This window comes from Platalea leucorodia (assembly GCF_965183815.1).
Source record: "Platalea leucorodia genome assembly, chromosome: Z".
NCBI lineage: Eukaryota > Metazoa > Chordata > Aves > Pelecaniformes > Threskiornithidae > Platalea > Platalea leucorodia.
The window spans coordinates 31,478,088-31,539,035 of NC_138858.1; the positions used below are offsets into that span (position 1 = coordinate 31,478,088).

The 60,948-nt window shown below is 47.8% G+C and overlaps 1 protein-coding gene across 1 annotated transcript; it reads left to right on the plus strand.

Annotated features, from left to right (window-relative positions):
* Window positions 1-31,182: 31,182 nt before the first annotated feature.
* Window positions 31,183-60,483, plus strand: RCL1 (RNA terminal phosphate cyclase like 1). The gene is made up of 9 exons (XM_082336601.1): window positions 31,183-31,343; window positions 33,852-33,923; window positions 34,780-34,955; window positions 40,751-40,825; window positions 42,152-42,276; window positions 44,856-44,981; window positions 47,795-47,951; window positions 53,772-53,875; window positions 58,905-60,483. The coding sequence occupies exons 1-9, from the start codon at window positions 31,196-31,198 to the stop codon at window positions 59,053-59,055; spliced, it is 1,134 nt and encodes a 377-aa protein (XP_082192727.1). The 5' UTR covers window positions 31,183-31,195; the 3' UTR covers window positions 59,056-60,483.
* Window positions 60,484-60,948: the final 465 nt, after the last annotated feature.

The following is a 60,948-nucleotide window of genomic DNA, read 5'->3' on the forward strand; positions in this document are numbered from 1 at the left end:
CTGCACTGGAGGCAGGGCTTTCAAGAAACCTCTTTTTGGCCAGCAGCTCTGCAGCCTCCCTTCACCCTCCACTGTCCCATGGGGACGCGGACAATCAGAGCTGTGGCAGGGAAACGCGGTCCTGAAGGAGAAGCTCCTTCACCCAGCAGTGACCAGGGATGGTGGGCAAGAAGCTCAGCTCAGCTCAGCTCAGCTCAGCTCAGCTCAGCTCAGCTCAGCCCCCTTCTGAGGGCAGCTGCTCTTTTCTCGGGAGCCAAGCCCTGTGTGAGACCTCAGGCACCAGGCACCGGACCAGTGCCGTGGCCTTCAGCAATACCGCTGGCCTGAGGGGAGACGCCCCAGGGCTTGCCCCCAACTTTATAAGAGGCAAGAGAAGCAGCACTGGCAGTTTCTGCTCCTGTACCTGCACAAAGGTATCCAGAAGGGGGGGAGTACACAGGAACCCAAACCCTCTGCAGAGCCATGCAGAGCTGCCGGATGATCTCTGCAGGTCGATGGCAGCCCCTGAAGGGAGAAGAGAGCAGCTGGCTGCAGGAGGCCCCAGGCTTGGAGGACCTGGTGTCTGCAGGCGACTTCTAAGGCTGTCTGCCAGCCCTGCCTGCAGCACCGCACGTTCGGAGGTGCCCCAAGCAAGGAGGGGATCCCCGTGCCCGGCGATGGTGTCTCTCCCAGCTGCAAAAAGAGACGGTCTGCGGCTGCTGGGAGACAGCGAGCCCCCACGGGAAGGGCAGCAGACCCAAGCCAAGGCCCCGCTGCGTCAATAGCAGAGGATGACCCAGCCATACGCTTTCATGCCCCAGGAAAGCTCAGCGGAGAGGGAGAGGGCAGAAATGCTGTCAGGGGCAGGGCCGGGGCTCCAGCGAGGGTCCCGAAGGCAGGACTGGGGTGAGCCCAAGGGAGCTGCTCTGCCACAGTCATGCTCCTGGGCCCCGTGATTTGGTCCCACCTCCCTCTGCCTCGGAGAGCGGAGTCTGCGGCACAGCCTGCTTTGGGGACTGCCAAGCAGAAGCCCAGCACGACGAGACTTTCTTGTGTGGCCCCGAGGTCCGTCTGTACCTGCACTTTTCAGAGCCCAGTCAGACGTCGGTGTGGTTGCAGACATTGCCTCTCTCATTTGCTCTGGACACAAAGGAACAGGGGAAACGACCACGTCAGACCTGGCCAGGAGAAGGGGCTTTACAGCAACACCAAACATGCTGCAGTTCAAGAGAGGAGAGGGCTTTTACCGCAGGGAGCTCAGCTCGTCTGCAGCCAGCTGCTCCAGCAGCACCTGAAAGAGAAAGGCTCTCCATTTGAGTCCCCGGGCTGCCAGGGCTTTCCAGAGCCGGCAGCTCTAGGAAGGCACGGCAGAAGCTGCTGCCGCTTCTGTGGCTCACTGCCTGGCACCGGAGGACTGGCCAGTTTACCCTCCCACCCCCAGCAGTGCTCCTTTGCAGGACTTTCCTGTCCCACTGACCTGTGGCACACTCTTCGTCCACAGCATCCACACGAGGAGTGAGGTCCCGCAGCAGGCACCAGCTGTAATTCACATCACTGAGAGAGAGTTACTTGACTAGAGTTTCTAACAAACTGGCGTGGTTTAACCCCAGCCAGCAACTAAGCACCACACAGCTGCTCACTCACTCCCCCCTCCCCAGTGGGATGGGGGAGAGAATCGAAGAGTAAAAGTGAGAAAACTCGTGGGTTCAGATAGGAACAGTTCAATAATTGAAATTAAATAAAGTAAAATAGTAGTACTAATAGCAATGATAACAACAACAACAATATACAGAGGAAGTGATGCACAATGCAATTGCTCATCACCCGCTGACCGGTGCCCAGCCTGTCCCCAAGCAGCATTCCCCACCTCCCTGCCAATTCCCCCCAGTTTATATAACTGAGCATGACGTCATATGGTATGGAATGGCCCTTTGGCCAGCCTGGGTCAGCTGTCCTGGCTGTGCCCCCTCCCAGCTTCTCGTGCACCCGGCAGAGCATGGGCAGCTGAAGAGTCCTTGACTGGTGTAAGCACTACTTAGCAAGAACTAAAACATCCGTGTGTTATCAACATTATTCTCATCCCAAGTCCAAAACATAGCACTATACCAGCTACTAGGAAGAAAATTAACTCTATCCCAGACGAAACCAGGACAGTATCCACCACTTATTCTATACCATCTACGTCATGCCCAGGTCCTACGCTTTCCAATACATTCCAATTAATCACCATCACTTTTCCAGTCTTTTGATATATACACATAGATATCATTCCCTTAGTCTATGGGCCATCCCTCTAAACGTTCGTTGAGTTCATTTAGTCCATGACTTCGGGTTCCATCTGTCGTTAACAGTCTTTCAGGGCAGGAGAGATGGTGTGCGGTGTTGGACTGTTGCACGCTGAAGCCAATTCTGGTTCCATCGCCACTGCACTCTGCTCAGTTTCATCACAGTTTATTCTTCATTAATCTGAGTGATTCTTACTGTAATACCATTGATATGGCATACAGCAACCATAAAAGTGATGACATACAGTATTCTATAGCAATTAACATCATCTATTCAGTTCATTGGCTATTTTCACCCAAAATCAAATCCCCTTGAGGTACACATCAGACTTCCCCATCCTCCTGCATCACCCACCAAGTGCACCCAGGTCCTTGAGCAAAAGCAACCCCACAAATAGGTTTGCCTTTGCCCGAGGCAGGAGTAACCCAGACTGTCCTCCCCAGCATATTTTTTACGTGCACTACAGGTACTTTATCCCCTTCTACACTATGTAAAAGTTTTGATCGGGCAGGGCCAGCTCAATTGGCAGATCCCCTACTGTTGACTAACCAGGTGGCCTTTGCTGAATGTGTATCCCAATGGTTGAACGTCCCACCACCTCAGTGGTCTCAGTGTAGTCTTTAACAGTCCATTGGATTGTTCGATTTTCCCAGAGGCTGGTGCATGATAGGGGATGTGATATACCCACCACTCAATGCCATGCTCTTTGGCCCAGGTGTCTAGGAGGTTGTTTTGGAAATGAGTCCCATTGTCTGACTCAATTCTTTCTGGGGTGCCATGTCGCCACAGGACTTGCTTTTCAAGGCCCAGGATAGTGTTCCGGGCAGTGGCGTGGGGCACAGGATATGTTTCCAGCCATCTGGTGGCTGCTTCCACCACTGTAAGCACATAGTGCTTGCCTTACTGGATTTCGGGGAGTGTGATATAATCAATCTGCCAGGCCTCGCAATATTTACATTTCAGCCATCATCCTCCATACCAAAGAGGCTTTAACCGCTTGGCTTGCTTGACTGCAGCACGTTTCACATTCATGGATAACCTGTGCAATAGTGTCCATGGTCAAGTCCACCCCTCAATCACGAGCCCATCTACACGATGCTTCTCTTCATTGATGGCCTGAGGTGTTGTGGGCCAACCAAGCTAGAAATAACTCACCCTTATGTTGCCAGTCCAGATCCACCTGAGCCACTTCAATCTTAGCAGCCTGATCCACCTGCTGGTTGTTTTGATGGTCTTCAGTGGCCTGACTCTTGGGTACATGAGTATCTACGTGACATACTTTTATAACCACGTTCTCTACCCAGGCAGCAATATCTTGCCACAATGCGGCAGCCCAGATGGGTTTGCCTCTGCGCTGCCAGCTGATATGCTTCCATTGCTGTAACCAACCCCACAGAGCATTTGCCACCATCCATGAGCCAGTATAAAGGACTGGCCACTTTTCTCGTTCAGCAATATCAAAAGCCAGCTGGATGGCTTTCACCTCTGCAAACTGACTCAATTCACCTTCCCCTTCAGCAGTTTCTGCAACTTGTCATATAGGACTCCATACAGCTGCCTTCCACCTCAAATGCTTTCCCACAAGACAGCAGGACCCATCTGTGAAGAGGGCATATTGCTCCTCATTTTCTGGCAGTTTATTATACAGTGGGGCCTCTTCAGCATGCATCACCTCCTTCTCTGGTGATATTCTGAAACCTTTGCCTTCTGGCCAGTCCATAATCACTTCCAAGATTCCTGGATGACTGGGGTTTCCTATTCGAGCCCATTGTCTGATCAGTGTGACCCACTGACTCCACATAGCATCAGTTGCATGATGTGTGCAGGGGACCCTCCCTTTGAACATCCAGCCCAGCACCGGCAGTCGGGGTGCCAGGGGGAGCTGTGCTTCGGTACCAACCACTTCCAAAGGAGCTCAAATCTCTTCATATGCTGCCAGTATCTCTTTTTCAGTTGGAGTATAGTGGGCCTTGGATCCTCTGTATCCCCGAGTCCAAAACCCTAGGGGTCGACCTCAAGTCTCCCCTGGTGCTTTCTGCCAGAGGCTCCAGGTAGGGCCGTTCTCCCCAACTGCAGCGTAGAGCACATTTTTTACATCTTGCCCTGCCCAGACTGGCACAAGGGCTACTGCACGAACTGTCTCCTGTTTGATTTGTTCAAAGGCTTGTCATTGCTCAGGGCCCCCTTTGAAATCATTCTTCTTCCAGGTCACTTGATAGAGAGGGCTTACGATCAGACTGTAATTTGGAATATGCGTTCTACAAAAACTCAAAATGCCCAAGAAAGCTTTTGTTTCCTCTTTGCTGTGCTGCCCCACACGATGAGGTCATCAATGTATTGCAGGTGTTCCGGAGCCCCACCCTGTTCCAGGGCAGTCTGGATCAGTCCATGGCAAATGGTGGGGCTGTGTTCCCACCCCTGGGGCATTTGATTCCAAGTGTACTGGACGCCCCTCCAAGTGAAAGCAAACTGTGGCCTGCACTCCACTGCCAAAGGGATTGAGAAAAACACACTAGCGATATCAGCTGTGGCATACCACTTGGCTGTCTTTGACTCCAGTTCATATTGAAGTTCTAGCATGTCCAGCATGGCAGCACTCAGTGGCAGTGTGACTTCGTTCAGGCCATGACAGTCTACTGTTAAGTCTCCACTCTCTGTTAGACTTCTGCACTGGCCATATGGGACTGTTAAAGGGTGAGTGAGTCTTGCTGATCACTCCTTGGCTCTCCAGTCGACGAACCAGCTTATGGATGGGAATCAGGGAGTCTCTGTTGGTGCGACATTGCCACCAGTGCACCATTGTGATAGCGACTGGCACCTGTTGTTCTTTGACCCTCAGCAACCCCACAACAGAAGGGTCCTTCGAGTGACCAGGCAGAGCAGACAGCTGTTCAATTTCCTCTTGTCTCCAAGGCAGCCCTACCAAAAGCCCACCGGTACCCTTTTGGGTCCTTGAAATACCCTCTCCTGAGGTAGTCTGTGCCAAGGATGCACGGAGCCTCTGGGCCAGTCACAGTGGGATGCTTCTGCCACTCATTCCTGTTAAGCTCACTTCAGCCTCCAATACAGTCAGCTGTTGGGATCCTCCTGCCACTCCAGAAATACAGATGGGTTCTGCCCCTTCACAGCTTGATGGCATTAGGATACACTATGCACCAGTGTCCACTAGAGCCTTATCCTCCCGTGGGTCTGATGTGCCAGGCCATTGAGTCCACACAGTCCAGTAAACCCAGTTGTCCCTTTCCTCCACCTGGCTGCAGGCAGGGCCCCTCTAGTCCTGGTCATAGCGTTCGTTACTCACTTCTTGTAAATGCGAGTCAAAAACCCCTTTATTAGGATCGGAAACAAAATCAGCCCTTCTACCCTGTCTGGGGAACTGCTCGCTGGAAACTGGAGCCGCAACTCTCCTGGGAGAACCACCTTTTGTAGTTGTTTTTCCTTGCAACTCACGTACCCGCGCCTCTAGGGTCGAGGTAGATTTTCCATCCCACCTCCTCATGTCCCCTCCGTGGTCACACAGGTAAAACCACAGGGTAGCCGTGGTGCGTATCCACTATATCCTCTCCTGAGGAACGCTTACTCCTAATAGCTGAGATACTGGTTTGTACAGGTGGGGAATGGGACATAGCCTCTTTGAATCGCTGGAACTCCCGGTATAGTTTCTTGCCTAGCATGTCCAGCATTTCCTCCACAGCCAAGACACAGGCCCGAAGGGAGGAAGAAAGACTTTCTTCGTATTGCTGGAGTTGGCCAACCAGTTCATCCACCGTCTGTTCCTCTCTGTCTTTCCATGTCATTACTGCCAATGAGTTTGCGTGCAACGACAGTGCGCTCCGTACAAACTTCCGCCACGCGGGTTGTGTGCACCTGACTTCATCTGGATCTTCGGATAACTGTTCATTGTTCAGGTCACCATAAATCACCTCCAGCACAGCTAATTCCCTCAGGTACTGGGCACCCCTCTCCATGGTGGTCCACTTGCCTGGGTGACATATAACATCTTCCTCGGAAGGATACCTTTCCTTCACAACTGACAGGAGTTGCCTCCAGAGGCTGAGGGCTTGTGCCCCTTTTCCAATTGCTTTGTCAATGCCCCCTTCCCTGGAAGGGATCCCAGCTGCCTGGCTTCCCTACCCTCTAATTCCAGGTTACTGGCCCCGTTATCCCAGCATCAGAGCAGCCAGGAGACAACGTGCTTGCCTGGACAACAACCGAAATCTTTTCGCGTATCTCGCAGCTCACTCAGGGATAGGGATCGGGTGGTTAGCACCTCGTTTATGGGTGCTGTCTCTTCCTCCTCCTGTTCTCGTGATGGCCCTGGTTCATCTCAATCCCGTACTAAATGAGCTGATTTTCTTGTGTATTTTTTCTTGTGTATAGGGTCAACTGATGCCTGCACAGGCTGGTTCTCTGTTTCAGCTGCAGTACCTGTTATGGGGGTTGCAGTAGCTACAGTGCCTGTTCAGTAGCCGCAGTGCCTGTTGCGGGGATCAAAGTAGCTGCAGTGCCTGTCGACAGCGCTGGCGTACCTGCAGTGCCTGTCATTTTGTCACCAGGTCCACAGGCCTTCTCTTCCCCTGGAGGGTACTGAATGGTGTTGAACAGAGCTTGGGGCCTGGCCCATGCCTACCAGCACACTGCAGTGATTTGTGTCTCCCTGGAACTGCGAGGGTGACAGCATACTTTTTCCAAATATTCTACTAATTTTTCAGAATTCTGCACTTGTTCAGGGGTGAAGTGCCAAAATACCGGAGGGGCCCACCGTCCTAGGCCCATGCTATCCCACACACCCTGCCACTCACAACTATCCAGCCTTGGAGTAGATCTCTGGACGATGTTCTTAAATTTCTTATTAATCTTAGACAAAACCAAAGCAACATTCCCAAGACATACTAATAGAAGTATCTTAACTACCCAAGGATGTTCAAGATACTGAAAAGTTGTTGTAATGAAGGAGGAAACATCATAGAAGAAGGTAGCAAAAGTGCCATTTTGTATTTCCTCCATAAAAAACCTCTCAAAGAGGTATAATTGCTAATTGTCTCTACGAGGTGGTACCCAAAGTACATTAATGGCTTCAGTACAAAACCCAAATACCAGATAAAGCTCAAGGACAGTGTTTTATTAACAAATCTCCCAGGCAAAACACCACTAATCACTGCAGAGCACAGCAAACTGCAAAACCCAACACCAATCTTTAACACATACAGCAAAAACAAGAGCATGGTGCAGATCAGGTAAACTAAGATCGAGAACAGATGCATCAATATTCTGACCAGCAACTCTTAACAGACATAAATTCCTTAATACACTCTGGTTAATCTGTTCTTATCTCAAACACTTTGTGCCGCACGTTGGGCACCAAAAAGGACGGTCGTGGCTTAATCCCAACCAGCAACTAAGCACCACACAGCCGCTTGCTCACTCCTCCCTCCCTGGTGGGATGGGGGGAGACAACCGGAAGAGTAAAATGAGAAAACTCATGGGTTGAGATAGGAACACTTCCATAACTGAAATTAAATATCATTAAATAGTAGTACTAATAGTACAACTAAGCACCACACAGCTGCTCGCTCGCTCCCCCCTCCCCAGTGGGATGGGGGAGAGAATCGAAGAGTAAAAGTGAGAAAACTCGTGGGTTCAGATAGGAACAGTTCAATAATTGAAATTAAATAAAGTAAAATAGTAGTACTAATAGCAATGATAACAACAACAACAATATACAGAGGAAGTGATGCACAATGCAATTGCTCATCACCCGCCGACCGGTGCCCAGCCTGTCCCCAAGCAGCATTCCCCACCTCCCTGCCAATTCCCCCCAGTTTATATAACTGAGCATGACGTCATATGGTATGGAATGGCCCTTTGGCCAGCCTGGGTCAGCTGTCCTGGCTGTGCCCCCTCCCAGCTTCTCGTGCACCCGGCAGAGCATGGGCAGCTGAAGAGTCCTTGACTGGTGTAAGCACTACTTAGCAAGAACTAAAACATCCGTGTGTTATCAACATTATTCTCATCCCAAGTCCAAAACATAGCACTATACCAGCTACTAGGAAGAAAATTAACTCTATCCCAGACGAAACCAGGACACAAACCCTGTAGTGAGGCGGTCTCCTCTCACACCAGGGTGGCAAGAGGCTGGCTGAGGATATGGGGAGGGGGTGCAGAGAGGGGTTGCAGATCCAAGCAGGGACCCTTTCCTTTGGCCTTGGGGCTCTGCACAGCCTTGGTTCCTGGGCATGCTTGGCACCCCACAGCTACGGCCCATTTCCCCTGCATGCAGTGAGCATCTCATGACCTCCCAGACCTGCAAAGGTGGGAGGCTGGAAGGGCCCCACGGGTGCTCCAGTGCCTCTCCCTCATGCTGAAACTCACAGCCCACACCTCTGTGCCTCTGCTGACAGCGGGTGAATACCCATTGAGAGCAGTCAGGCTCATCAAGAGGAGGATCGTGGAGAGCCTCTCCGTTTTCAGGGTGATGACCTCTTTCCTGAAAAAGGAGTCTTGGTGTTAGCAGTGCTTAAGGGCAGAGCCCTGCACAGGGGGATTTTGTCTTACAATTCAGGAGCAGCAATTTATGGGGGAGCCGGGGGATCTCCTGGTGGGGAGCACCTGCAGCCTCCACCCTGCTCGCCCCAATCCACCAGCACCCCCTGTCTCTGTGTCCACAGCAGACACGCGTTGTACTCACTGGGTGGAGATGCCTGTGCTGAGGCATCTGTGGAGGCAAAGCATGGCCATTGCCAGGCTGTAAGCAATGCTGAGGGCCAAGCCTGGGCAAAGAAACCAGAGAAAACCCTGAGGACCCGTCTTGAGAATGCCCGTCAAGGCATGTGCCAGCCCCCTGTGGGGAGGTCGGTGCTGGGCCTACGCACTCCCTCCCCATGGAGCAGGGGCAGGGCTGCCCTGGAGAGGGGGGCAGCTGGTTGCACCCTGGCAGCGGGGGGCGGAGGGCCGGGCAGGATCCCTTAGCTGGCAGGGCACTGACGGCGTGGCTGGGGAGGGAGGCGGGACGAGGCTTTGGCCTGTCGGCCTCTACCGTACTGGGCTACCCCATCGTTCCTACAGTATCCCACAGAGACATGGACATGGTACCCAGCTCCCCATGGTCACGTAGGGGAGGTGGCCCCAGGCCTCGGTCGGGGCAGGATGACGCCAGTTCTGCAGGGCCGTAGGTCCCGGCTGAGCCAGGCAGGCTTGGTGCAAGCATGGGGGGAAAGGCAGTGCTGAGCTTACGCTCATTGTCTCCTGTATGGCAGCTGCAGCACGCTGGCCCTTCCCAGCTGGTGCCCTGGTCCTCCCAAGAGCAGGTGCAGCTATGGGAGGAAAAAGACAGAGCAGTTTTGAACCATCTCCATGCCATGTCAGCCAAGGCTCTGGCTTTGGGAAGCCTCCCAGGAGACATCCCCGCTGTGGTGAGACAGGGCAGAAGAAGCAGCAGAGCGGGGTGGCACAGCTGCTTCTTACCCCGACTGCCCCCCGGCCCCCATAGCACCAACCTGCCCCTGGGCAGGCATCTCAGCGGCGGGGTGCTCTTTGGGGAGAGGGGAGCAGCTGCATTCCTCCAAAGCCCCCACCTCTTCCCACGGGCTGCAGCACGATGGCCAGAGCCCTCTCTGGAACACCCCCCAAGGCTTCTCGCCCTCAGCAGAGACCCACCAGGGCTTTGCAGCCACCGCAGCAGCACTTTGCCAGGGCGGCCTGGCGGGGAAAGGGCTGAGCTCCCCCGTGGCTCTGCCAGAGGCTGCCCAGACACACCTGCACGGTGGTTGCTCCAGGAGCCTAGAAGTGGCTTGTGCTGGTGAGCAGCAGGAACTTCCCAGTCTCACTCATGGTGGGACCCAGAGCTGAAGGACCATGGGGTTTGGCCTGGGGGGTCGGAGAGGCTTTCAGCTGAACCTCTTCCCCACTCAGAGCAGGGGAGCTTGGCTTCCCGAGCCCTGGGACTGTTGTGCTGCCCACAGCACTTACCAGCTTCTCCACTGTGCTCCCCCAGACCCCCTTTAGGCTCTGTGGGTCCCACCTGCCAGGTGATGTCCCCAGGAGGAAGAAACCCTCGCACTTGTTCTCAAGCACGTGAGTGGGCCCAGCTGCACATCCATCCATGTTGCTGCTGGCTCTCCTCCTTGAGAGGGCAGCGCCTTGTGCTCTTGCAGGAGCCTTTCTCTGCCTCATCTTGGGGAGAAATGAAGGTCCCCTGCAAGCCTGGGTGTCCTCCTTCTGCCGCAGGAGTGTTGCCTGCCCAGGGGAGCCCCTCTGACTCCATGTCGTCATGGGAAGCTCCAGCCACCAAAGTGCCACATGCCAGGGCCTGGTGAGCACAGGTCCCTTCCAACCTCAGCCACTGCATCATTCTAAGCCTACAGCTGTCCTTTTGCAGACAGCTGAGGAGATGCTTTTCCTCCAAGCATTGCTCACAGAGGCTTCCACAGGAAATGTTTCAGCCTGTCCTGTGAATTAGCTCCACAACAATGTACCTGTGCGCCTGAACTTGCCTGTTCCCATGTTACCTTCAAAGGCAAAGGAGGAAAGCAACTTGGAAGGAGAGCAGACGTGCCCAAGCTTTCCCCGCAAAGCTGCACCCCCTGGAGTGAGAGGGACAGTACACTGCTCTTCAGGCCTCCCATTGCTGTGGTGTAAGAGGGGTGACGGTGGAACTGTCAGCTTGAGGCTTCAGAGCTGACATCAGTCTGCGATGAACGGCTGTAGGTCCATACCCTTGCGTACTGGCTGTCAGAGATGCAGAGCTGAACTGGGCAAATCCTCCCTGACAAAGACAGATGTTTGTGTGCACGGCGTTCAGCTGGCAGCTGGCTGGTTTCACAAAGTTTCAGGCTGGGGGAATGGTGGCTCTCTCAAAGAGAAGGCGGCAGAAGTGGAGAGCTGTGCCTGGGAGCGCACACAGGCACGGGGGAGCGGAGCCAGGCTCCCCCCCTCCCTGGCGGCTGGGCTGCTCAGGCCTCCTCACACACCTCAGACACCCCTCACGGGTCCCAGACATGGCCGCACCCCATGTGGGCCCCCACTACAGCCAGTCCCCAGAGCCAAGGTGTCCCCCGAGCAGAATGGGCACGTGCTTTGGGGATCACGACCCCCAAACGCTGCCAGGCTCCGACAACTCCTTCGTGGGGCGAGATGGGGCGGTGGCCCTCGTGCCAAAGGATTTCATCAAGGACCTCAGGCAAGGAAAGGCTACGGGAGCATTGTCTCCTTTTGCTCGGTTAGCCAACGTCCCCGTGGCAGAGAGAAAGTGGAAAGCCCGAGGAAGGCCTCAGCCTGCGAAAGGCAGAAGTTGTCTGCTTTGAGAAGGCCTCTGAAATGACATTGCTCTGCACCAGATGAATAAACCACATCCCTCTGGTCTGTTTCTCCATTTTCCTCTTTAATTCTTATTGAGGGAAGGTCTGCACATGTCTCTGGCCAATGGCATTCGTTTCCACTATCTTCCCATGCACCTGCACTCGATAAACGCAGGTGTATCCTGGTTTTCCCCAGTTGCTCTGTATGGCAAGTTTCAGAAGACAAAAGGCTTTGCGGATCCCATTCTGCAAAGAAACCCCAGCAAAAAGCGGTGTCACTCCTGGAGTGCAAAGAGTGAAAGCAGGCTTCACGCGTCTTCCTCTGCCAGCCCGGCCCCTGCTCCGGGACCAGCTGCCGCCCTGGCCAGAGAGGCAGCTTGTCCCTCCTTCCCTTCTCCCACCCAGGCAGCAAAGGATCCCTGTGCCCCTGCAGAGCAAACGCCCGGCCTCAGGGAGCGTGGCAGGCAGCTGTGGAAACCTGAGGCTCGCTGGTGCCGGGGAAGCGGGGCCCAGAGAAAGTCCTGCTGCCGGGGCAAGGTGCTGGGCGTCCTCCCTGCCACCGCCTGCCCGGCGGGTGCAGCCAGGCAGCTCCGGGCACCCACACGGCTGCGGGGCCAAGAGCAGAACAATCTGGTTTTGCCGCCCTGCCAGATGCCACTCTCCCTCCGGATCCCACCAATGTTTCTCTCGACCAGGGTCGGGCCCCTGCACTGGCAGGGACCATCCACACTCCTTCTGCCAGTGACTTGCTGGCACATCAGTGTTTCTGCCCTGGCCTCTTGCCCACATGCACTTACTGTACCCGCTGCTTATTTAGAACACTAATTTGGGCTCCTCTGTTGATCAAAAACTCTGAATTTAGGTGCTTGGACCAACGGGAATACGTACATAGGGTTCATTAGTGGCAGATCATTGACAGTAATTTACCAAGCGCATTGGGTGGCCTGGACCCCAAACTGCGACTTTTAGTTTTATAGTCCACTTAATTCCCCTTGCGACATTGCAAAAGCGTTAGGGTTAAGCCTCCCGTCTTGCTGGGGGGGCGGGGTGGTCGCTGGCACCTCCTTTATGTTCCCAGTCTTTCCCTTCGATAATTCCACTACCTTTCTATATACACTCGGTGCCCTGCCCATGTAACAGCCCCTGCTGTACCCCTAACGCTAACTCCTTCTGCCAAAAGGCATTCCACGCCGGTCTGCTGGCTCGATCCGACTTGTCCTGGGAGGGTTTAGGCTCCCGGGGCGGGGAGGGGGCTGTGCATCCAGGATGAGGCTCACGGCTGGCTTGCCAGACCCTTCTGCTCCCGTCTCCACCACCGCCCAGATCCGTCCACCCCATTTCACACCCGTGGGTGACTATACTATGCAGCGTCTCGGCCCACGTCGGCACATGCACAGGCAGATTCGGGGGGGTTCTGTCGATTGCATTCTACGGCCTTCTGAATTCTCTAAGGGACTGGACATGTATTTTTAAAGCATCTGGTAACCCCCTAATGAGAGGCCTGAGGTGGGTGGGATTGGTGCAGCCATTGGTATGCTTTGGTGTCCCCTCTCAGGCACCACGTGTATACAAGCAGCCTTTTGTACCTCTTCTGCCAATTCCAACAATCCCCTTATCCGAATGGTAACAGGCTCCCATCGTTCTTTAGGCTCTATACCACCAGCCCAGTAAGCCCCCGAGAATTTAGAGACTGGTTGCCAGCTGGCCAGTCACTTCGAAACACACCACGTCTCCAAAACCCTCAAGCCTCATCAGTAATATCCAATCATCTCCAGTAACCGAAACACGCCACAGGTACTCCATCTCGCCTGGTTTGTGTGAACATTTAACTTGCAGGTCACCAAGCTCAGGTCCTGTCCACGGGGTGGTACAGACAGTAGTTCGGGGATTCCCACCCCGTAGGTCCATATGCCTCTCCGTTTCGGTAGGAGGTCTGTTTCCGCACATCAGTTTGGCGAGCCAGCCAGGAGAGTCTCTGCTCCACCGCGGGACCGACTGCGGAGCGGACGCTCCTGGGCGCGCCCCGAGCATCTTCCTCGGAGGAGCCTCCGCTGCCAGCCGCTCACCGTGGGAGCAGACAACAACCTCCTGAAGCCGCGGATTAAACGGTATGTTTTACAAGAAGGGCCAGTAAGTCGTACGCTTGGCCGGGGCTGCCGGTAAACCGCGCAGAGACGTCTGGCGTGCAGCATAGTCCCTATGGCGTGCAGCATAGTAGGGGAGGAGGGTACCCTGGCCGATAGAGCGGCCAAGGAGATTTGCTGACCGATAGAGCGGCCGCTAACGATCTTGGGGGTAGATTGAGCAAGTCTGAGGTCACCGCTGCATCCCGGTATCGGGAGCCAGGATGGACCTGCTAATGACTGTATAAGAAGCAGGAGAAGGGTAAGCGGACCTCTCACAAAAAGTATTTAAATCTTTGCAGCTGCTGAAGGGATATCAACTGGAGCGATAATTATCTGTTTCATTTACCCGGGTATTGCATATAGTATATGTTCGTATTGTATGTATTGTATGTATGTATTGTATGTAAAAATTTGTGTGTATGTGTGTTTGAGACACAGCATCGCTGTGAAGTAAGTGCGGAGTCCTGATCCGCGGTTTCGTTGTCCCGCGAGGGAAACGGCCGGAGACGGATGAAGCGAAAGAAAAAGGTTGTAAGGATGTAAAACAGTAATTCTGTAACCCTCTAAGTGGTAAAGTGTGGACCGTGGAACTAACTGTTAAGATACTGTGGGAATACAGGAGAAAACTGGGACCAATAAAATGGGAGGGTCCCAGCAAAGTAAAAAGATACCAAAGAAATCTCCATTAGGTTGTATTTTATATCGCTGGAAGGACATAGGGGGTCCTCCTGAAGGAAATGTGAATAAGAAAACTCTAATTAAGTATTGTAATCAGTGATGGCCATTGTATAAATTAGATGATGAAGTGTAATGTCTTGCTGCAACTCCTGTTATTTTAAGGAGGGAGAGAAAATGGGACGAAGCTATGTATGCAGATATGTTTTTCACCCTCCGAAATCACCCTGAGTGGCAGAAAGATTGCGGTTTTAATTTTGCTCCCCAAGATCCCATGGTGTTGGCTTTGGAAAAGGAAAATCAAAATGTGTTAGGGAAGCTGAAGCAATGTTGTTCAGCAGGTAGTATTGGACAGAGGTGTTTGAAGGTGAAAGAGAAACCCAGAAAGGTGGAAGAAAAGTGCCTTTCCAGATGGGTGATGTGGATAAGTGGAAGGATGCAGTTAAGGGGTACAGGGAGGACCCAAGTGGAATTGTGAAAAGGTTTGAGTGGATTACTAAGAATTTGGACCCGGATTGGAAAGATGTGGATCTTATGCTAGATGATGACTGAAACTGAGAAGCAGCTTGTACTAAAGGCAGCCCGAGCTCATGTAGCCCAAAGGCAGTTAACTGGTCTGCTCTGTATGCTATCAAGCAGGGGCAGACTGAAACGCCCACAGAGCTTTTAGATCGCTTACGGGCTGCTGTGAGAAGATTTATTACTATGGAACCGGAGTCAGAAGCTGTTGGTGTATCTGTTTTTGGGACAATCCACTAATGATATCAGAAAGAAACTTCAGAAACTTAAGGAACGAGATGTAAGGAATTTAGAAAGTTGCTGGAGGAAGCATGGAGAGTATATCGGAATGGGGAGGGGGAGGACAGAAGGAAACTGGGAAAGGAGATAGTGGCTGCGTTAGCTCAGCAAAGTTTGGAAAGAATGCAAACAGGAGGAACTGGGCAAATAGGGAGAGGAATGAGCAGTAGAGGAAGGGGTAGTTTGCAATATAATCAGTGTGCTTATTGTAAAGGGTTCAGACACTGGAAAAAGAATGCCCCCCAGCAGACACGTAATTTGAAGACTGTGGCAGAAGTACAAGAGAATGATTGATGGGGACCAGGGGAATCCTCCCTAGCGGAACCCTTGGTAGCAAAGTTCAGCTAGGAAAAGAAGAGAAACCTGTAGAATTTTTAATAGACACAGGTGCCACATTCTCTGTATTGAATCAAACCTTGTTAAACAAAATGTTAATGATGTGAGAGCAACTGGACAGGCTGAAAAGGCTTTTTCTTGAGACCATTAAAATTTAGAATTGGGAAGAGTGTGGGGATTCACAAATTTCTCTACCTGCCTGAGGCTCCTAGACCATTACTGGGGAGGGACCTATTAGAACAACTAAATGCCAAAATAAAATTTAGAAATGAGGAAATTGAATTTAAAATACCAGATGAAAATCACATTGAAATTTTAAGTTTGGTTGAAGCAATACCCCTTGAAATTGGAAGATAGGTGAGGGGTCAAAAGTATTATAGAAGAGTTTATAAAATTTGGACTATTAACTGAATGCTCTTCAGAATATAACACTCCCATTCTGCCTGTCAAAAAGCCTGATGGCAAAACTTATCGATTGGCGCAAGATTTGCGGGCAATAAATCAAATAGGTGAAGATTTGTATCCAGTAGTGGCAAACCCATATACTCTGCTGACTAGTTTAAAAGAAACCTATGAATGGTTTACTGTATTAGATTTAAAGGATGCATTCTTTTGCCTTACCTTGGCTCCAGAAAGCCACAATTTATTTGCCTTTGAATGGGAAAACCCTGATACAGGACGAAAAACCCAACTGACCTGGACAGTGCTACCCCAAGGATTTAAAAATAGCCCTACCATTATTAGAAATCAATTAGCTAAGGGATTGGAGACCTGGGAGAGGCCCCCAGGAAATGGGATTCTTTTGAAACATGTGGATGATATCTTAATAACCGCAGAAAAGGATGGAAAGTGTAAGGAACGGACTGTGAGCTTGTTGAATTTTCTAGGACTAAGTGGTTATCGAGTCTCATTACAGAAAGCCCAAATCCTGAAGAAGGAAGTGATATACCTGGGATTCGTGATTTCTAAGGGACAAAGACAGCTCGGGAATGACCGAAAGGAAGCTATCTGCAGGACTCCAGGACCAACCATGGCAAAAGAGCCTCGGACCTTTTTGGGAATGACAGGTTGGTGCTGATTATGGTTGCAAGGAACCGAAATTGGAGCTAATGAAGGCTCCAGCTTTGGACCTACCAGATGTAAAGGCAAGGGGTGACTCTGGGAATTCTGGCCCAGAAGCTGGGTCCTTATAAACGAGCTGTAGCAATAAACAGGAAATGGAGACTGTCATGCATGATTGTATAGAAACTATTGAGACTGTATATGCAAGCAGACCAAACTTGAAGGAGGAGCCACTGGAGGAAGCCGACCAAACGTGGTATACTGATGGGAGCAGTTTCGTAAAGAATGGAGTTCGAATGGCAGAATATGCTGTAACCACCACAGACCAACTGGTGGAAGCAAAGTCACTCCCTAAGGGCACATCTGCACAACGAGCTGAAATAACTGCCCTAGTGAGAGCATATGAGCTGGCTGAAGGGCTGCGAGTAAATGGACGGATTCAAAATATGCCTTTGGTGTAGTCCGCACCCATGGAGCAATTTGGAAGGAATGAGGACTCTTGACTGCTCAAAGGAAAAGTATAAAACATGCTGATATAATTTATGCTGTACAACTTGCATCAGCAGTGGCAATTATGCACTGCAAAGGACATCAGAAAGGTAACACTGACAGGGAAGTGGGAAATAAATTGGCTGATTATGAGGCAAGGCGAGCTGCAGAAGAAGGTGAGGTATTAAGCACAAATCCTGAAAAATCTTTGCCACTACCTGAAACAATTGAATATGATAAAAAGAATCAAAAGCTGGTCACTAACTTAGGAGCTGAAATCAGCCCATCAGGATGGGCACTGTTGAAAGACAACAGAATAATAGTTCTCTTTAGCATATTATGGTAACTTATAAAAACAGAGCACAACAAAGCTCACTGCGGAACTGAAGCCTTATACAACTCTCAAATTGTAGCTAGAAATTTATATCGGACTCTAAAGATTGTAGTTAATAGATGTGAAGTATGCTTAAAGAACAACCCAAAAGTAGAAAACCATGTGAAATTTGGAAATATCAGCAAAGGAAATGTTCCAGGTTAAAATTGGCAGATAGATTTCTCGAAACTCCCCAGATAAGGGGGTTATAGGTATTTGCTAATATTAACTGACACTTTTTCAGGCTGGCCAGAAGCATTCCCTACCAGGACAGCCAAAGCTCGGGAGGTAACTAAAATATTACTGCAAGAGATAATACCATGTTTTGGAGTTCCAGCAACCATATCCTCTGACAGAGGACCACATTTTACCTCAAAGGTAGTACAACAAATTAGCCACCATTTGGGTATAGATTGGCAACTTCACACCCCATATCGCCCTCAATCGAGTGGCCAAGTAGAAAAAATGAACCACTTAATCAAACAGCAAATTGTGAAATTGGGACAGGAGACTAATTTGGCCTGGCCTCAGTCTCTCCCTTTGGCTCTCTTGCGCATACGAACTAGGCCAAGAGCAAAGGAAGAACTGAGCCCTTTTGAAATCTTATATGGATGACCCTATGGAATACAGAAAAGGATGTCCGCACAGGCTGGGGATGAAATTATAACCTCTTACATGGCAGTATTAAGCAAACAATTCAACAAAATTGAGAAACATGGTCGGGACTTGAAGTAGATGTTTAGATGGACCTGTACATAACATCCAACCTGGAGATTATGTCTATATAAGGTCTTTTGCAGAAAGAACCTTGGAGCCACAGTGGGAAGGATCTTTCCAGGTGCTCCTTTCCTCGCGCAAGTACAGCAAAGAAAGCTTACCTTGTCACGACGCTGATTGTAAGCCTAATAGGAAGACTGGGGGCATGGGAGAGTAATACCTTTTTGCAGCTACAGGACAAAATTGCTAGTACCATAAATTAGTCTGACTGCTGGATTTGTTCCCACTTGCCCACAAACGCAAGACATGGCCACCCCGTGGTCGCTACCATTTTTCCCAATTTTTCAGAGATAGCTAATGCCTTTAACAATATATCCCTCTCCGAGCATACAGAAATACCAAAAAGGAATCTCAAATGGCAGATAGATTTAAGCCTACTCTGGAACGAGACTGAAGGAGTACCTTGTGTCCAGAGGTGCTACCTAGAAAACACCACCCAGAATACAGGAGGGAATAGCACAGACAGACATTGTGGAATTTCGAGTTTTGTTGGGGCCTACTCCAATTGCACTGGTTACATCAAGTATGGAGGTGCAAATATGTGGAATAGCAAGCAGACTGGGAAGAATGCCAGCAATATCCCCAAAGGCTGGCAGACTCCTGTAGGTCAGGGATGGTATTGGATCTGTGGAAAGTGGGGATATAAGGGATTGCCTTTAGGATGGAAAGGCCAATGTGCTGTAGGGACTATAGTTCCTAACATTACTATTGCACAAGACGTAACCAGTTTACGCACGCTTGGCCTATTATGCACCTATATGAAACCTGTAACCCATCCAATCAAAAGAAAACTAAACCCTTTAATAACAAAGCCAACCAGGTTTCATAGCTTTGCGAGGTGGTTTCTTCCATGGTTAGGAGTTAGTGAATTAGAAAAAGCCTTAGTTAACATTTCAGCTACAATGGAAATTATCAATAATGCTACAGCTGATGCGCTCACGGCTCTACAGAAAGAAATTTCTTCCTTAAAACAAGTAACACTTCAAAACAGGCTAGGGCTGGATTTGCTTTTTGCTAAAGAAGGAGGTTTATGTACAGTTCTTGGTGAACATTGCTGTACCTATGTTAACCAAGACAAAAGGATTGAAAAGGATTTATCTCAAATTTGGGAAAAAACCAAAATCTTGCATGAAGTGGCCCAAGATAACACATCTTGGGGATTTAGGGACTTAATAGAAAAACTAACATCTTGGTTACCAAACTTAGCATGGTTGAAACAATTGTTTATTGTGACAATTATAGTTGCAATTCTGTCTATGGCCCTGTGTGTAATAATTCGGTGTGCTTGGTGGTATTTCCAGAGCACAAGGGATTCCTACAGCGAATAGAAAAAGAATCAACTTCGACGAAAACTAGAATCTAACAAATATCTTAAGAAGACGTTAGATAGAGAAACATTATATTAAAATAAACCATAGTAAAAGAATTTACTAACTATATAGAAAAGGGGGGACTGAAAGGGGGCTTTAGAGTGTAACTATAAAAGTTGTAACTATTATACAAAAGACTATTGAAGTAAGGTGTCTTGCAATCTCTCAGCGAAGGACAGTTCCTTGATAGGAACAGCAACTTGTTTTGAAAACCAGCTGAAACCGACCCTGCAGTTTGGACAAGAGTCAAGGAGCAACCGAGTCTGCGCAAGAACAAGGGGCTACCAGCGGTGACGAAGAAGAGTCATCAGCCTTCATCCCCACCACCCCCTGCGACCACCACCAGGAGGCATCGCGCAAGCGCAGTAGGGAGGGGTTCATGGAAATGACCTCTGGGGGCTAATTTTAATATGAAGCGGGGACAGGTAATGCATATGTATAGGCGTATTGGGAAACCTTATGTATATGTAACACTTTGTCGTATAAATCCAGGACAAGCCACCACGTGTGCGCGCACGACTTTGGCGGGATGACCCCCCCGTGCTGCCCAGCGCTGAATAAACATACCTACTTTACAGCCTTACGGGTTGTGGAGTCTGTTTCCGCACGTCACAACACTGGGGGGCTTTTCTGCTTGGGTTAACATAATCTCGTCCATTTGTTCTAGTACACGCATCCGCTCTCCTTCTCCTTGTAACTCCGCTCTTAAGTCATCTCTAATTGACTCTCAGAATTATACTTCTCCACCTGCCTAAAATGCTTGTACTGGTCCCGCGCTTGCACACACGGTCCCTTCGCCTCTGCCACCTCGCTTCTTCCCACGGCATTCCTCTATCCTTCCTGCAACAGCCTCGGATTCACACCGCCTCTCCCTCGCCCACTCCGCTCCTGCGGGAGAAGGGGCACGGCCCTGCCTCCCTAACAACCCCTCCGTCCACACCAGCGTCCCGACCCGACGAGACAAATCCCGCAGCACCGCCCGCCGCCCTCAGGAGACCACGCCGGGGGGCCTCCGGCGGCGCCCCATTTATACCCTGGGTGGGATCGGCGCTGTGGCCATCACCGTCCGTGATCCAGACGCTTCTCCGAGCCCAGGCGCCTCACTAGCGGCGGGCCCCGCCTGGTGACCGAGGGCCCCGCGCCTCCGGCTCCCCCTGCCGCGGGGAGAACGTGCCGGCGGGCACGGCGCCTGGCCGGCTGCGGGGCGGCCGGCACTTGGGCGCGGCGCGCACCTGCTGGCAGGCCCCGGAGAGCACAAAAGGCGCGAAAACGAGGCGCGAAAAGCCGGTGATCACCGTGTCAAAAGCCCCGATCTTCGGGAGGGGGCGGGGGCGAGCGTACCTGTCACGGGGAGCAGCTGCCCTCCTCCAAAGCCCCCACCTCTTCCCAGGCCCTCTGCAGCAGAATGGCCAGACCGCCAAGGAGGGGATCCCCGTGCCCGGCGATGGTGTCTCTCCCAGCTGCAAAAAGAGACGGTCTGCGGCTGCTGGGAGACAGCGAGCCCCCACGGGAAGGGCAGCAGACCCAAGCCAAGGCCCCACTGCGTCAATAGCAGAGGATGACCCAGCCATACGCTTTCATGCCCCAGGAAAGCTCAGCGGAGAGGGAGAGGGCAGAAATGCTGTCAGGGGCAGGGCCGGGGCTCCAGCGAGGGTCCCGAAGGCAGGACTGGGGTGAGCCCAAGGGAGCTGCTCTGCCACAATCATGCTCCTGGGCCCCGTGATTTGGTGCCACCTCCCTCTGCCTCGGAGAGCGGAGTCTGCGGCACAGCCTGCTTTGGGGACTGCCAAGCACGAGCCCAGCACGACGAGACTTTCTTGCGTGGACCTGAGGTCCGTCTGTACCTGCACTTTTCAGAGCCCAGTCAGACGTCGGTGTGGTTGCAGACATTGCCTCTCTCATTTGCTCTGCTTCCTGGGAAAGACACAAAGGAACAGGGGAAACGACCACGTCAGACCTGGCCAGGAGAAGGGGCTTTACTTGGAGAAGTTCCACCGGCAGCCCCTGGCAAGGGATGAGTGTGTGGGCTGAGCGGGAAAAGCCCAGCAACTGGGCCAGGAAGGGCCTTGTGCGGGGCCCTGCTCATCCCAGCCCTCTTTCCCAAAGCGCAGGATCACCTTCTTCATAGCGCCGATCTCTGCAGCCAGGCGCGCTACCTCAGCCCTCAGCTGTTGCAACTCTTGGGATTTCTCCCCCCACACAGCGAGCACGTTCCTGCAGTCCCCAGGAAAGCAGACCTTGTCAGAGAGCTGCCCAGCCCCTCCCAGAGCCTCCAAGCTCCAGAGAAGAGGTACTTGATCCCCCTTTTGTTTCCTAGTTTGCAAGTGCTTCCCTCCCCCTCCAGGTTTAGCAAAAGGCCCAGGCAGGAGCAAAAGGCATGAGCCCTGGGCACTCGTGAGTGTGCAAGTGAGCGCAGATAGCACGGGTTCATCTGCTGCTACCCCACCAAATGTGCTGCAGGTCAGGAGAGAGGAGAGGGCTCTTACTGCAGGGACCTCAGCTCAGCTGCAGGCTGCCCTGGAGAGGGGGGCAGCTGGTTGCACCCTGGCAGCGGGGGGCGGAGGGCCGGGCAGGATCCCTTAGCTGGCAGGGCACTGACGGCGTGGCTGGGGAGGGAGGCGGGACGAGGCTTTGGCCTGTCGGCCTCTACCGTACTGGGCTACCCCATCGTTCCTACAGTATCCCACAGAGACATGGACATGGTACCCAGCTCCCCACGGTCACGTAGGGGAGGTGGCCCCAGGCCTCGGTCGGGGCAGGATGACGCCGGTTCTGCAGGGCCGTAGGTCCCGGCTGAGCCAGGCAGGCTTGGTGCAAGCATGGGGGGAAAGGCAGTGCTGAGCTTACGCTCATTGTCTCCTGTATGGCAGCTGCAGCACGCTGGCCCTTCCCAGCTGGTGCCCTGGTCCTCCCAAGAGCAGGTGCAGCTATGGGAGGAAAAAGACAGAGCAGTTTTGAACCATCTCCATGCCATGTCAGCCAAGGCTCTGGCTTTGGGAAGCCTCCCAGGAGACATCCCCGCTGTGGTGAGACAGGGCAGAAGAAGCAGCAGAGCGGGGTGGCACAGCTGCTTCTTACCCCGACTGCCCCCCGGCCCCCATAGCACCAACCTGCCCCTGGGCAGGCATCTCAGCAGCGGGGTGCTCTTTGGGGAGAGGGGAGCAGCTGCGTTCCTCCAAAGCCCCCACCTCTTCCCGGGGCCTCTGCAGCACGATGGCCAGAGCCCTCTCTGGAACACCCCCCAAGGCTTCTCGCCCTCAGCAGAGACCCACCAGGACTTTGCAGCCGCACTTGGCCAGGGAGGCCTGGCGGGGAGAGGGCTGAGCTCCCCCGTGGCTCTGCCAGAGGCTGCCCAGACACACCTGCCCGGTGGTTGCTCCAAGAGCCTAGAAGTGGCTTGTGCTGGTGAGCAGCAGGAACTTCCCAGTCTCACTCACGGTGGGACCCAGAGCAGAAGGACCATGGGGTTTGGCCTGGGGGGTCGGAGAGGCTTTCAGCTGAGCCTCTTCCCCACTCAGAGCAGGGGAGCTTGGCTTCCCGAGCCCTGAGACCCACAGCGATGGCTTCCCCATCGGTCCCCCCAGCCCACTCTTTAGGCCCTGTGGGTCCCACCCACCAGGTCATGTCCCCAGGAGGAAGAAACCCTTGTACCTGTTCTCAAGGACCTGAGTGGCCCAGCTGCACAGTCAGATAGCAGCACAGGTTTAGGGAGGATCCTGAGCAGGGCCCTCTGCCTTCCCCCTGCCTGGGCAGGGCCAACCCTGCCGGCTGGGGGGTCCCCATGGGGTAAGGAGGGGGTGCTGGCTCTGGGTGACACCGGGCTGGGGCTGGGGCTGCATGGGGCTTTCCCTGGCTCAGCCCCTCTGGCTCCACATCGTCATGGGGAGCTCCGGCCACCAAAGTGGCCCTAGGCACGTGCCAGGGGCTGCTGCACACCTCCATCCTCAACAAGATGCACGAGCACCCAGGACACCACAACGGCTCCTTGTGGGACGAGCCGCCTTGCAGGGCCTTGCTGGGTCATGGCGAGAGCGAGCACCTCCAAGAGGATAAAGACGGAGCCCTGCCGTGAACTGTCGCCATGCCACGCGAGTGAAGAGAGTGGCAAGCCCCCGCTGTGGAGGCCCTGGCCAGAAGACAGGCCTTGGAAAGCCGCTTGGCAGATGTCCCCGCCACGGCTCCTCCACTGGCCACAGTCCTGCCACCTAGTCTGCTGCCTGTCCCTGTCCAGGCACCTGTGCCGCTGCAGACACCCTCGCCCAGTGTATTGGTGTATTGAGTGTCTGTGTTCAGGAGCTGAGAGCGGGCGGACTGCCAAGGGAGCCTCTGTGAGGAGAGGCCGTGGCCAGACAGGGGCAGTCCCATCTGCCTCCCGTGGACCCACCGCAGAACACAGCTGAGCCCATCCACACTGGACACGTGTTGTACTGACATGGCGGAGATGCCTGCGCTGAGGCATCTCTGGAGGGAGAGCACGGCTATGGCCAGACCACAAGCAATGCCGAAGACCAACCTTGGGCAATGACACTGGAGAAAAGCCTGAGGACCCTTCTTGAGGACGCCCGTCAGGGTGTGCGCCGGACCCCCGCAGGGAGGTGGGCACTGGTCCTGTGTGCTCCCTCCCCGTGGGGCAGGGGCAGGGCCAAGGTTATGCTCTGGAGCCAGGGGCAGCTGGTTGCACCCTGGGAGTGGTGGGAGTGGGGGGGGAGTGGGGGGCGGAGGGCTGGGCAGGGTCCCCCAGCAGGCAGGGCACTGATGGCTATGCCTGGGGAAGGGGGGTGGCATGAGGCTTTGGCCTCTGGGCCTCCACTGTACTTGGGTACCCCGTGGTTAATGGAGAGCTTCAAGGCTTTTCTCTGTCTCTCTCTGTGTGTTCCTGAGTGACTAGGCAAGAGGTTGGGAGGGAACACAGCTGGGACAGCCAACTCAAATTGACCAAAGCCCTGTTCCATGCCATATAACATCGCGCTCTGCAGTAAAGCCTGGGCCTTTGGTCTTTCCAAAGTAGCCATGACTACGTGTCAAGGGGCTGCTGTGCACCCTCATCCTTAATGAGACACACAAACACCTGAGACATACATATATGCATATATAGAAACGTATGTATATAATGGAGTGTACAAAATAGTATAAGTATATATTTTGTTTATACTTAGATACACTATTTTATATATATACACCTCTGTACATGTATGTGTATATATTTAGAAAGGTAAAGAACTTTTATGTGCGCATAACTGTAAAGCATAGTAATAAAATGGATAAAGCATTCTTTAATAATAGCTAATGAAATGAATAATTGAAGTTCAAATGTGAGTAGAAAGTAATTAAGGAAAAGTAAAAGGTAGCTTCAGGCCTCTGAACTTTAACAGGCATCGTAACAAGCCGTACGCGTCTGGGGTGGGGGGGCATCAAGAGAGCAGAGGGCCACAAATAGGTGAAGGGACACAAAGATGTTAGAACACACCTGAGGACTACAGATCCCTCCCAGGAGGCCACCAAGGCGCCTCTGGTGCAGTCCCATTATGTGCATTATCTGCCGGCCAGCCAGGGGGTCCCCATGGGGCAAGGAGGGGGCGCTGGCTCTGGGTGGCACCAGGCTGGGGCTGGGGCTGCATGGGGCTTTCCCTGGCTCAACCCCTCTGGCTCCACATTGTCATGGGGAGCTCTGGCCACCAAAGTGGCCATAGGCAGGTGCTGCACACCTCCATCCTCAACGAGATACACGAGCACCGAGAACACTGCATTGGTTCCTTCTGGGGTGGCCCATGGACGCCAGTGGCTCCTCTGGGATGAGCCATCTTTCAGGCCCTTGCCAGGTTGTGACAAGACATACCCCAGGGGCCAGTAGTGGCTCCAGTCCTGTTTAACATCTTCATTAGTGATCTGGATGATGGGGCAGAGCGTGCCCTCAGCAAGTTGGCTGATGACACAGAACTGGGAGAGTGGCTGATGCACCAGAGGTTGTGGTGCCCTCCAGAGGGACCTCAACAGGCAGGAGAAACTGGCTGACAGAAGCCTCATGGAGTTCATCAAGGAGCGAAGGGCGAAGTCCTGCACCTGAGGGGGGAACAACCACATGCACCAGTATGTGCTGATGTTCATGTTCAGCACCAAGTTGAACATAAGCCAGCAAAGTGCCCTTGTGGCAAAGGCGGTGGATGGTATCCTGCACTGTGATAGGAGTGCTGCCAGCAGGTCAAGGGAGGTGATCCTTGCCCTCTCCTCAGCACTGGTGAGGCCACACTTGGAGTGCTGTGTCCAGTTCAGGTCTCCCCAGTACAAGAGAGACATGGACATACTGGAGAGAGTCCAGCAAAGGGCTAGTAAGATGTTGAAGAGACTGGAGCATCTCTCCTATGGGGAAAGGCTGAAAGAGCTGGGAGGCTCAGGGAGGACTTTATCAATGTATATAAATTCCTACAGGGAGGGAGCAAGGAGGATTGATCCAGGCTCTTCTCAGTGGTGCCGAATGATGGGACAAGAGGCAATGGTGTCATGGTCCATCTGGAGCTCTCAAATTTACAAGGTCACCTACTCTGTAAACTAAACCTTTTATTATGAGCTCATTAGGAAAGAAAACAAACAAACACAACAAACAAGGGCTCAATTTGACCTGTAGCAGCTCAGCTACTGATGTTGGCTGTCTTTTCTCAAATTTCTTTCATAATGTCCCTCTGCTGGAGTTCAGGGGAGAATACCTAGTCTCTCACTACGTGCACAGAGCACAGATCAAGATTAGATCCTGTTTGAGGCCTTAAAAGTGCCAGTAATAGAAATAACAGTAGAAGACAAAACGACTCAACACTTCTGTAGTATTGTATTACTACGCTTGCTCAGCCACGGAATTTCAGTTTGCTGCTTCCTTGCTTCAGCTAGCTAACAAGAAAACAGAGTGGGCTAGTGTGGGACAGCATTCCCGTTTATTTAAAACAAACAAACAGACAAACTGCAGCAACTTTCTTCACAGGTCTTGTGGAAATTAGTGTATCACAGGGGATATGAATAGCTTGTGAACCCCTTATGGATTAACACCAATTATCTGATGTGGACTCTCACTGCTAAAAAGCCTGCACAAATATAGTATTGATCTTATTTCAAAGAAGACCTTTGTGAAACAGACAGAAGTTCTTGCTGAGTGACTACTATGATGTCCTGGTGACTATAGCCTTGAAATGCTCCTTACTACAATAATTAATGTGTGACTCAGCAGGTGACATGTGATTTAGGCTGCAGCCAATGTAAAGGACAGAAGGAAACATTAACAACACAGATATCTCATTTCAAATTTTTTTCTGTGCTTTCATCTACCACGGCAGCTTACAGAAAGGAAAAACTGGCTTCTTATGAGTCAGGTGTGATTCAGAGGCATATTTTACCTGCAATCCAGAACAAAACACAAAAAAATAAATGCAGATGTATGAAAAACATTTGTAGGTTTAAAAGCAGAATAAAGCACATAGCTGAATGCTAAAATACAGAAGTTGTCTCTTTAAAATTATCACAGCATGTTCACTCATGGACAAGTCCATCATTTGGGATACATGCTTACTGCAAGATTCAGTAATAATCCAAGTCTAACTATATGAAGTTGCTCATTTCACAACATGAAACTCTGCAGGAAGGTCTCTCTCATGCAATTTCCATAGCTACTAGTAAAGACAAAGTTTCTCTCTTGAGGACCATACTAGTCAAATTGTGATAGATATCGCTATACTGAATTTGGCAAGGGATGCAAAGAAAAAGAAGAATGGCTTTTACAGGTACATTGGCCAGAAAAGGAAGATTAAAGAAAAGGTACCTCCCCTGTGATAAATAAGACAGAAGAGCTGGTGACAACTGACATTGCGAAGGCTGAGGTACACAACAATTTTTTTGCCTCAGTTTTCAATGGTAATCTCTCTTCCCACATCTCTCAAGCCACTGAACTTTGAGGCAGGGACTGGCAGAATAAAGTCCCTCCCATTGTAGGAGATCAGGTTCAAGACCACTGGAGGAACATGAACATATACATGTCCATGGGACCCAATGAGATGCATCCCAGGGTTCTGAGGGAATTGGCTGATGTGGTTGCCAGGCCACTCTCCATCATGTCTGAAAAGTCATGGCAGTCAGGGAGAGTCTCCAGTGACTGGAGGAAAGGGAAACATGTCCATTTTTAAAAAGAGTAAAAAGGAGGACCTTGGGAACTACTGACCAGTCAGCCTCACCTCCATGCCCAGTAAGATCATGGAGCAGATTCTCCTGGAAGACATATTAAAACATATGGAAGACAGGGAGATGATTGGAAACAGCCAACATGGCTTCACCAAAGGCAAATCGTGCCTGACTAATCTAGGGGCCTTCTACAACAGAGTAACTGCATCAATGGACAAGGGAAAAGCTGTCATCTACCTGGACTTCTGTAAGGCCTTTGATATGGTCCCCCATAACATTCTTGCTGCTAAATTGGAGAGATATGTGCTTGTCAGATGGACTGTTAGATGGGTAAGGAACTGGCTGGTTGGCCTTCTCCAACAAATCAAAGTCAATGGCTCAATGTCAAAGTGGAAACCAGTAACAAGTGGTGTTCCACAAGGGTCCATATTGGGACCAACAATATTTAGTGTCTTCATCAATGACATAGACAGCGGGATCGAGTGCACCCTCCGCAAGTTTGCAGATGACACCAAGCTGAGTGGTGTGGTTGACACGCCTGAGGGATGGGATGCCATCCAGAGGGACCTGGACAGGCTTAAGAAGTGGGCCCATGTGAACCTCGTTAAGTTCAACAAGGCCAAGTGCAGGGTCCGGCACCTGGGTTGGGGCAACCCCTCGTATCAGTACAGACGGGGGATATGAATGAACTGAGAGCAGCCCTGCAGAGGAGGACTTGGGGATACTGGGGGATGAAAAACTGGACATGAGCTGGCAATGTGCACTTGCAGCCCAGAAAGCCAATAGCATCCTCAGCTGCATAAAAAGCAGCGTGGCCAGCAGGCTGAGGGAGGTGATTCTGCCCCCCTACTCCTCTCTGGTGAGACCCCACCTGGAGTACTCTGTCCAACTCAGGTGTTCCCAGTACAAGAAAGACAAGGACCTGATAGAGCCAGTCCAGACGAGGGCCACAAAAATGATCAGAGGGCTGGAACACCTCTCCTGTGAAGAAAAGCTGAGAGAGTTGGAGTTTTTTAGCCAGGAGAAGAGAAGGCTCTGGGGAGACCTTATTGCAGCCTTTAGAGTACTTAGAGGGGGCTTACAAGAAAGATGGAGAGAGACTTTTTACCAGAGCCTGTAGTGACAGGACAAGGGGCAACAGTTTCAAACTGAAAGAGAGTACGCTTAGACTGGACATAAGGAAGACATTTTTTACGATGAGGGTGGTGAGACACTGGAACAGGTTGTCCAGAGAAGTTGTGGATGCCCTGTCCCTGGAAGAGTTCAAGACCAGGCTGGATGTGGCCTTGAGCAACCTGATCTAGTGGAAGATGTCCCTGCCCATGGCAGGGGGTGTTGGACTGAATGACCTTTAAAGGTCCCTTCCAACCCAAACCATTCTATTATTCTATGAGACATAGCTTGCAGATTGGTTTATCAAAACCACACATGTTCCTTATGCACACTGATCAGAAAAGCTGAGTCAGCAAGGAGCTAACAAAAGGAGGTCTAATTCCTGCATAATTCCTATCAAGCATCCCTATCATGGTTAAAAAAAAAAAAGTCGTCTCTGGAAAACAACTTACTGAGGAAAAAAAAAGTGTTATTATTTGTAGGGAAAATGATCTGACCTTTTCTGTTCATGGCTGATGATACTAAACTGGAAGGTGCTGTTGACTCTCTTGAGGACAAGAGGCCTTGCAGAGGGATCTGGATAGACTGAAGCATTGGGAAATCATCGACAGCATCAAGTTTAACAAGAACAAATGCCGGATTCTGCACCTCGGACAGAGAAATGCCAGGCACAAGTCTAAATTGGGAGAGGAGTAGCTGGAGAGCAGGCTGCAGAACAGGATCTGGGGCACTGGCTGGCAGCAGGCTCCATATGAGCCCGCAGTGTGCCCTGGCAGCCGAGCGGGCAAACGGCATCGTGGGGTGCATCAGACGCAGCACAGCCAGCTGGGCAAGAGGTGATCATCCCGCTGTATTCAGCGTTGGTGCGGCCTCACCTGGAACACCGTGTGCAGTTCTGGGCCACACCATTTCAGAAGGATGTGAAGGTCCTTGAGTGTGTCCAGAGGAGGGCAACAAAGCTGGTGAGAGGGTGAAAAGGGGCTTCAGAGTGTAACTATAAAAGTTTAACTATTGTACAAAATGATTGAAGTAAGGAGTCTTGCAATCTCTCAGCGAAGGACAGTTCCTGATAAGAACAGCAACTTGTTTTGAAAACCAGCTGAAACCGACCCTGCAGTTTGGACAAGAGTCAAGGAGCAACCGAGTCTGCGCAAGAACAAGGGGTTACCAGCGGTGACGAAGAAGAGTCATCAGCCTTCATCCCCACGACCCCCTGCGACCACCACCAGGAGGCATCGCGCAAGCGCAGTAGGGAGGGGTTCATGGAAATGACCTCTGGGGGCTAATTTTAATATGAAGCGGGGACAGGTAATGCATATGTATAGGCGTATTGGGAAACCTTATGTATATGTAACACTTTGTCGTATAAATCCAGGACAAGCCACCACGTGTGCGCGCACGACTTTGGCGGGATGACCCCCCCCCGTGCTGCCCAGCGCTGAATAAACATACCTACTTTACAGCCTTACGGGTTGTGGAGTCTGTTTCCGCACGTCAAGGGCTGGGAGGCAAGTCCTGTGGGGAGCAGCTGAGGACTCTGGGCTTGTCTCATTTGGAGAAAAGGAGGCTGAGGGGCCACCTCACTGCTCTCTACAGGTTCCTGAGAAGGGAAGGTGGAGAGGGAGGTGCTGAGCTCTTCTCCCTGGTATCCAGTGATAGGATGCATGGAATGGTTCAGAGCTGCGCCAGGGGAGGTTTAGACTGGATGTTAGGAAGCATTTCTTTACCGAGAGGGTGGTCAAACCCTGCAACAGGCTTCCTAGAGAGGTGGCCGATGCCCCAAGCCTGTCGGTGTTTAAGAGGCATTTGGACAACACCCTTAACAACATGCTTTAACTGCTGGTCAGCCCTGAAGTGGTCAGGCAGTTGGGCTAGACGGCCACTGCAGGTCCCTTCCAACTGAAATAGTCAATTCTACTCTGTTCTATAAAACTTCTTTCCCTGCACACGTAAATGCAGCCTAGCAGTTGACACTGACACCCCTCTACTGCGACCCACGTTTCCCCTAAGGCACAGACCGACAGCTTCACTCGGTCTCTCCTCTAAGGACGGCCGGGCTCGGTTACAAAGCCGCACGGGCACTTCCCAGCTGCTGAACCTTCCGTTACACACACGCAGGTCGGGAGAGCGGACGCAGCGGCAGGGGCGGTCGTTAGCGCTCAGCTCTCGCCCCCAGCGCGGCTCCCAGCGCCGCCCCCAGCCGCTCCGCGGCGCGGCCGGGCCCGGGGCCCGGGGCCCGGGGCCACCCCGCCGCCGCCGCCGCGCCGCCCCGCCCCTTGCCCTTTGACCCCGCCGCCGTCCCAGCGCTTCCTGTTCCCAACCACGTGGGCGCGGCGGGGCGGCGGCAGCGGCATCGGCATGGCGGGCGGCGCGGCGGGCGAGGCGCAGTGCCTCAGCTACGCGGGCTGCAACTTCCTGCGGCAGCGGCTGGTGCTGTCCACGCTCAGCGGGCGGCCGCTGAAAATCCGCAAGATCCGCGCCAAGGAGGAGGACCCCGGCCTCCGCGGTGAGCGGGGGCACCGGCGGCCGCCGCCGGGCCAGGGGGGCAGGGGGGGCTGTGCCGGGGGCTTGCTGCCGGGCGGCGGCAGCCCCGCACCGGGAGGTGGGGCAGCCCCGGCCCCCTCCCGGCGGGTCCCACCCGGGCGGCGGGGGTGCAGGGGGTGCCGGCTGCGTGCCGGTGTCTCCCCGCGGAAGACCCCTCCCCGGGGCGCCCGGCACAGCCGGTGCGGCGGGGAGTCGCCGGCGCCGCCTCGGGCGCGGCCGGAGCACCAGGCTGTCGCCCTCCCGCCGCGGTTTGGTGGCAGCCGCGCCTCGCCGCGGGGTCACGCTTGTCCTGCTGCCGGGGCCCCCGGGGGCGGCCCGACGGGTGGGGCCGCCGGGCGCAGCCGCCGCCGGGGGCCCGGTCCGGCCCGGTCCCCCCGCAGGGCAGCGGGGCTCCCTCCGCTCCTGGCGTCCGGCGCCGCGGCGGGGGAGCGGGCGGGGGCGGCAGGCGCGGGCCCGCCCGCCCGGGAGGTTGTGCCTGAGCGGGGCGGGCGGCCCCGGGGACGGCTCGTGCCCCCGTGAAAGCGGGCTCTTCCGCCAGAACCGGCGGATTCGCGGGCTCTGCGGCCGTCGTTGGCTGCTGCGCGCCCAGCGTCGTGTTCTCCGTCTGCGTCTGGGAGCCCCGGTTCCCACAGTTTTAATGCTTTGATCTTTATCTGGGTTTTGCCCAAATAGTAGTAAAGGTGAACGACGTGAAATCCATTTATTTCTCGTTCCTGGCAACTTCGGACGCTGCGGACTTGTTAGAGGGAAACCCTGCTGAGGGAGTGCCCTCTCCGTTCCTGTACCAGACCTTTGGCACCCCAAAGCAAGCCGCCTCATTTAACCGGAGTGAGAAGAAAACAGGACAGAGACTGAGGAGGAAACATTATTGTGGCGTCCGGTTATTTTTTGGGCAAGGTGTGAAGTTCAGAACAGGGGTGGGACCAGCATAGACACTAGTCTGCCTCCTGAGGAGGCTTCAGTTTACAGCTAGAAATCCTCCTCCGCAAGTGTCAAAACATTCTCGTGTGTTTGACTTAACATTTATCGAGACCCAAAATATTTATTATTACCATGGGATGTTTGGTGGTGGTGAAGTTCGTAGGTTTTGCCATGTTTTTTTTTAAGAGGTGTTTGAGTTGCCTTTTTCGAGTATGGGTTAAAATGTAAACTGTGACTGTAACAGAAAAATATTAACAACAAACCCTGAGTTGTGTTGATGATTCAACATGCAGTTCTCTCTGCTTTTCATGGCTGGAGCACTTGCAATGAAAACTCTTTTACAGGTTTGTTCTCCAAGAGGGAAATGTGTATTCGCAATGATGCGCTCTTGCACTGGAAGAGATCCCAGTGCTGTCATATAAACCTTGAGTTTAGAAATCATCATAACAGAGAGCAGAACCAGCATTGTGTGACTGGGACATCAACCGTATTATGCAAATATTAATGAGCGGTAATTTCTGCAGATAGCTCTTTGGTTTAAATGTTTGTTGCATCCTAGAAGCTTATATAGAAAGAAAAATCTGATTACTGTTTAAGAAGTGACACGGGGTTATTGCTGAGGAAGTTCTGCAAGCTGCCAACTGTTAAGCAGGTGCTGTTGGTCCTTAAAACTACCTGGGTTTTGAAATCTGCACATGTTCACATGTTGTCTTTGGTATTGATTCTGTACCAGTTTGGCACACCTAAATACTGGAATACTAGCATGATCGTCCTTTTTATTTTTCTTATTTTGTTTTGTTAAATATGTATGCTTGTCCTTTCCCATGTCTCTGAGTGAGAGCCCACACAAACAAAAGAAAGTGAGGAATTAGTTCCACGCAAACTGCTGCAGTGTACACAGTAAGCAAGAAAAGAGGCGATGGGGAAGCTTGTGTTTCTCTACCCTTTATTATGTCAATGGCAGTTTGGGAAATGGAAAATTTGAAAGTCTGCACATAGCTAATTGTGTTTGTGGAACAGCTGTGCAGCAGCACCACTTCACATCTGAATATCCCCTTCTTTCAAACTTTTAAGACTTTCGCAGAGAATAATGGGAAGCTGTTGTTAGCTTGTCATGCTTGAATATACGGGGTCCTGTTTGCTAGGATTTGTATATTTTGCTTCATACTGAGCAAAATGTAAATTGTAAAAGGTTTTATGCTGGGCTTGAGTGATCCCTCAGGTCGCTGTGGTCAGAAGTGTCAACTTGGGTCACTCGCTGTGTGTTGGGGAGAGAAGTGTGGCTAGTCCAGCGGTCGCATCTGGGGGCATCTCAATTGATTTGAGATGCCTGTAAGCATGGAGGCTCGAATTAGCATCTCTGTTTTTGTAGTGAATCGCCTTTTCTCATGTGGTAGAATTATACCACAACAAGTTGGAGAGGGAAGGTAGCCCTATTGCCGTGAAAGGCAGGAAAGGGAAAATGTACAAGTGTGGTGTTGAAGTTTCCTATTTTTTCCAGGAGTAAATTTAAGGAACTTTAAAATTCTGTCTTTCTTCTACTCCCTAGATTTTGAAGCAAGTTTTATTCGCCTGATTGACAAAGTGACCAATGGCTCTCGGATTGAAATAAACCAAACAGGTGAGATCTGTTTTCTCCTCTTCCTCTGTTCTGCTCTTCCGGGCTCTATCAGTCGCTGCAGTGAAATCAAAGTTGTAGCTTGACAGAGGTAGGTGTTCAGATATCACTGACTGAGAAGAAATAACCAAGCTGAGAAGTTTTGTAGTAATAGATCGCATGCAAGAAGATCAGCGCTCCACCATAATGCAGAGAGTTAAGGAAACCGTGTTGCTCGAGAATTAAAATTAGTATTTTGTTTGATATGCAGGATTTTGTAGTGGGGGAAGGTCCCTCTGAACAAGAAGGGATTTTTGTAGAAAGCAAGGTTTGTCTTCTACAAAGGCAGACTTCTGAGTGAAACTGCTTGCCTAGTCATGCTCAGAAAAGGGGTTGGTTTGAGTGAGAAGCATCCTACATAAAAAATCTCATCTGGTTCTTCTCCTTTTTTTTTTTTTTTTTTTTTTTTTTTTTTTTTTTTTTTTTTTAAAAAGGATTATGGTTGGTCAGTAAAGCAGGTGAACTACCGTCAGATATGTTGAGACAGTTATGTCCTGATGGTCTGGTGAAGATTTAGCTGCTGTGGAGGATAATAATTACTTGTATCAGCTTTTTGGGGATTGCTAAGAGACCGTCAATTTTTGGGGAGAAGGGGAAAGCAGGAGGAATGATGTGCCAAGACAGACAGACACTCATGTGACTTGGCCCATTTATTAACTGCAGACATAAGAATAGCTTGCCGGAAATGCTACCACATTTCATAAGTTCTTCTGTCTCGAATTTGCCTGTATACGTCGTTGGAAAGTGTCTTTATGCTGTAGTAATGGCCAGCGTGCTGGCAGTGCTCTCATTTGATTTGCTTCCCTGGCATCTTCCCCAGGTACTACCTTGTATTATCAGCCTGGTCTTCTGTACGGAGGCTCGTTGGAACATGACTGCAGCCCCAGTCGTAGTATTGGCTACTATTTGGAAAGTCTGCTCTGCTTGGCACCTTTCATGAAACATCCATTGAAGATTGTCCTGAGGGGAGTAACAAATGATCAAGTAGATCCTTCAGTAAGTAATAAAATTTAAGTACCAGAGGAGATTTTTTTTTTTTCCCTTAAAAAAAAAAAAACAAAAAACCTATTAGGAAGAAGTGTCTAAAACATGTTACATTTTTATCATGCCTCACATCCAGAAGTATCTGGTGTTACTGCATCTGCCAGCAAACTCTCTGAATTAAACAAGTATCTGCTAAACTGTTCCCTTTCTGCATCACACTCCAAGTTGCAGTTCGTAATCTACCTTTTGACTTCGAGTTCTGTTCTGCTTCTGTCTTCTTCTCTGGAAACTCCCTTTAAATGCGATGTGAGGCCCTGCCTCTGGTTTGCTTCTCCTGTTCTCTTAAAAATTAGATGGGTTGTTTCTCCTACCCCACACATGTATTTACTGTAAAAAGAGGAAATTGTCTTTAAAATTTGAGTGTAACAAGGAAGGAATCTTTCTGTTCTGTTGGATGCTGGACATAGTTATACCAATGCTGCTGTGAAGCCTTCTTTCTGTTAGAAACAGAAGTTGCATGCCAATTATGAAATTACAGTAGCAAAAATATGTAATAAATGTGATTCTTCAGAAAGATGCTAGAAGGTATGGTATGGTAGATCAAATGACTATGAAATGCTTGTCTTGATTTCTATTAGTGCTTATTTACAGTCCTTTGTTTTAACAGTGTTGTTACAAAAATGAGCTATGGATAACATGGGATTAAAACACTGAAGTAATGGTTAGTGGTTATGCTATTTTTTTTTCCCAAGCATAATGGCTTTTGGAGAACAGCATTGCTGTTTACCTTTTGAATGGTGATTAGAGACGGCCTGTTTTCCTCTGAGTAGGTTAAGGAAACATTGTCATCTGAAAACTTAACCAGTTTAAATGAATACAAATACTATGAAGTATAATTGCACATATTAGACAAGCCTCTGAGTGAGTCCTGGTGGTATTTATGGCTTGTCAACTGTGCTTTTCTTGTCATTTAAAAAACTTGTTCTCTCACCTGTGACTCCGTGGGACACCCACATGAGTCAAAGGATGATTGAAGTGGCTTATACACAGCACTGTCAAAAAAAAAAGAAGGAAAAGGAAGAAAAAAAAAACAACAGTAAAATGGGAAGCATGTTTTGCTAACCTTTCAGTTGCCATGATGAAAAGTACCTAATTAAAATGGTAAGTAGTAAGACTCAAAGAAGTCTCTTTTGGTTGACTGTGTCTTTTTAATCACAATGGAGAAATTCTTGAAGAATTGGGAGACGAAGAGCAGTCCAATCTTAATGTTCCTTTCAAGTAAGTTTGGACACTCATCTAAGCAACTGAGTCTTGATTCTGGAAATTATCCCTTTTCAGGCATCAGCCATGTGAGCCAACACAGATTAAACAATGTTAGCTGAAATGGGTGCAAGAATTTGAGCCAGTTAGTCTGTGCTGGAAGGGAGCTTGTGCTGGCCAAAGCTCAGACACAGACAGGTGTTGGCATATATCAGCTGAATCACAGTACCTGACACTAAGCGTAAATAAAATGCAGATGTGCATGCTAAGGAGTTACAGCTTAAGTTCATTGTGCTGTAGAAGCATAACTAGTTACTGTGAGTCAGCTCGTGTGTAGTAACTTTTTAAGTGGCAGTAACTGAATGCCAATTCCTAAAACTGGTTTAAACCTGGCGTATGTCTGTTTAACTTGCCTGAGTAAACATTAAACCTGGTGCACACCAATAAACTACTTTAAGGAATTTTACAAGATGTTTTGTATAGCATATAGCTCTGCAGGGTGCTGAGACTAGAAGCACAAGCTTAAGTGCTACCCTAAGTCATTTATGTGCTTAAGTAAATGGAAATTTGGTTTTAATTGATTTGGGCTTTTATTTTTCAGTAGGCAGAAGGTTTTTAGAAACTGGGTGAACATTTATTACCTATGCTTTCCAAAAAAATGGACGCTTAAATTTGTCTACCCACCTGTATACTTTCCGGCTTTCCAGGGAGAACAGGGAAAGGAAAACCAGTGTAAATATATTGTGGGTAGTTTAAAATGGGCAAGGAGTCTTCCCTGCTGCTCTTCATTTAAGAACCTCTCCATTTTAACTTAGTAGGTACAATAGGCAAGGCATCAGTTCATCTGCTTTGGAGAATTTTTATTGTTTTTGTCTGTAAAGGCACGTGTTTACAAAACATGATATCCCTTTTATTTTGGAGCTAGATGAACTCTGCGGGATGTGTCCTTGCATGAGTGTGTTCAACATCTGTCATACGCAGATAAATGTACAAATTCACATGTGTGTGTGAAAATATATATGTACATACACACATACGATCCTGTAGCACCCCCTTTGTGTGTGAAAGGAGAAGGTAGCCCTGCCCATCCTCCCTTCATATCTTCTGCTTTCAGCCACACAGTCCTGCGTACTCCCAATACCCCAGACACTTTCAGAGCTTTGCCTAAGCCAGTTCAACTAACTGGCTAAATGGCGGAGAGCTGTACCCCTGCATTTTCTCATGGGGGCCTCCACGAGGTAAGTAGCACGAATGTGCGTGCAGCCGGAGAAGCAGGACCTATCTCTCATGGCAGCAGTGATCAGGTAGGCCGACCCACTGGGCTGTCTGAAATCTACTCTCAGCACTGAGCTCTCAGTTTTTACACAGCCTCAAAAATATCTATTGGATGTGATTGCTGCGTTGTGGGTTTGAGGTTGCTGTTTGCCAGAGACCGCCTTGTCAGGAGGACAAAAGGGAACATGGCGGATCTCCTGCTGTGGGGAGAGTGGAAGTGGTCAAGGCGAGAGGAAGGGCATTTCTGAAGGATGGCTTCGGTGAGGCACAGGTCAGGCTGAGTCCCTGCAGTATAAATAGTGTGTGTTTATGTTAGCATTTTTTTATATACATTAATAGCCCTCCAGCAGGGTGCAGTGGAAAGCTCTTTGACAGCTGGTGCCATTCTGAAAAAGTACTGTGGCCACTGACATACAGGGTAACGTACACTTGCTCCAGGTTGGACTGTGGTGGTAACAGTGTGTGAGTGACACCTCCTCAGTGAGTGCGAGGGATACTGCTTTGCTCGCGCTTGTTGGGAAGAGACGTGGCTTTGGAATACCAGCCTGAACCGTTCGCTGGCAGCCTACGTTTGCATTACGTTTTCCTGCACGACCGCTGGTGAGACCTGACCATGGATAACTTGTGGGACCAGCCATGTCGGACTGGCGTATAGAGTTGAGGTAGTTTCAAGTTTCTCTGTAAAGAGAGTATGTATGTGGGGGGTGTCTTTATAAAGTGTCTTTTTGAAGGGAATGGAGGTGGCACACAAATGATAGCCCTTATTTTCCTTTCATTCTTTACATGTTGTTATTCTGACAGATACGTAGTGCTGCAGTAACCTGGTTTTAGAATAATTGTTCTTAATGTTTGGGTTTGCAAGTGTTGGAAGTTTTTTACAGCTATGCCGTGGGACTTTCAGCTGAAGTGACACTAATGCTGGCATGAGACTAACATATGAACTTTTGACTTGGGAGCAATAATTTTCAATGCTAATCAAAATCCAGCAGTTGTCTGTAATCCGAGGAAAACAAGAAGCTTTTCCTACTGACTTGTCTTTTTTTTTTTTTTTTTTTTTTTTTTTTTTTAAAAAAACTTGCTAGACTCTGGTTTTGCTCTTCCTCCCCACCCTGAGTCTAGGTCCTCCTCCCCAAAACATAATGCTGTATGTATGGGAGGGATAAATGTTCTTAAGTGCAGTGCTAATGGCTCCGCAGGCCACTGATGCTTGCCTCTTTCCTAGGTAGCCATGTGCTGTAGGGTCTGTGTCTGGTTTTTTGCAGCCTTGTACTTGCTAAGGGATTCTGCAAACCACTAGAAGTTATATTTTTTTTTTTTTTAATTGTTGTAGATTTCTTGAAAGGAAAAAGGTTTGTGTTTACACTGGTTTGTGAACGAGCAATGTCTATGGGACTTAGCAAGTTACTGGCATTTGTGGTGAGGTATGCCCTCGGTTGTACGATGCATTTGCTGTGGTACAAGGATAATTTTATGGCTGAGTATAGGCAAGTGACAAGAAACATGGTTTTACGTCTCAGTTCTGCTACAGTCTCGTGATTTCCAGTGAAGTACTTAACCTCTCCTGCCTGAACTCCCACTTGTCTGCTAAGCAGAACAGCCTTTTCCACTTCTTCAAATCCTGCTGATTACCTTCTCTATCTAGGCTGCAAATCTGGAACAGACAGTCTCTTCCTCTGTGTCTCTGGTACCTGATAAGTATCATGCCTGGAGTTTGTCTGAGGACTAAAAACTATGACAAGTCTTGAAAGTTTTGGAAACAGAAAAAACAGACTCAAAATTGATCCAGCTTCCTAATGCTGGCACAACATGCGTTCTCCAGAGATACAGACTTCAGTCCAAAATTGCAAAAGTGGAAATGGAGGAGGGGAAGGGAGTTCCTAGCCTACACAGTGAAGCTTTTCTTTTTTTTTACGGGTATATTTTGTTTCCTAAGAAAGAGGGAGAAATGTTGTGTAACTTTAATATGAACCAGATCAGCTTGTTGGAACTTCGACTAGTGCTATTCATGTGTGTCTGTGTGTGTGCACATGCATGTTAGTAAAGGTTTTTGCTCTAAAAGTCAAATTTGTGTGATTAATGAATACTACTGAGGGGCCGAATTAAGGTAGCTTGGCTGTAAAATATGTAAAATATGTAAATATAAAAGAATAATCATTGGCTTTGGTTTTTTTTTTAATGAAGACGTTCAGATATTGATACTGCTATTAAAAACAACACCAAATGCCTCTCTGTAAGAAAGGGAGTATGTTGGCCAGCAGGATTTGAAGAATGAGAACTGCAGCATATGCTTGTATCTACTCAGGTAGCTCTAACAGGTTATTCACAGCTTTGTAGATGAGGTATCTGATACTACTTTGTCAGTGGCTTGCACTCTGCAAAGCAGAGAGAATGAAACTCAGGAATTGTGGATTCTGGCTGAAGGCATGGGGAGGAGGATGCTGTTTTTCTGCCTCCTCAACTGCTGTCCACCACATGCCTGTTTCCTTCACCTGAATTTAGTTCTTCTTTCGTCCTGCTGTCCTGGTCCTGTCTCTCCCAAGCTGCTTGTCTTGTTTAACTCCCTGTGCTGTTGCACTGCTAAATCATTTTTGTCACCTTCTGCAATGCTACTAAAGTTTCAGCAGAGGGAAGAAGATGGCAGTGACTGTTGTCTTAGGTGAGCAGTTAGGAGGAGCAACGGCAAGGAAAGTCCTGCTCAGACCTGGATCTGGTGAGCATCTGGCTCAGAGGAAGTACATGGATGACACGTCACCCACTTCAAATTCTTCTAAGTATTTCAACAGAAGTTACCTAGAAGCTTCTGTTTCTCAGGAACAGATGAAAAGAAGTTCTCGACAAAAGGATGAGTTTCTTCCTGCCAAATCAAGGGCCTGCTCCAAAATGCGAAGGTTCTTGCAATCATCGTTTATTTAGCTGTAGGAATTTTCTAGCAATGACAAAAGAATATAATTTTTTCAATATCTGTGTTCAGAGAAACAAGTGAGCTGTTTTAGCTGAACTATAACAGAAGTAAAAATCAGGCTGAGGAAGAAATCCAGAATAGGAAATTCCATATGCCAGTAATTTGTTCTAGCAAATTTTTTGCGTAATGAGATACTGTGGTAGTCTAAGAGTAGACGAAGCTCTGTGCTGTGTTCCCATGTCTTCCCATAGAATACTTAGCATGGAAAAGCCTTGTCTTTGTTAGGCATCTCAGGAGGGAATGATTTTTAAATTACTGGCTTCTGTGACTTCCAATAAAAAGTCTGCTTTTTTAATTCTGTCTTCTATAGGTTGATGTCCTTAAGGCAACAGCTCTACCCCTACTGAAGAAGTTTGGAATTGATGGTGAAAGTCTGGAAATCAAGGTAAGACAATTTATTCCTTTTTTTTCCTAGCACATGTTGAACCGATACTTTTGCACTTTGCTTGCAGGACCATATGCTTGCTGCTGGTATCTGTCTCTAGCAGACATCTAGTTGAAGCTACACGCATTTCTAAAATTGCCTCTTGTTCTTGGCATGTTTTAAATGGCATACCAGGCATGCAGTGATTGAAGATGTGGTAGAAGAGAGACGCAAAGGCTGTAGGTAGAGAGGGTGAGGAGAAGGCAGTGACTTTTCTTGGTCTCCAAGATCTTTACAAGCTAAGAAACCCTTTTGCTTTCTTGTTCCTCTTCAGTTCATTTAATTTCTTTTTCCTTCCACTTGCTCTTCCTGCCCTGTGCTTAGGGCTAGTGAGTAACAGTAGAATATTTTGCCTCCTTTACTGGTAGAGGAGCTGGATCTGTGTTTGGATGATTGAGGTTTGCTTCTGGTTTGGAAAACACAGGAAAGACACTTAAAGGCTACAGTCTTCACAGGCCCAGTAAATCTGGATGTAGAACAGATTTATTTATTTTTTTTTTTTTTTTTTTTTTTTTTTTAGGTTGGAGAAAGAAACTATAGCCTTTCAAAGTTAAGAATGCTCATTTAAAATGTGTCAAGGCCCTATAGCTGCACTACTAGTCTTTGCTTGCTCTGCCAAGCCTCCCCCCCCCCCCCCGCCCCGGGTGTCTCCCCCCACCCGGCCCACGGCCCAGGACCCCTTGTCATTCCCCTAGGACTGTCAGCCCCTGCTCCAGTGACCCCACAGCGGGGCCGGTCTCCAGCTCCCCACAGCCCTGCCCTGCCTGGCCACGGGCCCCCTGAGCCAGACCCACCCACAGGCCCATGTCCCATCCCCATCCTTGTGGACGTTGGCTGGGGCAGTGAGACAGGCTTGGGTTGGCCAGGCCTGTTTGTGGGAATGAGTTCATTCTGGTCCCCTGTATACATACTTAAGCATCAAACACTTCTAGACTTTCTTCAGCAGTGGGGTACGGATTTGCTGTTAGAGACCAGTCTTAAGCCAAGGTTGCCTTCCTGCTAAAGGTGGTGGTTTTTTGTTTGGTTGGTTTTGTTTTGTTTTCCCTTGAGAAGCCATGCCCTACGTACTTGAGAGAGGGGAGGAAAAAATAAATCAATTTTTGCTTATAGGTTTGGTGCAAAATCCATTTCTGCCTTTAGGATGTCTTTTTCTCACCCGTGTTCACATAATAACCCTACTGATAACGTTTTATTATATGTGAAAAAAAAAGCTGTCATTTTTGAGTGTGTAAGTACATTCTTTGTGCTCTTTACTAACCTGCTTTTTTCGTCCATTATTGTTTCTAGATCAACCGGAGAGGAATGCCTCCTAAAGGCGGTGGAGAGATACTGTTTACTTGCCCAGTGAGAAAGGTCTTGCAGCCTGTTCAGTTCACAGACCCTGGCAAAATCAAGCGCATCAGAGGAACTGCGTATCCTTTTTTTTTTTTTTCTTCCTTTAAATGAATTTGCCTTAAAAAAATAAGTCTCCCAACTTGAAGTCGCAGAAGTGCACCTGTGTTGCTGAGCATGTATCCAGATAACACGGGGTGACATTACACAGAGGGATCACACAACTAGATTTCAGGACTGTGTCTCAACACCGCTGTGTTCAGAACATTGCTGTTCAAAAAGCATCAGTAGACAAGTAAATAAATTTAAAACTGAACAGCAGTATTTAAAATCTTTTCAATAGCAAGAAAAAGTTAAAATACCTTCTATCACATAATGTAGCAGCACTAAAAGGAATCTTATTTTGTGTGTAAATCCAGTGGTAACAAATGTAGTTTTGTTATGCATTAAATAGGTGGCATCTTGGCTGTTAATGAGTCTAGCAGAATGTTGGATGGGAGATTAAATTTTGATTCAGTTTACACCTCACTGCACACATGTGAACTGAGCTTTTTGTTGTGTTATGTTTGAGTTTGTTAGAGTTATAATATAACAGTTGTTATGTTAGTTAGCTCTTCATCTTTAGTAGTACCATTGGAGATAGAAGTGGAGGAGGTTTTACTTCTGCACAAAGTTAAGGGCACAAAATGTTGTGGAGTACTCCCTTTTGCAAACAGAACTGCACATCTAGTTAATGTTTTGTTTGGTGTTTTTTCTTTATTTTTCTCTGGTGGTTTTTATATGGTATCTGTCATGAATCTGCTGTCACCGTAGGAAGAAGGCAGAAATCCCTTATAGGCAAGGTATACTGAAGGTTGTTCTTCATGAGCTCCTGCTCTCTCTTGAGCATTGGCCAACTTGTAGTTTGATTTGTGGTTATGAGAGTCCCAAACATGATCTGGCTTTGATTACTCAAAAGGAAAGCAGGAATGGGGGCAGGTTTCCTGCCAGAGGTGCAGAGTTGCAGCCTGTTCCTCCTTTTACTTTATGGCATACCATCATACTTGTGTGTGAGAACAGCACGCCTTGACCTCTCTTTCCAGCTGCGGCATTTGGATGTGTGCAGCATTGCCAAGTGAGAGCAATTTTACTGGGTGCACATGCTGTAGAATAACAAAGGAGGCAGCTCAGTGTGCTTTTGGTGGTGGTTGTCATGGTCTTTCCATGAAGAAAGTAATTTCCTTATGCCCCCGTCCACCTCCATAGTAAGTAGTTCAATCCTCTGTTTTTGTGTGAAGGAGGAAGCAAGGATCATGGCTTTAGTGCCGTCTTTCTAAGTTGACATGAATACACAGTGCCATTCTGGGCCACTTTGGCTAGATTTGGTCAATGTATGTGAACTACAGGTTTTTGAACTTCCACTTTCTTTTAGGTTTTCCTGGGCTTTTTCTCAGGGATAAAGGTTTGCCTTTAGTAAGCCTGGTGAGAGGCAGACTGATTTTAGTTTGGCCATTAAGTGTTCTTCAAGCCAGTAGAAAACAAAACATCTGGAAAGATAAGTGCTTTGGTCTTTTGTATGTGTGTTTTTGTCCCTTCAAGATTGAGCAGTTCTGCTTCCTCACAGCTGGGGAGCTTGTGTTGTAGCAACCTTTTGCAGTAATCCAAAATACTGAGTGCACCAACTGTGCAGAACGATCAGTTTTCTGATTGTTATCTACTGGTTTTGCCCTTAAGGTCTTTAAAGCTTTTGGTTTACCTACTCCACAAGAGCATGTGATAGAAATTTGTAGAAAAGGAAATTCCCTTCTGCCAGCTGGGAGGTTTGAGAGTGTGTTTCTCTGCATTGCTATATGCATGTACCTGCAGATGGGTGGTTAAATGTGCAGAGCATGAGTCTGCATTATAGTTGGGATGGAATCTGGAGCACAGTGTGCTTTGTACATTTGAAGATCTGTCAGGAATGTCACTGAAGCAGCACCTGAGTAAAAGGTCACAAAGGCAGTTCATCTCTTGTGTACTGTGAGGAGGTGGGTTGGGGTGAGCAGGAAGGTGGTAATTTCTTCTTCCGTGGAACCGTTATCTTCAGATGCTGAGTGACTAGAGAACCAGTGAACTTGATAGCTTTACAGCACTGCAAAATATTTGGAGAGAGCAACGATTTTTTTTTTTTTTTTTTAGCCTTTTAAAATTAATTTTTTTCTTTTGTTAAAACATTTGTCTTTAATTTCACCTACCCAATTTCTTCCTGATAGAAATAGAAAGAGAAGATTTCTTGCTGCTAATTCAGAGGAACTTCACCCATCACCATCTTTTAATAGTAAGTGAGGAGCAGAGCACACAGGGCTTCCTCCATCATAAGAAAGCACAGGATGACAGAACAGCAATTTAAAATTATTGAAGGGCATTTTTAAGATAGATGTTTACCTAGTCATAATAAGCTGTTCTTCTGCACGTGCTCTGTGTTCCTCACTTCAAGGTATATCAGTGAAAAGACTGTATAAAGCACTTATGCACATGTGCTTCTCTAAGTACAGGAAAATGGACCAGTGCTCATGAATGGATATATAGGACAAACCCACATTTTCCGAAATGATGCATTGGGACCTCCTGGCCACTTTTGTCAGTCTCTGGTTTAAATTTCTTTTGTGACCACAATGAATTCCTTAACTTGGAAATGTAGATACTCTGTCAGAGTGTCACCACAGATGGCAAACAGAATGGTGGAATCTGCAAGGAGCATCCTGAATAAATTCCTCCCAGACATTTATATCTACACGGATCATATGAAGGGGGTCAGCTCTGGAAAGTGAGTATCCAGTATTCACAGGGAACAGAAATGTAATCCTGCATTTGTTCATCTGCTAGGGTATTCTGATCTGTAATTTTATTGAGTTTTAGACCATGATCTTCTATTTTGCTGACCTGAAGTAAATATTCCTCACAGGGAAAAAATGGAATGATTCCCTAGATACATTTGTTTTACTTGTCGTACAGGGATAGAAGTTGTGTGTTTTGTTAAACAGGGAATGTAATACATCGTTACTGCCACTAAAGGCAACTTGAGTTCTCTTTGGTTTTAAATCTGTTGTTTTGAAGTAAGATTAAGATCAGAGGTGCCATGGTATGTTGTGAAAACTAACATTCAAACTTGACTGTACACCTTCTGATGGAAATGGTAGTATTAAGTATAGGACCAAACTGTTTTAGAAAGTGTTTGAGCTGTGTGGGTTGTCTTCTGCTTTACCATTACATAAATAGCTGAAAGAGTGTCCTTTCATGAGCGAGGACTGAAAAATTGAGACATTAATTTACTGTACTTCCACAGGTTTTGTTTGCCAGCAGAACACAGAAGTGATGGATGTGATTCGGACAATTTTACTGATATCCGTCAGCTTTGTTGTCCTCTTGTCTCTTTTCGTTGCAGTTGAAGGAGTTGTGGATAACTAATTTGTTTGTCTTCTGTCTGTATGCTCAAATCCAAGCATGTGCATTTTCTTTCACTGTTTCTGCTTTTTGAAATATTACCCTAGAGGAAACTTGTTAGGTTTGCAGGTTTACAAATGTAAAAATTGGTGACTCACTTTTAAGTATTTGTCCTCTTTTCCAATCCTTCATCATATTTAATAGCCCAGGTTAGTAAGTCTTGTGGCTCCAGACTGTTAACAGTGATCAGAATTGCAAAAATTTCTCTGGGAGCTGTGAGGTTTTGGGGTCTTATTTTGGTTTCTATCTGTCTATAAAGTGGAAAAGTAAAATGAATTGGGGCAGCAGCATTACAGTTACTCTTTGCATGGGTAGCCCATGCAGAGGAATAAATAATAGCATGGGAAGAGGAACTGAATCCTTCTCCACCTTGCTGGTGCATGTGGCTTTCTGATGCTCTTGTGCTATCACATTCAGCTAAGTATGGTGCCAGCATGATTGCAGTATACCTGATGCTAACATTGGGCCACATTGGCAAGGCTTTTTTAATTACCTGCTTCCCACTGCTTATGTGTCTGTGTGTGTCTTGGCAGAACAAGGAAGGAAAGCAATATGCCTCGTTGTTTCCAGTGCTGCCTCTGGTGATGAGTGAGACCAGCAAGGACTACTTCAGCCCATCTGTGCCCAGCCCAAACCAAGTCCTGATTTCAGAATATAAAGTGTTGAATTATACCCCTTCCACAGTGCCAAAAGCTTCAGGGAATACGTTATTTGAGCGTCTTCTGCTACTGATGGTGTCTCTCTTAACAGAAACTTGCTGGTTCTGTTTTGAGCATTTGCAGCAAAAAGTTTGTGCGGATGCTTCCTTATGCTGTCTGTATATACACTAGGCACTGGATTATTTTAATTTTTATTTAGGCAGATTGCCACATGCTACTGAAAACTAACAAAATCCGCCAGGGGATATAGTTATTAAAGGATACTTTTCCAAAAAATAGCGTCTTTGACACTGTTCTTGTTGTGCTGTCTAGATCTCTCTCTTTCAGAGGAAGGAAGAGAGAAGAGAAACATCTTTAACATACCTTCTGTGTTGCTCAGCAAGTGCAGACAGTTAAATATGGGTGGGAACCACTGGTATCTTTTCATTCTCGCCCTGCTGAAATGCCTCTGGAGGAACTGTTGTTTTTCTGACACTGGGGGAGTTTGTGTGTATTGGCATTTGGGGTTTGATTTTATGGTTTGTTGATGTTGGTGACATTGCTTACAGTTTTGGGTCAGTGGGACTATTTTAATTAAAAAGTTTGGGTGGTGGAGGCAGCAGGAGTCCAGAACTGTGGGAAGTTAAGTTAACCTTATTTTGAATGGCTGGCTATTGGTGCTCTTCCAGAGCCTATAAATAAGAGGATCTTGTGACCTTTTTTTTCCTTTCTTACAACTTTCTGATTTCTCAGCAAGCTGTACTGAGACACCTGTGACTTTCTTGTAGCAAAAATATTTCCTACCTCTCACAATAGCATTTTGTAGGATCCTAACCTCTGAGGAAAATAGGGTGGGTTTGTTTCTTTCTTCAAATCATGTCTTCAGAATGCTTACACGGTTGTAATGATTTGGACGGTATTGAACTACAAGTGAAAAGAAGCAATTGGAAATACAAGTCATGTGTATCAAACTTTTTTTTATGCTCCTGCTTGGTGCCATGGCTATAGTCTAATCTTGAGAAATATTCAGTATTTTTTGCTTCCTGGGGAGCTTCTAGGGAAGGAGCTCAATCCTAAAGAAAGTTAGTTTTGGTTTTGAATGTTGCAGAGAAGATACCTTTGAAAAGTTCATCAAGTATGAATTAAATAAAGTGAAAGACACTTTTTTTTAATAGAGGAGGATATTTCTGAGGTTTGGATGTTTTATTCTTTTTTTTTCCCCTTTTTTCCTTTTTAAAGAGTTTGTGCCAGGAATAGCCAGCACAGTGGGTTTGGGGCAACTGGTACTGGGTGTAACTCTTAAATACTGCTGTTAATGTTTTTTCCAGGATAAATCAAAAGTATAGCACAGGAAATTTGTCAGCAAGTCCAGATTCCCTGTATCGTCCTATGAGAGGAGCTGTTTGTGACTTGAGGAGGAGGTTGGCTGGGAGTTGTTCTTGGCTCATTGCTCAATTTTTGTTCTTAAATCAAACGCATTTCTTCCCCTGTCTTTCAGATCACCAGGTTTTGGGATGTGCCTTACTGCAGAAACCATCAACGGCACTATTCTCAGTGCTGAGCTAGCCTCAAACCCTCAGGGCCAGGGATCAGCTGTGCTTCCCGAGGAACTTGGCCAGAATTGTGCTAAGCTGTTGCTTGAGGAGGTCTACAGGGTAAGTGGCAAATATATTTTGTGTGTATAGCTGTAGGGGAAGAAAGTAATATCATATTGGTAAAGGAAGAGGTAGTTTGAGGGCACCCTCAGACAGACTCAGATCCAAACAGAGAAATGATCTGATGCTGCCAGTGTCATCTTCATCCAGGTAAGGAGTGGTTTTGAATGGTTCCATTAACAGCGTAATGAGTTACTGGCCTGTGTTATTTCCCATGTTCAGGAGATGTTACTATGACTCATAATAGTGGCAAATTTTTCTTTTATTGTTGTGTATCTGCAACAGAATTCAGTTGGCTTCACATGGGCTGTTACTTTTTTTTAGTAATTAGTTGGAGGGGTAATAGAGTCATTGCTCTTAAACTAGTAGTTGGAATGGGGCATTATGAGTGGGAGAACATATGAGGAAGAAGAAGGGGAAAAAAAAGGCAGCTAGCCTCAGTGGTGGCTGCTTTATGGTGATGATGACAAAGTCAAATGTGCTGATATCTGTTAGTTGTATGAGGAATTGGCTGAACGGTTTGTTGGAAAGGAGCTGAGATAGTGTTTGCATAGGAATCTTAAGTGCGTCACAGTCTTCGGGAGCATCTTTTTTTTTTTTTGGTATTAAAATGTTTTTCATTTGTGGTGAGACTTCCAGTGGATAACCATCTTTCAGTCTTACAAATGATTTGGCAATTAGCATCATATTAAATAATTTCTGATTTAATAAAGAACCTACGTCCTTTTGTTGTGTATCTCCACAAATGTTAAAATTAAGTAGCTGTTAGTATTGACAAAACACATCTGGCCTTTAGGAGGCAGTCATCTACAAATTGTACTCACTGTTTTAAAAGAAGTAATTGCTCCGAACTGGAATAACCTGATAGGACTTTGCAAAGTATTAAAAATGTCATTAATGAGATTCTGTATTAGGTAATGTAGTCAATTATAAAAATATCCCTTAGCCTCATAAATCACATCCATACCTGTAGGAGATTGCTCATCTGTGCCCATGTGATCTTTTCTTTTCCCTGCTGCAAACCCTTCATCTGTCTGATTACCAACTTGCCCACTAGTTCCCTCTTCCATTAATATTTTGTCTTTGTTTATTCAGTATATGCACCGTGTTGCTAGAGGACTTTACCTTTCTAGCCCAGGGTTCTTATATCATAGAAACCCCACAAACAAATATTCTTCCTGGGTACAGTCCAGACCCCTTGCATTTGAAAGTCCAGCATGCATGGAGAATGCAGTCACAACTAGTGACTGAAACATCTGTCTGTTCCTACAATTATGTAGTGACAGGTAGCTATTTTTATTTGAAGGGTGAATTGTAAAATCTTTCAGCCCTGTCCCTCCTGCCCCTCCAAAAAAAAACCCCAAACAAAACAAAACACCAACCTAAAATTTGGTACATTTGCTTCTTTGTGTAAGCCTCTTGGAAAACATCTTCCGGTAGTCAGATGATTGGAAGCATCAAAAATCCAATTTCCACATACTTTTATCAGCAGCAATAGGTATTTTTTTTTCCTTTGAAAACCATCCAGCACTTGACAGATTGAAACTAGTGAGGGAATTTGTCCAGATATTATATTTTCTTCAGAGTCAGATTTCAGAGAGCTTCCAAATTAGAGAGGGCTGGAAAGGCCTGAACCAGGTGATTTTCTGCTTTAATGTACTGCAGCCGTTTGAATGTGATGAATCAAATTCTGTGAAGTACCAGGACAGCGGGGATCTCGGGACAACAGAAAAAAAGTGTTTCAGGAGGAAACAGGGTCAGGGAAGTCTTTGAATGGTAAAGTGATAGGCTATGAGGTTTCAGTGTCTTGGAAGATCAGATTCTGAGTGAGTGAGGTTGTTAGCTGTGGCCTGCTATGGTACCGCTGGTGCTCCTGGACGGCTCTTTTTTATGTGTAGGCCGCTTCAGTCCAAGAGTGACTGACAAGTGCTGAGCAGTGTACGGACTGCTTGTGGTCCTCCACTGCAGCAGCTCACAGTGGAAAAGTTCTTGTTTGTTAGCATTTTTGGCTATTGTGCTGCTTATCCACAGGAGTGCTCAGTCCTTGTTCGATGTTCATGAATTCCCGGCTCCCTCTGTCATAGGCAATACGGTGAGTTTTGTTCTGTAGTTTTCAGAAGGCACGCTTGAATTTATGTGTGACACACATGCTCACCCAGTGCTGGCCAGGAATTTGGAAAGATGGGCTTTCTCATTGATTTTGTTTTGTTTTGTTTCTTTTGAGCTTAGGTCAGTTTGACCTAGTGTTGACCCCAGAGAGGATATAAAAACATGGTGCAAAGCATGCAATGTTTGTTTAGTTTGAAGATACTATTTTTTTTAAGTTTCTTTGCCTAGATAAGATGTCTAGTGAAGCAGTAAAAATTTGGGAAAGCTGTGCATGGAGCAAGGATAGGTTGCTCTGAAGAGGCACCCATTAAGTCCCACTCTTTACACCAGCTACTCACTGAATACAGGGCTCAAGGAAGAATTTCTCTCCCTGTGTTTAGATCCTTTCTTTAGGAGATTGTTTCTCGAACTGTGTCTTTGCCTGTAGGTACGGTGCGGCAGGAGCCAGGGAGGGTTGACCAGAAAAGGGCATCCTGGGAGCATTGGAGATAATTCTCTGTAGCAGGGTTTTAGCTGTTGGGGTCACCCACAAATCTGCTGGAGTTCATTACTGTTTAAAGGGGCCCAGGGACATCTCTTAAAGTGCTTGCTTAATGCTTGCTATTACATGAACTTTACCACGTAGGAAATCAAAAGATTTGAGTCTTGCTATTGTAAGTGCTAAATGGTCCCTTTTACTAGGCCTTCAAAAAGAAATGAAAGAGATCGTATGATTCTTGGAATCAGTTGAGCTTTTTTTGTGTACATTTGTTGATGGAAAGATGTCAGAGCTAACTGACTAATTATAAGTGGCACAGTGCTAATTACAGTGGCCCTGAAAGAGGGGGCATGGAGTGACTGGCTAGCATTGTCTTTACAAATCCATGCGCAGTTCTTACCTAAGGTTAATTGTGTAAGTCCGATAAGGATTTTCCTCTTGTCTTTGAAAGGCGTTGGTTATGGAAGCTTTATATAGCAGGTGATGGGCAGAATGGAAAGGCCTGGAAGAACTGGAAAAGGAGTGAATGTTTATATTCCTTGTGATCATGAAAAATAGGGGAGGATGCAATACCTATTTAAGGCTGAGTTCTTTAATGAAGAAAGGTTGAGTTGTTAGGGGGACTTGGAGGGGCAGGAGGGGTAAGGCTGTTTATTTTATTTAACTAGAGCTAAAATGAGTGAAGCGTTTCACTGAAGGCTTAATTTTCAAGATGGCCTTACTTCAGTGTGACAAGGCTCTGCTCCATTCTTCGGGGGGGGAACCCAACCAAACAAAACCCCAAACCCTCTGCAATTTATGTAACAAATTATTGAGGCGTGCACATATGTACTGCACAGGTAAGGGAAGAAATTGTGTGTATGCCAAAATATAACCAAGATTAAATCAAAGCTGGGGTCAAGCTCAGAAGAAGAATCCTCTTCAGAACACTGTTGTCCAATACCCAGAGTTGTGATATTTGTATGTGCATGTCGACTGTGGTATTTATGTAACAACATTTCAAAATGGATGGGATTTTAAGTGATCTGTGTCTCCAGTTGTCACATCCAGCTGGATCTGGCTCTGTTGTTAGTGGAAACAATAATGGAGAAACTGCCATAAACTGAACTAATATGGACTAGAAGCTGCATCCTAAGTTGGTAACGAGTGCCAGCTATTTTGGAACAAATGTCAGTACTTTGGCTGTGACTTTGCCCATCCTGTTTCTCTTGGGAGGGTTGTTTTTGATTTCTGACTCTTGAGTAAGCAGCAGGTGGATGGAGAGAAAAAAGCTGACCTCCTTGGGAGCAGCATGTCCTTCATTTGGCACAAGTTACTGTTCTTGCCATCATTAGATTACAAGCAAATCACTTAATTTCCCTGTCTGGCAACTGCCTATGTGGGAATGAGCGTAACAGTGCATTGCTAATGCGCAACAATAGTGGGAACGACTGACTCGAGAGCTTATGTAAGCAGCTAGGACGTGATGGATGCATCATGTTTTGCTATATTGTTTAGGACATGGTTGTCTCCATGCTGATTGAAGCTTTTGTATAAATTTGGTCATAAAACCAGATGTTTTATAATGTTTTCAGCTTTAGAAAACAAAAACAAGCTCAGAAAATGTAAAGTTTTCATCCCAGTGATAAAGAGCATTTTGAATTATTAACCAAACTACAAATACAGAAAGTCCTGTGTCAGGAATATTCCTTACCAAACTCTCATCTGCTTCTTCTACATGTTTCAGATTGGCAAGTACAGGTGGTCAGGGCTGTGGCTCTAGATCACACCAGCAAATTCTGCAGGCACCCTGTTCGCTCAAGATAAAGCACAATTTTTATGAGTCCCATAGAGGTCATTAGGTTGAGTGCATGAGCTTCACTTTGGTATGACAGGTTCACGCAGTGAAAAGGGCAAGGGCCGCTGCAAGAGCATGTTGCTCAGAGTTAGGTCATGGTGGTGAACATAATGAAGATGCTTCCTTCATTGTGGGGTATCATTTATTGCATGAAGTGCAGCGGCTTTTTTCCGAAGACCATAGCTGAGACTTGTCACGCTGAAGCAAGGCCTTCTTGAAACTAAACCTTGGAAAATTAAACCTCCTCGGAAAGGTCCTCCTTTCTGCCCTCTTGCTAAGTAAATGTGCTGAGGTTGTCACATCATTGCGTTTTCTTAATCTATGTAGTCCAGAATTTATTTTGCCCCTCCTTTGCCTTTTTGGATGGTATTATCTCTTAAAATGATGACAAGTTACTCCTTGCCCACAGAGGTAACTGTCAGTTTACCTCATTAGAGAATTTAGTTTTAAAAGGATGAATTTTTTGTTTTGCTCTCTCCAGAGAGCCTGTTCAGAGGGCTTAGAATTAGGCCTGATCCAGCAGAAAACTGTTCACAGATTTCATGTGGCTGTGGATCAGGATGAATATGAGGACAGTCCGAAATAATGTCATGCCAGATATTTTTTCTATTTTCAATGTGTTTGCATAGTAATAGTTGGTAAATTCTCTCTACAGCAGTCTTGACTGAAAGTATCTATTTTAATTTACGTTCAAGATTTGTAAACAAAGAAAGCCTTCCAGTTCTAATTTACGTATGCATCATAGTTAACACCTTCCACGTGCAAAACAATTTACCATGCATATATGACTTACTATAGTCAAATATGTACAAGAATGTGTGTAGTTCTATGTCATTTTATGCATGGCTCTTTCACATAGCAATAAAAAAAATCGTCTCATTTTAAATATGGGGGAAAAATGTTCTACAAATGTAAAACCACAAAAGTTAGCAGCAAGGGCTTAGGTGGATGTGTGTGAAACAACTTTTAACTTGCTCTTTTGCATCTGCTAATGCTGAACTATTTGTCTGAATGTAACTTTATAGTTATCATAAAGTGCTGCAATTCACGGTATCTTGAAATGCACATGAACTGTAATTAATAGCTATTTTCAATTTAGTGCAAAGAAATTCTTCAGTGCTTGCATTCTGTGATCTTAGATGAGAACACATTGGGAGAGATGGGACCTTTAACGTGACCTCGTTACTGGATTTTGTTTTAGTTCTGTTCCTTTCCCAGCCTGCCATGTGAAATTAATTTGTCATTGTTACAAAATCTAGATTTTTATCTTTTTGGCCCTTGGAAATTGGGAGCAGTAATTCAGCCTTTTAAGCATATCTTTCTCCTTCATTACTCTTCTCCCGTCCCAATTTCTGGTTTGTACAGAGATTAATTATTAAAACGTTGTGGTTTGCAGGGAGGCTGTGTGGATTCAACAAATCAGAGCCTTGCTCTGCTCCTCATGACCCTTGGACAACGGGATGTTTCCAAAGTCCTGTTAGGACCTCTGTCTCCATACACGTAAGTTTTGTTCAGTTTAACTACCCAGTCTTGTTTAATTCGCTACTTTTATTGGATAGCTGTTTTTTGTATATGGAAGACTTTGCCTGTGGCTAGAATAGAACAACTTGCACCCATCTTCAAATGAGACAGGTAGTGTAAGTTACCTGGTGTTTATTTCTGCACGTTAGAAGATGGTTCCCTTACTGTCCTATATTATTCCTGGTTCTGAGAATTGCAGAGATGAGGTTTATTGTTGGTTTTTGGTCTCGGATTATATGTGTACATCAGTTTTATTTTTGTTGCCTAGCATACACTAGTGATCTCCTTGTAGCTGTGGCATTAAATGGCATGTTTCAAATGGCTAGCCAAATGCTAAAGCTGTGATTGTCCATAGGAAACAGCTTAAGAGTTGCACATGGAGCTATGCGCAACCCCAAAGGTTTAGCCCTATCAGGCAGGGGACTTCAGTCTGAATTTTTATTAAAGCTTTGGCTGTGGCTGGTAGTGGTTCAGAGCATAGAAAAAGACTAAATTTCTTACATTGCTAGTTGCAACACACAGCTTAGGGGAAGGGCATCCAGTATCAAAAATTTCATTTACTCTATCAGACTGACAACTGATTGACTAGATCACAGTTATTCCTAGAGACTGAGCAGCTCTCCTTTAAATGGAGGGAGGGTTGTTTATCTGACAATGGCATCAAATAATAAGAATATGAACTGTCCTTTTTCGGTTATCATGGTACCGGTGCTGTATACGTGAAAGGTACAGTACTGTGATAACTGAAGAATGGTGGTGCCATCACATGAGAGCTAGAAATTGCCTAACTGCTATTCTCAACCCCTGATATCTTGGAAACAACATTCATCAGGTTTTGAGGGGAAGACAGGGAAGCCTCCCATTGCACAGAGGTAAAGTAATCCCCTGTAAAGTAAGTATCCATGTGAAAGGCTTACCAAGAGTAGGTATCAGTGTTTGAAGTATACAGTTAAGCATGTGAAACAAACCAATCACTTGTCATTTCATTCTCCAGTCTTTTTTTTTTTTTTCCTTTTTTTTTCCTTTTTTTTTTTTTTTTGATGCTGTGAAAGTCATGCAAGCGCACTAGTTTATTTTGTAAGCAGGCTGATTTCATATGGGTGGGTTGTCACTTCTTCCAAGCTAGGAGTGCGCGGCAGAGATGAAGGTCAGAAGCAGACATCCTGAAGCAGCGTTGTGTCACATGAGATCATAAAATCTCTGATTCTGTGAGAATCTGTGACTCATCAGTCCTATGAGGACCTAGTCGGAGATCACGCAGCTCTGTCTGCAGCACCCGTATGTGCCCTCACTAAGGCAGCGCTTATGAGCCTGGGAAATGTGGCTCCCGAGCAACTCATTGGATGTGCAGGCTTTTGAAGTAAATTGCAGCACTGTCATGTTCCACTGCGTTGTCCCTTCTTTCCTCTCTTGGGGATGTGATATTTCTGCATTTAACACTTTCTACCCTGCAGAATCCAAAGCTATTTATAAGCTGTGTTACACTAGATTGCCTTCCCTGCCTAGCACAGCGTAGCGTGAATTTGACAGTTCAGCTGGTGGACGAGAGCACGGCGTGGCAGCATGGTGCTTTGGAATACATCCATCAGAATGAGGAAACCTCTGCCAGATTTACGTATTTCCACGGGAGATGTCCTTTGCCCCAGCTAACAGCATGGGAGGGAGAGGGGTGGGCAGGCAACACCACGAGCGGGGCAGTCCTGAGTGGCACTGGGGACACCAGTCCCGAAAAGACCTCTTGGCCTGCGGCCGTCTGGATTTCCTCCTCTCGGCTCACACTCCAGATTTCACAGAAATAGGCGCCCCTCTGTCAAGCTGAGCTTAAAATCAAAGGGAGGGTGCTGGCTGTGTTGCCACCTCGCAGAGACCGGTCTTGCGGGACAGGCTGGTCTGCATGCGGGTGCATTGGCCCGGGCCAAGGGGTGCCTGAAGGGGAGCAACGGGACAGCTCGAGTGCCCTGCCCCTCGGTGTCGCAGGGGCTTGGGGGGGGGGGCCGGGGCCGGGCGCAGCCCCTCAGGCGGGGCTGCCTCGGGCAGGGCGCCGCTTTCGGTCTTTCCCCGAGCCCTGCCCGGGGTGGGCGTGCCCGTCCCGCCCGGCACCCAGCCCCTCGGCCTGCCTCCCTCCGCCCCGCAGCCTGCCCGCTGCCCGTCGGGCCGGGGCCGGGGCCGGGGCCGGGGCCGGGGCCGGGGCCTCCCCGCGGCGCGGCGTCCCCTGGCGGCCCGCGCGTCCGGGCGGTGGCCGCAGGCCGCGCCCAGCAGTTGCAGGTCAGGCCGGGCCCCCCCGGCTCCCCCCGGGCAACGGCGTGGGGAGGCCGCCGGCGGGACGCTGGGGAGCGACACCGGGGCCGCCGGCGCTGCCGGGCCGGGCCCTGCGCTGTTCTCGGGGTGGTCGAACCGCGAAGGCGCCGCTGGTGCGCAGGTCTTGCCTCGCACGGATCTGAGAGCTGGTCGCTTTGCCCTGACAGCGAGCTGAGACACGTGAAGTGGTTGTGTACCTGTTGGTATTGCTTAGCAGGCTTCCGCGAAAAGACGGCACTTCGATAAACATACGTTTTACTCGTTTTTGTGTTTGGTTTTGGTAGTACAATGGTTTTTTATTTGAAAGTGGCTGGTCCTGAGGAAAACCTCCAGTGTGGCTCGTGTAGCTGTCCCTGGGCCTAAGGAACAGTGTTCAGCTCTGCCTTGTTCTTGCCTGAACACACAGTCTAAATTTCCAGGAAAATAAAACTTCTCTATGCCTCTCGCCTCTCCCTCAGTCCTCCAGTCTGTACGTGTGTGTTTGTATGTTTGTATGTTTATTATTCGAGGTGGAAGCCTTTCCACACGTGACCCATATCAGCCTCAGGCTAATACAGACCCGCTTTCTGCTGCACTTCTGTGACATACCCCTGCCTTTCCCCCCTCTTTTTCTCCTGTTTCCAGGGCTCTTGCCATTTGTGCTTCTACTGCTGCAAGACGGAGCTGGCCTCTTGCTGCTCCCAAATTCTCCCCCAACGTCCCCCGGCAGCCTCCCCTTCTCTCCCACAGGCCTTTCCTGTGTACCTGGGGGCTGTGACAAAGCCCTCTTGCTTTTTCTCACTCTACCTTTATTTAAAAGGGAGAAGAGGTAGAGAAGCACAGTAGTCCACGTATGTGCAGAGAGAGGTACGCGCTGAACTGATCCTACCAACATGTTGCAGAGTTTGCTGATCAGCTTTTAGGATTTTTCCCTGAGCCTCCAGCTCCATGCTGCCTCTGGCATTTGTACAGTTTATTCTATGCCCTCCTTGCAGGTCAGCACACCGCTCCTGCTGTTTTGGGCTTGTCTGCTTTCTTGTCACACTGCCAGAGCTCTGGGAAAGGACCCAGCTAAGGAGGAGGCTGGTGCAGAGCTTGTTGCCTGTCAGCTTCACTGAAGCATTTGTGCCAGCGTATGCCCATTTGCCTATTATAGCAGCAACCAGAAACCTTGCTGTTGGGGAGGCATGGAAGAAAAGGCACTTTTCAGTTCTTTCTTTCAACTGTTAATCCATTTGAGAGATGAGAGAGCTGGTGTCTGTGCTGAGGCCAGTTATCAGCCCAGGAATGTGAGGTAAAAGGCGTATATAGCATGGGGAGCCGTGTGCCCACATTCACCCTGTAGAGATATTCAGCTGACTGCCCCAGAGACCGCTCTCAGATCTTGTTAAGCACAGACCAGCGTAGGTAACAGCAGCCTCTCTTTGTCTGGCTCCTGCTGTTTCCCTCCTCTCTCCATGCATGTGCCCGAGCGCAGGAGCAGCAGCATGCCCAGCTGAACTGAATAAGGCAATTCTTGCTCCTGCAACTGTCGTCGTGCTTTTTCACAATTTCTATGAATAGGAGCTGCCAAGAGGCTTTCAGAGGCCTCATGATGTTGCAGTGGGGACAGTCCTATCTTCTTGGTCTCCTTCCCATTTTGTGGCTACTTTCTCTTGATTTGGTGTAGTCATGTAAGTGTGATTAGCTTGCGATTATGCTCTCAGCATGCAGAGCAGAGGCTTTTTCCAGATTGCCAGCCAAACAAATGTGTGGACTGGATGTGCACATGCCCTTTCTTTAAAGGTTAAACTTAACCTACAAAGGGCACATACCAATTGCTGCAGGAGATGAAACCTTAGTTCAAGACTGCAGACTTGCTTGTGGCCGTGACTGGAAGAGAAGAGACTTGTGTCAGGAGCAATTACCAATTTTGTATATATTTGTATATATATTTGTAGCCTTTTGGTGTAATTGCTTATTCCCTGTTTTGGGAAAGCCAATAGGAATGTTTTCTTGGCTGTTTTCATATTTGTTCTTTTTTTTTTTTTTTTTTTTTTCATACTTGTCAGTAGTTTTTCCTGTCACTTACCCTCCAGTCAGTGTGTGTTTAGGAGCACTGTGTCTGTTCAGTCTCTTCGTGCCTCTCATTCTAAAATGATGAAAGGAAAATTACCTTTTTATTTTTTTCCCCTGAAAATGAGAAAACAGGAAGAATTCTGAATCTGAATGTGATTCTAACAAAACAGTTATCTAAGAAGTGGACAAGTTAGTAATACAAATCAAACACATGTTTTAGGATCTGAGGTCTCTCTTCTTAAAGTATGCACCCAAGGCCAACCTTTTGGCTATCCCTCTTTACCTTTTATTTCTGCTTTAGACACTGGGGGGGGGGAGTACCACAGGTTGGTATGGGGCTCATATGGCCCTGATGGAGACTAAGTGACCCTGCCTGGCTACATCTCTTCTTTTTCCTTTTCTTTTTTATTCCCTCACCATTTTGTCTTGCTATGTTACCAGGCATTCCTTCTCTCTCTGCTCATACAGAGAGTGCAGTGGTTTCAGTAGGGGTCACTAGCCACTTCTACAACACAAGTGAGAACAATGTTTGGAGGCTGTAGGCTTGTTTCTCTGTACTAAACAATATTTTCATGTTCTATCCACTGTGCTTATTACTGGAATCAGCATTAGCACATACTGCTAATGGGCTTTCTGTTTTGTTTCTTAACCTCTGTTGTTTTCTCTCCCTCAGAATTGAGTTTCTGCGACACCTGAGAAGCTTCTTCCAGATCATGTTTAAAATTGAAACAAAGACCCCTGAGGAAGAGCACATGGGTGGGGAGAAAGTCTTAATGACCTGTGTTGGCATTGGATTTTCCAACCTTAGCAAAACTATAAGATAAGAAACATCTGCAGACTTCATGAAGTGCGGTGGCAGAAAAGGCTGCAAAGATCTGATAAAACCCGCCTTTCCCTGTGCTTATTCTGGCACAGGGAAACCAGCAACAATTCCAGTGCAGAGATACCCAAGCTTGCTGCATGTAAACGATAAAGCTGACTTTAGGCTATTTAGACTTGTGCTGTTAACAAATGCAATGCCAGTATTCTGTGCTGCATAGAATGGCTGGCTGGAGTCTCAGCTGGCTTGGGACTTTTTGCACTGTGTTCCACTGCAGGGGACACAAGTGCCTCATGTCCCTGTGCCCTCAAGCCTTAATGCAGTGGGTGCTCAAGTTTTGTGTATCTACAGACTTCACTCTTAGCTTTTTCTGAAAGGTTTAGATAGAGAGAGAAAACAAGATTGACCAAAACGAGCTTTGCAGTGCAAAACAAATGATCACAACAGAAACATAAGATTCTTGAGGTAATTGCAGAAACACTATTGGCATGGAAATAAAAGTAAAGATGTGACATTTTTTGTTTATACATGGCATGTGTATAGAATTTGTCAAATGCTTCACTCCTGCTTACGTTGACTAAATTACAGTTTCACAGGAAGAAAGAAATACCTGTCTTTTAATTTTCCTTAATGTTAGAACATTGCAGAAGAGATCACAGCCTATACTGACTTGATTTAGCCTCCTCTGCAAAGATGGGCATAGGAGGAGAAACCTCCTTGACAGATCTTGACTTACCGCATGTATTCTTTTTAGGGTTTTTTTGGTATGCCACACACTGAAGTTCACAATTACTTGTGAAAGGTAGCAAAAAAAGCTGTAGGCTTTGAAGGAGAAAAAGTTACTCAGTTACGCCATCACATTTTGTGCAGCTGCTCCCTTTTGAAAGAGGGGATAATGGTGTATGGGCACTGCTTGGACCAACAGGTACAAAAAGTTTCTGCTGGGATATAAATATTTACCCAAGAAAGGCTTTCAGTAGATTCCAGGCAAACCTGCTGAAGTTAATGCTGAGCTCCTGACACAAGGAAAGAAATTTATACTTGACTTCAGACTACACTCGTTGTGCCTGGAGTAAAATAAAACCATGTCAAAAGCTGGTATACATATAGAGCAAATAATAGTGACTGTGTTATAATGGTCTTACAAACTTTATCTGATGCCACTGTAAAGTGGGCATTACCTCTGTAATATGAAAAATGTATATTGGATCCAAAAGGACTTTGACAAAAAGTTAGGTATTTGATTAGTGTTTTATTAACTATTGCAGGCTGTGTGAGTCATTTTTGTACTGTGCTTTGTTCGTGTTGCAATCTGTCTAAACATGTTTTGGAAAAATAAAGTATTTTTTCCTAAATAAGGTTTTATTTCCCTTTAAAACAAAACAAGCAGCAACAACAGAAACCCCAAAAACCTTTTCCCCAGCCCTGTAAGATGGCACTTCAAAAGATAAATGGCTCTTATGAACTGATACATCAAAAGAACAGCTTTGAGAGTTGCGAGGGTGGGAGGAAGGGAGAGGGCGAGGCCCTTCTTATACTAGCTTTCCAAAATTTGATTTGCAGTTAAGGGAACCCTAAATAAAACAGTAGAATGTGAAATAAAATTCAACTATGTTTTTTAAATTTCAAGTTATATCAGGAGAAAGTATGTGGGCAAGGAAGAATTTACCTTGCTCCCCTCTGTCACCTATGCAATGAAAAAGCTAAAAACCCCAAATTAAAATTACCCTAAATACAGGGAGCCACTGATTCAAAAGGTGAAATGTACAAGCTGAGATTAGTAGCCACTAGAATAAAAATACAAAGCATACACTAATTAAAGGTACAAGTTTGTAGCACAGCTCAGATTTCCAAAATTGGCCTAAGTAAAAATTCTGAAGTATTGGCACAACTTCAA

Excerpts from the sequence above, each read along its gene's own strand:
- RCL1 (XM_082336601.1), top strand. The coding sequence starts at position 31,196 with ATGGCGGGCGGCGCGGCGGGCGAGGCGCAGTGCCTCAGCTACGCGGGC. Across the intron at positions 33,924-34,779 it reads GATTGAAATAAACCAAACAG|GTACTACCTTGTATTATCAG; the intron begins GTGAGATCTGTT and ends CATCTTCCCCAG. Across the intron at positions 34,956-40,750 it reads ATGATCAAGTAGATCCTTCA|GTTGATGTCCTTAAGGCAAC; the intron begins GTAAGTAATAAA and ends TGTCTTCTATAG.